At 38.5% G+C, this 63,954-nt stretch overlaps 9 protein-coding genes and 1 long non-coding RNA gene across 13 annotated transcripts; 5 read left to right on the forward strand and 5 right to left on the reverse strand.

Moving 5' to 3' along the window:
• The first annotated feature begins 5,289 nt into the window (after nt 1-5,289).
• Nucleotides 5,290-7,874, forward strand: LOC116192742 (glycosyltransferase family 92 protein Os08g0121900). Its single transcript, XM_031521380.1, has one exon. It carries the CDS (start codon nt 5,547-5,549, stop codon nt 7,434-7,436), a length of 1,890 nt encoding a protein of 629 aa, XP_031377240.1. The 5' UTR covers nt 5,290-5,546; the 3' UTR covers nt 7,437-7,874.
• Nucleotides 7,875-8,902: 1,028 nt separating this feature from the next.
• LOC116203632 (homeotic protein female sterile-like) lies at nt 8,903-13,379 on the reverse strand. Of its 2 annotated transcripts, none has more exons than XM_031535453.1 (9): nt 12,878-13,379; nt 12,237-12,276; nt 12,042-12,120; nt 11,884-11,929; nt 11,666-11,764; nt 10,820-10,888; nt 10,383-10,725; nt 10,144-10,289; nt 8,903-9,871 (listed from the first exon to the last, which is right to left on the reverse strand). In XM_031535453.1, the coding sequence occupies exons 1-9, from the start codon at nt 13,304-13,306 to the stop codon at nt 9,119-9,121; spliced, it is 2,004 nt and encodes a 667-aa protein (XP_031391313.1). In that variant the 5' UTR covers nt 13,307-13,379; the 3' UTR covers nt 8,903-9,118. The 2 variants fall into 2 exon arrangements, with proteins under 2 accessions (XP_031391313.1, XP_031391319.1); XM_031535459.1 differs by having other exon boundaries at nt 9,679-9,867.
• A 3,067-nt stretch (nt 13,380-16,446) lies between these two features.
• Nucleotides 16,447-17,986, reverse strand: LOC116203690. Its single transcript, XR_004156292.1, has 2 exons — nt 17,770-17,986; nt 16,447-17,656 (listed from the first exon to the last, which is right to left on the reverse strand). It is a non-coding gene; the product is annotated as an uncharacterized LOC116203690 (long non-coding RNA).
• On the forward strand, nt 17,107-19,237 carry LOC116203653 (transport and Golgi organization 2 homolog). The gene is made up of 5 exons (XM_031535504.1): nt 17,107-17,355; nt 17,456-17,639; nt 17,982-18,188; nt 18,500-18,691; nt 18,806-19,237. Exons 1-5 carry the CDS (start codon nt 17,273-17,275, stop codon nt 18,956-18,958), a joined length of 819 nt encoding a protein of 272 aa, XP_031391364.1. The 5' UTR covers nt 17,107-17,272; the 3' UTR covers nt 18,959-19,237.
• Nucleotides 19,238-19,462: 225 nt separating this feature from the next.
• On the reverse strand, nt 19,463-21,275 carry LOC116203646 (pentatricopeptide repeat-containing protein At2g01860). Its single transcript, XM_031535491.1, has one exon. The coding sequence runs from the start codon at nt 21,124-21,126 to the stop codon at nt 19,627-19,629; it is 1,500 nt and encodes a 499-aa protein (XP_031391351.1). The 5' UTR covers nt 21,127-21,275; the 3' UTR covers nt 19,463-19,626.
• Nucleotides 21,276-22,245: 970 nt separating this feature from the next.
• Nucleotides 22,246-24,413, forward strand: LOC116203675 (high mobility group B protein 3-like). The gene is made up of 8 exons (XM_031535536.1): nt 22,246-22,410; nt 22,499-22,547; nt 23,023-23,136; nt 23,417-23,474; nt 23,594-23,638; nt 23,743-23,823; nt 23,933-24,028; nt 24,116-24,413. Exons 2-8 carry the CDS (start codon nt 22,507-22,509, stop codon nt 24,131-24,133), a joined length of 453 nt encoding a protein of 150 aa, XP_031391396.1. The 5' UTR covers nt 22,246-22,410; nt 22,499-22,506; the 3' UTR covers nt 24,134-24,413.
• Nucleotides 24,414-31,153: 6,740 nt separating this feature from the next.
• Nucleotides 31,154-33,235, forward strand: LOC116203682 (high mobility group B protein 3-like). The gene is made up of 8 exons (XM_031535550.1): nt 31,154-31,279; nt 31,368-31,416; nt 31,889-32,002; nt 32,267-32,324; nt 32,444-32,488; nt 32,594-32,674; nt 32,785-32,880; nt 32,968-33,235. Exons 2-8 carry the CDS (start codon nt 31,376-31,378, stop codon nt 32,983-32,985), a joined length of 453 nt encoding a protein of 150 aa, XP_031391410.1. The 5' UTR covers nt 31,154-31,279; nt 31,368-31,375; the 3' UTR covers nt 32,986-33,235.
• Nucleotides 33,236-34,230: 995 nt separating this feature from the next.
• On the reverse strand, nt 34,231-44,247 carry LOC116203642 (Fanconi anemia group J protein). 2 transcript variants are annotated; one of them, XM_031535480.1, is made up of 28 exons: nt 43,649-44,247; nt 43,074-43,161; nt 42,657-42,732; nt 41,946-42,010; nt 41,820-41,864; nt 41,629-41,729; nt 41,400-41,541; nt 41,027-41,088; nt 40,876-40,949; nt 40,722-40,792; nt 39,985-40,072; nt 39,839-39,911; nt 39,636-39,731; nt 39,086-39,194; nt 38,813-38,906; nt 38,627-38,710; nt 38,356-38,512; nt 37,928-38,124; nt 37,776-37,820; nt 37,399-37,427; nt 37,197-37,318; nt 37,019-37,066; nt 36,777-36,901; nt 36,381-36,670; nt 35,259-36,156; nt 35,108-35,179; nt 34,891-34,975; nt 34,231-34,781 (listed from the first exon to the last, which is right to left on the reverse strand). In XM_031535480.1, the coding sequence occupies exons 1-28, from the start codon at nt 44,025-44,027 to the stop codon at nt 34,750-34,752; spliced, it is 3,747 nt and encodes a 1,248-aa protein (XP_031391340.1). In that variant the 5' UTR covers nt 44,028-44,247; the 3' UTR covers nt 34,231-34,749. The 2 variants fall into 2 exon arrangements, with proteins under 2 accessions (XP_031391340.1, XP_031391331.1); XM_031535471.1 differs by having other exon boundaries at nt 34,865-34,975; nt 43,649-44,245.
• A 168-nt stretch (nt 44,248-44,415) lies between these two features.
• LOC116203660 (coiled-coil domain-containing protein 115) lies at nt 44,416-46,471 on the reverse strand. 2 transcript variants are annotated; one of them, XM_031535525.1, is made up of 6 exons: nt 46,304-46,471; nt 45,981-46,098; nt 45,510-45,644; nt 45,253-45,308; nt 45,050-45,137; nt 44,416-44,881 (listed from the first exon to the last, which is right to left on the reverse strand). In XM_031535525.1, exons 1-6 carry the CDS (start codon nt 46,439-46,441, stop codon nt 44,787-44,789), a joined length of 630 nt encoding a protein of 209 aa, XP_031391385.1. In that variant the 5' UTR covers nt 46,442-46,471; the 3' UTR covers nt 44,416-44,786. The 2 variants fall into 2 exon arrangements, with proteins under 2 accessions (XP_031391385.1, XP_031391377.1); XM_031535517.1 differs by having other exon boundaries at nt 45,247-45,308.
• An 8,819-nt stretch (nt 46,472-55,290) lies between these two features.
• On the forward strand, nt 55,291-60,825 carry LOC116208763 (glutamate receptor 3.3-like). Its single transcript, XM_031542317.1, has 6 exons — nt 55,291-56,311; nt 56,434-57,770; nt 58,104-58,381; nt 58,942-58,973; nt 59,061-59,470; nt 59,844-60,825. Exons 1-6 carry the CDS (start codon nt 56,047-56,049, stop codon nt 60,267-60,269), a joined length of 2,748 nt encoding a protein of 915 aa, XP_031398177.1. The 5' UTR covers nt 55,291-56,046; the 3' UTR covers nt 60,270-60,825.
• The last annotated feature ends 3,129 nt before the right edge of the window (nt 60,826-63,954 follow it).

Genomic DNA, 63,954 nt, shown 5'->3' on the forward strand with positions numbered 1-63,954 from the left:
AGAATTGATTAACCATAGAATTATTCGATAAACAAACTAATACATGTTAATAAACGTACTAGAATAAGAAAATTAATCTGTAATTAAATGTGGGAAATCTCCTGAGATTAAAGACCAGAAGAATAAAATCATCTCAAAAGTCTCAAAGTATCCTTTTTAATTACATTAATAAATATGCTAGTTTGCTCCTTTCTCTATGATTTTGATTTGCATTGGCTAAATTTAATAATATTTTTTATGAAAATAATTAATGTAAAATTAATTTAAAAAGGAGCTAAAAGAAAATTCATAATATTAGAGAAATCGAAAAGAGATTGTTTTTATTTTTATTTTTTTGGAATATTCATTTCACTTTTTACTAAATAAACATGTCTTTTGGAACTTCTACTTCTACACTCCTTTTTCTTTTTTCTTTTTTTGGTAAATTTCCCAATCTGTGAAAGTTTATATATAAGTAAACATGCTCGGAACTTTCGCTTCACATTGGTCGATGTACCATGTATGGTTTTGTCAACGATTCCGGGCCACCGCCCACACCAAGAATTGATGCCTCAAAGGATGAACTTCTGGGGCACGATTGACTTACTTACGGGTAAGTAATGTGCTCAGTTGGTCAAGCTATATGCATACATATATGGATATGTCAGGCAACCTGCTCATTGAACCGAAAACCCGAACTCCGGTAAGGACTTGATCTTTGAACTCGAACCACTCGAATCTCGGGCCTCTCATCTTGCAACAGCGGTTAAGCCCCAACCCAAAGCTCCGATTTAAGATTGTATCACGATTTAACTCGAGTGTGGTTGCAATTGCATTTGCAGCCACACTCGAGGAACACATCCGATCCCCATAGGCCACACTTTTTTTCCAATATGAGATGTATGTTGGGCCACCACAATCTATGGGCCCATTGAGATTGAGACGTACAATTACATGTTGGGCTCACCATTTGGGCCTTTACCATCCATATAGGCCCATTGAGATGATTGAGATATACACACCGGAGAGTTGCTAAGATAGATGGATCGGGAACGGACGATGTCAAGAGATCACTATGAACCACAGTTAAACCTATGAAATTTATCGTTATGCATTTCTCGTCTCGAGTTAAATACTCTAACAATCCATAACTAAAGACCTCATGACTGTTTCTTTGAATAAGATGCCGTTATGCTATTATGTTTGGCGTATGGAGCCCAACAAAATGAAAACTGCATAGATCGATCGTGACCTTTCTAATTATTAATGGATTCATAGGTCTTAGGAGTTGGTCGTGTAACGACATATCATCCGTCAAGGAGATTGTTAAAATAACGTCCAACTATGTCGCTGTTTCAATCTCTTAATTTATTATTTTCTACGTAATTTGGATAGGATGAGATTAACATTTAAATATTATTAATCAAAGGGAAAAATATAAGACATAGCACAACCTTTTACTTTTATATCAAGACAATATAGCACAACGTTTAAGGTGCGGTGTCAATTATAACATGACTTTAAATTTTTCATGAAAATTAAACGGAAGTCAGGCACATGTGGATGAATAGTGGGCCCAGACTTTTGCAATATGCGGAATAACCCATATTCCGACTGGCCTGGTGCTCTTTTACCCATCTGACTCCCTCACCATCAATACCCGAATCTCATTCCCACCTCTTCACATACAAAATTGCTCTTTTTGAAAACAATCACACCATCAATAGAATGAAAAAAAAATCACATATTGAACTTATTATAGTTCATATAATGAACTATTGATGAAAAATTATAAGAAAGAAAAGGGAAGCTAATACCTGCCAAATGAAATGCAAATCTTAATTTGTTTTGTTCTATGGGAATAAAAGAGTGAGAAGTATGAAGAGAGAGACTAGCAAACTCATGGGTAAAGAGGGCGGAGAAAGGGTATAGCGCTGAATTGAAGAGAAATATGGGGTTGCAGTGAGACGGGAGATGTGTGAAGAGGCAGGAATGAGATTCGACCATTGATGGTGAGGGAGTCGGCCAGGTAAAAGGGTACCGAACAGGTTGAAATATGAGTTATTTTGGATGTAGTAAGAGTCTGGGCCACTATTCATTCACGGGTGTGCCACATTAGCCTTATGTTTAATTTTTACGAAAATTTTGACGTCATGATATAATTGACACTACACCATAAACGATGTGCTATATAGTATAATTTTAAAAGATTGTGATAAAATTGACACAAAAGAAAAATGTTATATTATGATTGACACTACACCCTAAACGACATGTTATATATTGTAATTTTAAAAGATTGTGATAAAATTGACATAAAAATAAAAGTTGAGTTAGTATATATTTTTCCCTTCAATAAACCAATGACGTAATCCGAAAACATAGGATTAAAGAGTAGTTGAAAGCCAGTCTTTGGCTCTTGTATTGTATGCACAAATTAGAATCGAAAGAGATTATAGTTAATCAATTAATCGTCGCGAGAAATTATATAATATAAATCTGACCGATTCGATATATCACGACAATAACAACCAACCGATCATATAATTCCGACTAAAGAAAGTTGACAATTACATGGGATACATGACTTTGCTTGCATTGCTCTTACATGATCAAACTTTATTTTTCTGTCTCTGTGTCAAATTTGTAGTGAGACGCACGTTATCCCTTCCTCCAGGCTCCAACAGTATGTCTGGCCTGCTGATACGAACCTTAAAAGCTTCAAACCCAACATATGGATTTTTATACGTATAGATTGAACGCATATATATATATATATATATATATATAGTCGAGGCTCTCTAGCATTTAAAATTAGTAGTCGATAATGATCGGGACGTAGACATAAATATTCATGTCATATATTTACCATTGATTGAAACTGTGCGAGTTTTCTACTCTCAGCGCCGTCGGTTTTCTTAAAATTAAAAACAAAACTAGACGGGCTAGCTATCCATATATTTCTCTGTATAATGTATTCAAGAATCTCACAGGCACATGAACGAGGACGTACTGTATACGATAATATATGATCGGGGGTGTCATACCAGCTATCCGAACACATAAATAAAAACGGATGGCGGCTTTACTTTTCAAACAATTAAAGGATAGAATCATCCTCAGACCAACACACACGTATATAGGTATATATATGTATATGTGTGTGTGTGTGTGTGTGTGTGTGTGTGTAGTATAGGAATATGCATGTCGTGTTAGTGCACATGCATGACTCTATCGTACTTTGTGTGCAACTGAGGCAAAACCACTAATCAATGAGTGTCTGATAAGGCTCATAATTACAAATATATTCGTATATATTATATATAGCCATATCCCAATTAGTGTATTTTCCTGTAGGAAGTAATTAACTGATAAAGAAATTATTACAAAAAAAAATTCTGATAAAAAAAATATATTCGACCTATGCCATACCTCTCAAATGTGTTAGAAATACAAAATCAAATCATATCCCAAAAAAATTTGGAACTTTTTATTTTTTGTTATTATTTACCGAATGCTTTTGGAAAATCAATTACAAAATATCCGATTGATTGTGTTATGTACAGCTAAATTAATAATATAAAATAGTAATTTATATTTCTAATTAAAAGTTAATCTTTAACTAATATATATTTATGGGCGAAAATCTCTATCTTTGCAATAACTTTTACGTGCAACTTTTTAAAATCTCCCGCTAATAATTTCCATCACTATCCAGTCTGTTTAAGGACACATACATGCTTGGGGATATTCATAGTATTCACTGCCAAAAGTAATTATTCTTTGTTTGGTCGTCCGGACAGAAAGATAAGAATTCATAAAGGAGGCGTTATTCACTTTATCACAAAAATACATATTTTTTCATCCAAAAAAACACATTTGATTTTCACGCAAATATATATATATATACATACATAGTATATATTCCAAGGAAAAAAAATGGACATTTACTTCTGGCAAAGATGTCAATTCTACCACTTTCTAGATCGAGATGGATTATTGCATGAAAGGTTTTCTTTCTTTGAATTTATCGCATGAAAGTTGTTTTACGTACTCAAAACTTTGTAGGCCAATTAAGTTCATACAAATGAGTAGCTATTGACATTCAGTACATGATAATTGAAATCAAGATATATATATATATATATATATATATATAGACATATACACACACACACATCCGGATATATAACTAAACATGGAACTTAATTAAGTCTCTTTCATAAATTTATGAGTTTTCGAGGAGACTGTTCTTTAAATTGGGTCATCCATTGATCATGTGGTTGACAAATTTTACGTGAAACCTGCGTCCTCAGATGAACTGGCCGGGCTATATGTGTTTTTTAGTATGATGAGTGGAATCATATATCAATGAAATTGACTGAAACGTTATCCTTGAGTACAAATTAGATCACACCCTATGGAATATTCTTACGTACACATCTAAACCAAAAATTATCCAACTCATGCAAGGAATAATAGAGGAAAATCCGAATAGGAATATATTCTTAATTTAACTAATGGACTGTACAAAGTACTAAATATGCAAGCTAGACCAATATATAAACAACATGATATATGAATATTTATATATATTTATAAATATATTTGTCATCACAAGAATTTATTAGGGAAGTTAACTATTCTAAATGCAATCGCTGGCACAAATTTATCCAGCCAAGAAATTACTAAAAGATGATAAATAAATAAAAAGAAAGAAAATCAAGGGCATTAAATTTTGCCAGATTTCTTTCCTAATTATTCGTCATATACAAACAAGGAAATCACAATTAGTCACGCAAAGGGGGAGGAAAAAAAAAGAAAAGGAAATCACAATCTTTAGGGGAAATAATAAAACTGGGAGATATATAGATATAGACATTCTTTTAAAAGATTTCGGACGGACTCCTGATTAATTATCAACAAAACCAATTAAAATCTAAATAACCTACCCCAGATATATACTTATCATAAATTATATATATATATATATATTATCTTCTAATTTCCAAAACCCCGAAGGATACACGCAAACAACTGTTCACGTCTCCATCTTGATTATTTATTCTTTATAGATAGATATCCACTGCATAACTTATTATGTGATGACCCGATACTATACATGACATACGGTGATCGACAATCAATCGATAATAATTCCCTGCATCGACGGCCTCTGCGATATGATACTTCCAAAAATGACTATAGACATGACACGTGTTGAAATTTCTCAAATATAGGAGAGGTGTGACACCTATACATACATACACACATACCAAATATATATATACATGTAGAGGGGGGAGAGCAAAGAAAGGAAAAAAAAGGAAAAAAAAAAAAAGAAGAAAAAGCCCAAAAAGTCCCGCTCTTCCTCTGTTCCATTCTATTTCATTCCATTCCCCTTCTCTCAAAGGCTTCGAGCTCTCCTTCTCTTCTCTTCCCTTCCTCGGAAGAGAGATTCGATTTTTTTTATTTTTTAATTTTTAATTTTGATTGTCAGTTTGTTTTTTGTTTTTTTTTTTTTTTGTAATTCCAAGTTTTAATGAATTATCATTAAAGATTTAAAGATGACATCCTCCTTCTCCTCTTCCTCAGTTATAATCACGATCTCCCCTTCGCCTTCCTTGAATTCCTTGCTAGCTTACGAAGCTGCCATGGTGAGGCGGAAAGTCCGTACGACTTTCTTCCTCATCTCCACCGCCCTCTTCGCCTTCTTCTACCTCCTCCTCCACCTCCGCCTCTCCCCCTTCCTCGCCGCCAACGCCTCCTCCTCCTCCTCCTCCTCTTCATCCGCCCTTGACATCGATACCGACCTCGGCCAGGGCCTCCGCCACCTCAACCTCCCCCGCAGCTTCCACGACTCCGCCGACCTCCAACACTTCGTGGTCTCCGAGCCTGAGCCCAACCGCACCCGCGTTACCTCCTCCATCTCCGAAGATGCGGCTGTCGAGGAGCCTAAAGCCGAGGAGCCTAAGGTCGAGGAGCCAGTCGCCATCCTCTTCCCCGATTGGGAGGTGTTCGTGGTGGCTGATCCTTCGTCCGTCAGCCCCGGGGACGAGCTCCACTGCGTGTTCCAGAACAATGCCACCTCCCCCGCGAGGTTCGCCGGAGTTCTTCCATTTACCAATCGGACGACTTTCCGCTGCCTCCTGCCGCCCAGCGTCCGCCGCCTCCGTCCGTTCTACCAGCCCCTGCTGACGAGTTTCCCGCGCGGTCCGCACCCGGTAAGGTCCCACAGTCCGCCGCCGGAGCTCTTCCGGTGGAACTTCCTCGCGTACGAGTCGTTCTCCACGGAGGATGACGTCGTCCTCTTCGTCAAGGGGGTGAACAACCGGCAGGGAATCAACCGCCCCCCCTCGGAGTTCAGCTGCGTCTTCTTCAACGGCGAAGATCCGTCCGCCGCCGTCAAGACGCCGGTCACGAGCTCCATCCAGGAGGTGTTCCGGTGCCCTCACCCGAAGCTGAGGTCGCCCGCGGAAGGAGTGGACGGCGAGAAGCTTGCGTTTAAAATCTCCCTCGAAATCGCGCGCGAGAAGCTTGTCGTGCCTTCCGTCGCGTACTACGCGCCACACCGAGCGTCGTCCCCACGTGCCTCCAAGTCGTTAATCTGCGCCTGCACCATGGTGTACAACGTGGCGAAGTTCCTGCGGGAGTGGGTGACTTACCACGCGCGCGTGGGAGTTGAGCGGTTCGTTCTGTACGACAATGGCAGCGAAGACGACCTGGCCGGCGCCGTCGAGGAGCTGAACAAGGACGGCTACGACGTCCATACTATTATGTGGCCGTGGCCGAAGACACAGGAGGCCGGCTTCTCCCACAGTGCTGTATACCATAACGATTCGTGCTCGTGGATGATGTACGTGGACGTCGACGAGTTCGTATACGTGCCGTCGTGGGACAGCCAAGAGCAGCCGTCCAATAAGCTGATCGAGTCGTCCCTCCTTCCCCAGGACTCGCATGGGATCAGGTCTCGGGTGATCGGGCAGGTCTCCATCAACTGCAATGAGTTCGGGCCTTCGGGACAGAGGTCCAACCCACCCGATGGGGTGACCCAGGGCTACACATGCCGAAGGAGAGTCGAGCAGAGGCACAAGTCTATCGTGAGGCTCAGTGCAGTGGACCTGTCGCTGCTGAACGTGATACACCACTTCAAGCTGAGGCAAGGGTACCTGTCGAAGCAGATGGGGCTCAATAGAGCCTTGGTGAACCATTATAAGTACCAGGCGTGGCCCGAGTTCCAGACCAAGTTCAGGAGGAGGGTGTCCGCCTATGTGGCGGACTGGACCCAGGCCGTCAACCCCATGTCCAAGGACCGGACGCCAGGACTCGGGTTCGAGCCCATCGAGCCCAAGGACTGGGCTGATAAGTTCTGCGAGGTCAGGGACAAGAGACTCAAGCTACTCATTCAGAAATGGTTTGGGGCAGAAACGGAATCGGGATACAGAATGCCATGGTAGAGACTAACATGGGGAGACCGATACCGGATACGACATTCGTGTAAAGTCGATGTCTTAGGAAAAGGCAATGCGGGATTAGACACATTATGTTTTTTTGGGTGATTAGGATTAACGAGAGTGATAGTTACCCAGGACAGAACAGGAGGATTCATAAGTAGATACTTGATTGAATATGGGAGCATATATGATAGATTCGTATTTTAGTTGGGTAGGTTATTTCAACTATCTTCTTGTCCTACTTTTTCTTTTTTTTCCCTTTTTTTTTTCTTTTTTTCAATTTTATTATTTCAAACGGATTTTTGAGTTTTTATTTTTCTCAGGTTGGGAAAAGAAGGAAAAAAAAAAAGAAAAAAAGAAAAAGATGGGTCATCTTATTGTTTATGTGACATGTTTCCTTCCTCTTTATTAAGGGAATTCCGAATAGGATGGAATAACATCTGATTTTGCTTTGTTAAATGAACCATGAGATAAGTTGGGACTCCACCCGATTGAATGCGACACGGGGTATAGTACCTTTCTTTTTTACAAAGGCAAAAGGGGAAATCAATTAGTTGTACTTGATAATACTTAATTTTAATGTTAGGGTAAGAAAAACCAAAACGAGAAATTAGGTTTGGTGGAAAATTTTCAATGTCTGATAGTATAATGCACTCGAAAATGGAATCCTTTCTAATACCGATAGAGTTCGTCGCCGTACCGGCATTGTCATCCTAGACGATCCCGAACAACATTAAACACGCCAACGTATTATCTGAGAAGGGATCGAGTATCTTCTTTGTAAGAGATCAACATCCCTCTCTGGTAGAGAATTAAGTTACTGAAGGAACTGAAAAATTCGATTCTGTCAATCTTCTGCTTGTATGGAAACCAATGTTGAAGAGTTTTTCGACACTCCTACAGGTCACACAACTACAGCTGAAACCACGAGAATTTTTTATCATCAAACCATGGACGAAACCACGAGAATTTTTTATCATCAAACCATGGACGCATGCTATATAGCAAAACATCCTAGAAAACACACTGAATTCGAGAAACAATACTGTAACATAAGCAAACTCGCTGTGTTCGGTGTGAAGGAACAGGATCAAGTCGCCATAAGAAATGAAACGGCTTGAAATGATTCGCTCTGTGATGTTTCCACTCCTTTGTAACCAATAAGGTGTAAACCAAACAGAGATTTTTAAGATGATAACAAACACGCAGACATCCTCGATGGTTTCTTTTTTTCTTCTTCTTTTGCTTTCAGTCTTTACGGACCACAAGCGTCGTGTTTTATCACTACACACAATTCAACTGCAGCATCTAAAGATCTACAGCATTACAGACAAGTCATGGTATTTGGGATCTTACTAGAAACAACATAGACAACTTCATGGTAATCCAAAGCAACTGCCAAATCCAAGTACCTATCTAAGTTTCAAAAACTCAAATGCGGCGCTCTCATTCTGCCCAAACACATTTTCTTTATCCACGACAGAAACATCGGAAACTACACATTTATATTCGTCGCGAATCATCTGTACAAAAGTCGCCTAAAATCTGAAGAGAATGACATGTTGAGCTACTAAGTGGCGAAGAACCAAAAATCGCTCCTATAGAGTATAGTCCAAGGAGTTCCGAACTCCTGGTCCATCAAATTGATTAATCATAAGGAAAAAGAATATAAAAGAAAAACATCCTTATAATTGCAAACCCAAGTCGGGTTGCTGAGAACTAATGAACAAGCTAGAGCTCGGTGAGCCTTGTACCAGGAACCGGGCATTCGGATCAGGAGGAATCTGACCACAATCTGGTTTACACTCCATATGCTGAACCGGCAAGTTCCAAGAAAGCTCTTCTGAGGATGGCGTATGTGACCTGAAAGAATTGAAAGGCTGCAACCCACTGGAACTCTGCGAGAAGCTGTTGGTTGAGTCAACATAGTTTATGGGCATTGGTTGGATGGCCCTGTAACCACTCGAAACCATTCCTGGAGCTTCCGAAGGTACTAAGGCCTCATAGGAAGCGGATATTGGAGATGGCATGTTTTGCATTACAATCCCGCTTTTACCACCGAAGCAATTCGTATTGGCCTGATTCATTTGTTTTATATCACAAGATTCACAACTGCTGTTGCTTGGGGAAGCTAACTTGCTTTGGGAAGCCAATCTTCTGGCATTTTTGATATCTTCAACAGAAAAATTTAAGCCTGCCGGAGATGCAACCCTCGAAGGACAGTCATAAGCTGAAGGTATATTCTGCCTCTGGGAGAACGGAAACTGGGGCCGCTCCAAGATATCATCCTCTCCAACCCACCCAGGACCAAAATTTGTTCCGTTCGGCAAAACGCTCCTAATCTTCTTTGAAGCGATCCTCCAGACAACAGGCCCAAGATTGGCAGCAAATCGAGCTAAGCTTCTCGCATAACCATGATCTCGCGAGCGTAAATCTACCTGATCAATTAATTGAACTATCAGATTACAACCTGCTGAAAGTTGAAATGAGCTTCAAGAAAGTAAAGCAAGCATGACTAACTATCCCTTGTAAGATAACTGTGACTAGTTATAAGTCAACCTCGAGTATCAGAGTTAACTAGAGTTGGTTAGGTGAGTCCACCACCAGAGAAAGAACGGAAGAGAAAAAAAGAACAAAGAGGCAGAAAACCATAGACATTCCATTGTTAACTGGTTACGAAGAGATCATCACAGTTAAAACACAAGCATACCACTGTTAGGTACTTTGTCTCTGATTCAAATGTGCACAGAAGAGAGCGTTCTCCGCCAGTGGATTGCTGCTTATAGCTGTCTCGTTTATTTTCATCTGCTGGACATAGTTTCTTCCCCTCCTTCATGACACTCCTCAAAACTGAGGCTACAGCACAAGAGGAGAAGCCTATCAATACACAAACAGAGACAGCTAACAAACAAAATCAATGGGCCAGATGCATTTATTTGCTTAAGATACCTGGAAACTCCTTGTCGAACTCAGCAAACCAATAACTCTGACTTTCTCTGTTTACTCGGGAGGCATTGCCAATAGAATCAGCGTGATGAAGATGACATGGATCGGGTCCTTTCCTCAAATTATATGTGTTTGATGAGCAAGAATTATCTCCATTAGCAAGAACTGCGTCTGAGGAAGCCTCGGGACCAGCGCGATCAGCTGAGGATTTCTCTAGTAACTTCTTCAGGCCTCTGCCAGGAGGCCTGCCTCTTCGTACTACTTTTGTTTGCTGTGGTTCACTATCATCACTGTCCTGCCTCAAATTTTCAAAATCTTTCTTCGCAATCTCTTGCATTGATCGTGCCTAGGGAAATAAAGGATAACGCAAGACAGTCATAAATAATGCACAAAAAAAATTCCAATAGTGAATCACAGGCACAGACTACAAAAAGCCTTACCTGCCGAAAGAATATAGTATCCGGAGAATTATATTGCATCGCATTTGAGCATATCAAGAAAACGTCTTTCTGCAGCAAACAATTAGTAAAAAAATTCTCAACTCCTTGTCAGATACAAAACTGAGGTAATACTGCTAGGAAACTAGCTAATAGTCTGCAGACTTCTGCAATCTGAGGTAAACTAAAATTAACTCCAGACCGGATGCAAAACCGATGATCATCTTTTGAGGAGACCACTTGGGTAGCAACAAGAATGTGAAGCAAAATTTAGAAATCCCATAGCAATACTGGAAGCATGGCCATCTTAAGTTCAAAACACAATGATGACCTGCAGATTGTCTTGCAAGGTGGAGCTCAATGTTTCAAATGAAATATCATAAATGCCTCAAACCAGGGTATATTATCTGAAATTGCACTGATACACATGCTAAGCAAGCTGCCCTTCAGAACATGTAGAAGAAAGTATGTAAATTCCATTCCATTGCATATGTGAAGCCGTACTTATTGGAAAAGCAAGACTTTAAGACCCCAGCCAGTTCCAAAATAAGAAATTTGTTTCTGTTTTTCGTATTCTCTTACAGAAAGCAACAGTAAAAGAATAAAGTGGGGGGAGCTGTAACTCTAAAAGGTATGGTAGCTGGAGCCAATGAACTAAAATGAAAGCCACCAAGAAATTATCCAAAAAAGAAGACATCAGAAAGCTACATATACAGCATAAAAAGACGGAGTACCCAGCAAATTAGTGATGACTGAAAAAACTCAGCAAATTATAAATCTCAACGAAGATCAGGCAACAGCGTTGGTGAACAGTAGTACAATTAACTGAGAATCGTCCATCAGAACTACCTCAAATTGTTCCAAGTTCGCATAAGCACCATCTTCTAGTTTCTTCCTCACAGTTCCAAAATCCATGGGATGCTTAATGATGTCATGATAATCAGGAAGCTGCAGACCCAACAGAAAGGGGGAAAGAGAGAGAGAGGGAGAGAATCAAAATCTGCCCATAGATGCACTAATCTAACTGTGATTCTGTGAAGGCAACATTGCCCAAAAGATTAACAAACCTCCTCCGGATCCACAGGCTCCGAGAATACCCCATGAGTGTCCTTTCTGGAGAGGTCAAACAATAATCAATTTAAGAATGAGAACCTCACCACTGGAAGAATTTCTTGAGAGAGAAAGAGAGAGGACTAAGCAAGCAGGTAAATTAGCTCGCACATACTTTTGAAGCCTATCAAGGATGAAAGCCAACAGCTTTTTGTCTGGCAAAGGTGTTGTGGGACCGGAAACATCCACAGACCCTGTCCACATATAAATCAAAGCCTTCAGAAAAAACAACTTAAATAAATAAATGATCAAACTGTATAAACCCACAATAATGCCCTTTTGAAGAGCAAGAGCTGGAATTGATCAATACCATGTCCTCCAGTGTCTGTCCCTTTCAAAACCTTTTCACCCTGCAAAAAATACCCCAATCACCATTTGCAAAAGAAAAAATTCTGAGATAATAAGGAACAAAATAAGGAAAGTCCCAGCCCAAAAGGCGGGGGAGAAAATTGTTACTAAAAAAAATTACTTTTTTCCTTGTACCCGACCCAAGTTTGAAGAATTAATGTAAGAGAAAAGACAAATTTGAACTTTACAGAGAGATGATGGTAGGTGTGAGGAAATCCAGACAAACTAAAAGATTATAAATAAATAAATAATATATATTCTATTGCCAGATTTTTCTTTTTTCGTGAGCTATCAAATCAAAATATATATTAGAGGTAATCCAAATTCAAGCGAAAGATATTAAATTAAACTAACACTAAACGCCCTAAAGGAGATTGACCCAGTCAAATTCAATTCTCCACTCAGCTCACCCGATCCCAACAGATTACCATAACAAAGAAATTCAATTTTTCTTTTCTCCCGCGGAAACCCAACAACATTTCCCCTTCTATCCTCCATTAAAGCTGAAGGAACCCATAATCGGGTTCTAATTTCAGGAATTATTGGTTTGAAAAAAATTGCATTTTTATTTTCATTCCTGGAGATGCTGGAACTGATAATCACCGAATATTCAGATCCGACACTGGGTTTGCCGCTGCCGGCATCCGCATCGTGATTACCACTCCTGGGATTCGAATCAGAGCCGCAGGGACCCAAGCCAGCGAATGGGGAATCCGCCAAAGAATTGGGGCCCGGAGAATCCAGGCCGAAGAGGGGCTTCCGCTTCTTCCTGATGCGTTCGTCGTCGTCGTCGTCCTCTTCGGCGCCGGAGACCCACTCGGATGAGGGGTAAAGCCCGTCGGAGATGGAATTCCGGCGGGTGGATCGCCGGCTAGGGTTTGGGGTGGCATCAGGGGGTTGGTGGTGGGAATTGGGGCTGCCGGTGAGGGTTTCTTGCAATCTTTGCTGCTTGAGTATCCGCTTCTGAATGTCAAGGAGAGAGGGCCGCCCCTTCTTCTTCTTCTTCGCCGTCGTCTCTGCTCCTTTGCCCATCCTCTCTCTCTCTCTCTTCTCTCTCTCTCTCCTCTCGGTCTCTGTCTCTCTCTCTCTCCCCCTCTCTCTATGTGTTAAGGCGTGTGTTATTATTTTTCTATATTTGTTTTATTTTTCATTATCTCCTGATGATGAAAAATAATGGAGAGACGGGATTTGGCGCGTACAGATCCCGCCGCGAGCTCGCGCGCGTGGAGATCTTTGCCAAGTGTTGCACGCGGGCGGGCGCGGAAAGACTAGTTCGGGCTGTTCTGCTATTGGTGGATTGCAATGTGGTCCTTTTACTTTTGTCTTTTCGCATTTAATCCCTCAACTATATATTTGTATCTATAATGGCTTTTGTAATAAAGAGCTCCACCAACATAGGCTTCATAAATACTAGTTTTCAATCTCATGCATTGTATGGGTTCATTTACATATAGTAACTATTAGAATTTTTAAGGATGAATTTACTTCTTGTTAATGATAAGAATTTTTAATAATTAATTTTTAATTTTGAACATTAATTTATAATACCTTAGACTTTAGATTGACTTTAAATGGTTTAGTAACGATTTTAATGATACTTTTTATGTCTTTCTCATTGAAACTACTTAATTTAAATATTTTGATAATTTTTTCATCACAAACGGCTTTTATAACTTATACTTTAATTATATATATGGAATTATATATATAATATGACAATTTTATTGTATTGATATACTTATTTATATTTTATTAATTATAATATTTATTTTAAATATATTCATAGCATTTATTAAGTGCGTTTATTCTTTAGTGCAGTTTATTTTACTATATATATATATATATAATAATATAGATTATTTTAATTTTTTTGTTTTCCTTTCATGTGAAATTTATATCTTTTTTTCCTCTCCGTCACTTTCAAAAAGAAAAGAAAAGGGACTTTTGTTAAGCTTGTCACACATTTTAAACATGTATTTATTTACTTGAGCCAACTTCACATATTTATCATTCGTGGTTCCTTAGTGGCCTTACTTGTTTCAATTTTGGATTAATCACGGTTCATTAGACTTTCGAATATTAAGTGGCGTAAATTGTAACGAAAGAAAAAAAAAAAAAAGAAGAGCAAAACTTATTGATAAGAAGATAACATGTGTCATAAAGGCCTTTTCTTTCAAAGTTCATGATTAGAAATCCATTTCATGCACATCTAGTCTTCTTTGATTTAAGATTCTCGTGTATTTAATCTTTGGTAATATTTTTATGAGCATATTGAGATATTACTATCATCTTTGTTCGGCAGCGTAAAAATAAATTTTTAAATATAAATTTTCTTTATTCACAAGACTCAAACACAATATTTTTACTTAAAGAAAATAAGCATTGAATTATTTAAGTTAACTCTTCATTATTTCTTATGGGGATTCTGATGAGTATTTATGAACTATTGAGGTTAGAGTGCTAGGCCTAAGCCTACTTAAAGAGAATGAGCGTTGAATCATTTAAATTGACTCTCCATTATTTCGTACGGGCATTCTGAGGAGTATTTATGAACTATTGAGGTTAGAGTGCTCAGCCTAAGCCTACCTTTCCATAGAAAAGTACATGAAACATTACGTGGGCCTACCTTCATGGGCCACACACTTTTCCCTTTTTTGGTCTTTGCCTAAATATGGGCCAAGCCCAGGGTTGGGGTTGGGCCTCCAGTTACGAGTATGGGCGCGTCTATTTAATTTCATTTAGAATCGGCTTTCAACATTTTCAATGCGTACAACGATTACCCTCCTAAATTGAAACCCGATGCACTTGGGTCATTAGTTAAATACAGACCATCGAATCGCTATTTTCCTGTAGGATGCCTTAATTATAACATAGGTTTCAACGTGCACAAGCATCTATGCTCTCATGGAAACATTTCCCGATCGATATGATACCGGTTTTAATTCGAAAGTTTTAGATGTTATCACAATCGGACATCCACATTCAAGATCTCTACAACCAGCCAGGATTGACCACTAAAAATATCCCCATTTTTCATATAAATAAATGAAGCAGCATAACTCAATTCGATGGCTATCTGCTATTGATGAACATCAATGACTCTGGCTTGGGGAGGCTTAGGCTCATACTAAAGTGCCTTGATACCGCATGAAATGATTCAATTAATTGCCATCAACCGATCAGAAGTTTGACATGCATTTGTGTACGATGAACGTGTGATCTGCCGTCGAATACCCGACAAAGCAATCAACTGCAAGGAATTAAGACACTTTTAGGCAAAGTTGAAATAACATTAAAAACTCGTCGTTTCGTACCATGCTTTGATACCTGACGAAGCCTTATACTGCGTTTGGTTTCATAGTAAGATTTTAAAATCAGATTTTGATTTTAAAAAATAGTGATATAAATGGGGTACACCCTTTGACTTTGTATGAATTATTTTGTTTTATTGTTGAAAAATAGTGGTATAAATTGGACCCACTCTTTGACTTTGTATGAGTTATTTTATTTTATTGTGGGTAGAATTAAGTTAGAGTTGTGATTTTAAAATTTCGTTGCGAAACCAAACAGGCCCTTACTCATCTCGTCGTATGAGCAGACTAGACTGGATTAGCTCTGCTGGGATTTTCATTACTATTGTCACTTTTCAAAGTCCGATTGGTACGAGCACAATTCTCTTTTGTGATAACGTTGGGACTTCCACATCCCTCGTATAGTTTCTTAGGGTCCGTTTGGTAATAGAGTTAATTTTCAAAATTTAACTCATTTTCATTGAAATAGCTTAAAGACAAATAAGTATATTGGTGAAAAAAGTATACATATATATATATATATGTATAATGGAATTGAGGAATAAAATAAAAAAATAATTATTGTGTTATTGAATTGTGAAAAAAAGTAATGAATATTTGAGGGAATTTAATATTAAAAGATTAAATTGAATAGTAGTTAAAGATAAAAGAAAATTGAAGAAAAATTTAAAAAAATAATGATTGTATTGTTAAATTAAAAATAAAATAAAATAGAGTGGAATGAAGTAAAATATATATTTTCCTTCAAAACTAAACGGAGTCTTAATCTCCTTTACTTTGTTTCATTTGGCTCGACTTCATTATCGATGTCCACCCACAAATATATAAAAATATATATATCCTTCCAATTAATGGATAAGCTTAAGAAAAAGTCAAGTTAGCATACCTTTATTTATTACTGACATCTTCTACAAGAAATCCTTTTCTTACGCCCATATGGGTAAAATAAAAAAAAATAAAAAAATAGAACGTCAGTCTTCTATCGATTGTCATTACAATAATCGATATCTCTCTATAGCCAAAAGACAAGGTCCCGTCCATACATATCAATATCATATTCCATTGGATTTTCACGACCTTATCATGGCATGTGAAGTTAATCCGACTATAATTTTGTACCGCGGGGGAAATGAATAAACGGGGCATTACATTGTTGTATGTATAAAAACCAGACTCGAAAATATGGGTTAAAGCATGAGTTGACAGCCAGCATCAGAGGATTAGAGGAGGCCACACATAAAGATCCCCGAAGGAGTGGATTTTATTTATTTATTATTATTATTATTATTATTATTTTATTCATTCGTTGCTATCCACTTCGACCTGAGCACGCAGGTTTTAAGCACATAATAAAATGGCCAAAAACAAGAGAAAGAGAACACAGCTTCTGGAACAAAGAGACGACAAGTGGAAGCGGTCCCACTGCTCTTTCATATCCATCCAGCCGAACATAATTTAATAATTGACGCACCATCTTGTCATATATATATGCATTAAAAACATGTAATGTGTATATATAAGAGATGGAAGAACAGGGGACTTACAAGAGTTAAAGCAAAGAAGAACTTCATGCACCCTTTCAGAGTTCAGACACGACCAGTCCATTCCTGATTGCTCCATAATAATTACCTACAAAAGTGAAAGAAGTCTGAGAACAGAGGAATAGAGGCCGGTCTTCAAGGGAACAATGTGTATAGCAGCTTTCGTCTGGCTCTCTCACCCTCTCTACGCTTTGATCCTCCTGCAGAACAGAGATGAATACCATGACAGGCAAGCTGTCTTCTCCTTCTTCTCATCCGCTCTTCTTCTTCTTCTTCTTCTTCTGAAATCATGAAGTGCTCATCAAGTTTGAGTTTTTTTTTTTGGGAAGGCCAACGAAACCAGTGGGATGGTGGGAAGAGAGCGAGATACTGGGAGGGAGAGATGAGGTGGCAGGAGGGACATGGTTGGCTTGTTCCAGAGGGGGAAGAGTGGCTTTCCTCACCAGTGTCTTGGAGCTTCATACCCTCCCGGAGGCTCGGAGCAGGGGTGACCTCCCGGTGCTCTTCCTAGAGGTAAACTTTCTGCGTTACTGTAGTACCTCGATCAGCAAAGAAAGACCACCAAACGAATGAATTGAAATTGATCGATAAGTTTCCCGAAACAATCTTTAAAAGGAATTAATGAACGCATGAAGTTCCAAACCTTGGGAAGTGCTGAAGGAATACTGGCAGCTCAGGGGACACCTAAAGTTCCGACGAGTTGAAGAAACCTGCAACTTCAGCCTACCCTCTTGAAACCAGCTTTGCTGATTTACTCCAAATAGTAACGTCAATCGAGTTAGCGTGATTTGATATAGCTTTTCTATACATTCTGGAACTCGATTCGATCGCAATTTCTGTTCTGCTTCTTTGCAGGGTACAAAAAGTCCAAAGGAATTTGCGGAAGAGCTGGTGAAAGAGGCCCATCAATACAATGGCTTCAATCTTATAGTGGCCGACCTTCACTCCAATACAATGATGTACATCTCAAACCGCCCGAAAGGAGATGCCGTTACCGTTCAAGAAGTTTCCCCGGGCATTCATGTGCTCTCAAATGCAAAGCTAGACTCTCCATGGCATAAGGTTAGTGTAAACATGCAGTTGCACTCCTCTCTAAGGATATATAAGCGCTCCTTAAAATTGGACAATTCTTTCATAGAGGAAAGCTGTACATACAAGACAAAATCTAGATATCTCTTCCTTCATTCATCTCTGCAATCGGCGAATATTTCAAAGGCATGAGCTACTTAACAGCAGTTAGGCAAGAATGGCAAAAAAAAGGGAAGTTACATCGCACTCATGCAGAGAATGATGGTTCTCAATGAGCGTAAATAACTTAGCACAAGCTTTAGCATTTCTTTGTACATATGATATCTTTAACACCTTTCATTCAGGCTAAGCGCCTGCAACAGAACTTCGAGGAACTGCTCAGAAAGTGCAGAAACGATGAGTTACCCGTCAAGGAGATGGTGGAGAAATTAATGAGAGACACCGTGAAAGCTGACAAAAGCACTTTACCTCGTATATGCTCCGCAGACTGGGAACTCAATCTAAGCTCCATATATGTTGAGGTTGACACCCCACTGGTAAGCAAATCCAAGAGAAAAGTTTCCATTTTTATTAATGAATAGGAGAAAAGATTCCATTATTCCAAGAAAGTTCAATTGCACTTCATAGTTATCTATGCTCTTTTCTTATAGGGACGTTATGGGACTCGGAGTACAGCTCTTCTGACAGTAAAAGCAAATGGAGAAGTGAGCTTCTATGAGAAGTATCTTGAGGAGGGTATGTGGAAGGAGAAAGATGTGAAATATTACATGAAGCAGCTAAAGTCGAGTGTAGTATCACCATGAATGGGGTTTCTCTCATCCAATCGATCTGCAAAGTGAAAAAGTGGGAATTCCTGTTGGACATAACAGTTGCTAAGGTCATTGGAATTGATTGATAAAAAATATCCCTTTGCATTCTTATTACATCATATCAGCAATCATGTATGAACAACAAGGTGAGTTAACTCTCATAAAGGGGTTTTTCAAGAATCGATACGTACCTACTTTTTGATTATATCATCGACCTTCCCAGCTCGTTGGATGTCTGAGATTTATAATCAAATGAACTATTGCTGCTGTCCATCTATTATCATATCCGAGAATACAATTGCTGCTGCAATTTACAAATTGGTTGACCTTCGTAAACAATTCTGAGCAGCCAACAAAGCAATCGTGCCGGCCTTACCTTAATAAATTTATGCTTGAGATTGATAATTTAAAGTGAATTCTTACTCGTTATTCGGTTGATACCCCGAAGCCATCAATGGATTCTGAAATACGGTCTCCTCAATTTGGAGATTGAATAGCTTTTGCCCCAAGGATGATCTTGTGGATCTCAGATAAAGTACTTTTCATTTGAAAGGAGCTCTTTCAACATTATTACATGGTTGCTGTTCGGCAAAAACAGTAGCAGGCGTAACGAGGCAATTGAGCAATTACATCAAACCTGAATTCTGACATTCATTCAACTTCTAACGACGTGACAAACTTTCTATATCGGGTTTGAAACCTGCCATCTCTGCCTCCTTCAAGACCTCCTTGCATTTGGCAATCCTCCCATAAGCCATGTAGATCTTAAGCAGGGCTTGATATATATCATAAGTTGGAGAAAATCCCGCCTCCTTGAGCTTGGAGAAATACCGTACTGCCCTTGGGAGATCATCCATCGCAACAAAAAGCTTTATTAGTACACGATATGCTGGAAGATCGCACAGACAGTCCGAACCCTCCATCTCCCAAACTAGAGCCATTGCCTCTCTGTATTTCTTCTCTATATAACGGCTATGAATGAGAGTCGTATACATGACCACGCTTATATCCCGTCCCGATTGTCTATACCAATTAAAGAGACTATCAGCAACCTCGAACTTTCCGAGCCTAACGCATACTTTCATGACAGCTGTACAGTCCTGTTGGCTCAAGTTCAAGTCTTCTCTTTCAGCAAGTTCATCCAGTAATTGCATAACAAGCATTTCCTTATCCGGGTTCTTCCCGAGCTCCAGTATCATCTTAGCATAGACACTCGAATCCAACATCCGGTCACAGTTCTTGGTGACTTTGAGAAGCTTCCAAGCAAGATTCAAGCTCCCTCCTTTAATGAATCCCCTCACCATCGCCTCAATGACACCACGACTCGCCAACTCAGCAAACTTTTCCAAGTGGATTGGAACCTTCAGCTCGTGATTCTTTGCTAGCACCTCGACAACCGATGCCAAGAGCCAATCATCCGGAAACAGGTGGCCTTGTTTCTGCGCCCATGAGAAGGTCTGGAGAGCCCTGTCAGGAAGACCCATGTGACCTAATTCCCGCACAGTCAATGGCAGTGAACCCTTTCTCAGAAAACAGGCCCACTTGTCAAGAACTGCAGAGACATTTTCTTGCGCAGGGAGGTTTCTGATCTCCCTAGCAAGCTCAATAAGGAAACCCGGGTTCCGGCTAACTTGCTTCGACACAGATGCGCGAGGAGGAACCGAACCCGAGGATGCCAGATTTATATGCTTTTTCGAGGTAGGGAGCCCCAAAGGCCTGAGCTTGTATGGAAGTGGGAGTGGCAGAGGCCTTTCCCGTTGCAACTTCCCGGGCTTCTGCGGAACTCTTCCTTGGAAAAGGGACGATATTGCTTCAACCTCGTCCGGTTCCCAAACAACACCAGCCTCTTCTGTTCCATCTTCCTCGGGTTCAACAAAACTTGCTTCGGGTTCCTCCTCATCAGCTGAATCAGTCAGGGAGGGTTCAGGGTCGGTGGTTTTCTTCTTCAAGAACAAGTTAGTCCCGAACTCGGGGGGCAGCTTGGATCGCCGGGGATACTGAAGGTTCTTGGGCAGTCTCTTACTGTAAAGTCTACTACCCGAATTCGCCCTGAAGCTTATCACATTGTTTCCGAGGGAGCTGCTTCTCTCCAATGAAGACTTGACCAAGGCCACGGAGTGTAATGAACTGGATGAAACACCAGAATCCATGGATCGTATCATGCTGCAATTGCATCGAAAAGGATCATTCTTCAAGATGCTCGAACTCTCTGAGGCATATCGTCGAACAACGGATCTCCTCTCCAGAAATGGCAGCTATTTCAGCCATGAAAGACGAAGTGGGAGAGCGGAGCTTGATTTGGATTGAGCGAGCGGACCAACTGAATCTGATAGGGAGGTTTCCCGGGAAAAATGGACTCGAATTTGGGCCCATGGCCCATTAACGTTGTCCAATTGATAATTCAAGCCCAATTACAGCCCATGTATCGTTAAAGGGTTTGCTAAGCTACGGACGAGGTACAGTTTGCTAGAATAACATGATTGGCCTAGTTCAGGGTGACTCGATGCTAGGACGAGTGTCATTGTACTACAGGGAGTAGTTAAGCACTTGAACAGAAATTGTCTCAGTAGATTGCTCGAGAGAATTCTCTATTTCGCCTTCGATAACAAACCGATTTAGTATTATCTTTCACAGTATCGAATCAGCCAAAATGCATAGGTTGAGGCCAAAACAGACCTCCGTTGCCCTTTTTCTTGTCAATTTGAGGAAAAAATGGGCTACAACGCACCTTAGAGAACCAATGTCGACACTTTGATAGTTAGAACCATAAACAAATTTCCTCTTCAAATTATATGGGTAAGATCGTATTACAAGCGACATCACGCTCGTATAAACAAATTTCCTCTCCAAATTATATGGGTAAGATCGTATTACAAGCGACATCACGCTCGTACATAAGTCAGGGGGCCTTTTTCGGCAGCGCGCTTAATTCATTACGGAAAAATCGACGGTAAAGTACACAACAATATTCATCTAGGAAAGATGCTGAAGTTCCTCCACAAATAGCCTTTAATCAAGGGAAAGGAGGCAAGGGAACAAGCACAAGGGGAAAACACAGAGGCGTAGAACAAAAGCACAGGGCAATGGGCATCATCATCATTATCATCATCGGATAAAGATGTTAAAGCTTAGGTCTCACGCAGGCAAATAGCGCATTAGTCCACGGATCGATGACGTGGCGACAACCCCTGCCCTTTTTTTTTTTTTTTTTTTGAGGGGTTGGGGGTGAGGGGGGGAGGATGGGTTGAAATCCCGCCTAAACCCCTCCCTTTGGAAAATTTCAATTTGGCCCGCAATTGAATTTCAATTTCGCCTCTTTTTTCCTTCCACTTAATATCTCCGCCTCCTCTCCATACCGAAGTCCCCCTCTCCCTCTCCTCAACCTCTCTCTCTCTCTCTCTCTTTTCCCTCTCTCCCTCCCTCTGAAACCCTAACCTTTCGTACAGGTGAGTCGGGGTCGATTTCCGATCGGTTCTCTGCGTTTTCTTGCGGTTTTTTTGATGTTTTCAGCTGATCCGGTCTCGTGTGATGCAGGATTCGCCATGAAAGGAAGTAGATCGAAGTCGCAGGTCAAGAACACCTCGTAAGTTGTCGTAAAAACTCGAGCTTGTTGGCTCTATTTACGTTTCTGTAGCTCGCTTGCGTCAACGTTGCCCGGATCGTGATCCCTCGATCTTAGATCTGGGGCCTTGTGTTGTGTTTGTTCTGCTAAACGTTCTGATCTTTTGCGTGATTTGTCGTGAGAATTGGAATATATGCTCCTCGGTTTGGAATTTTGCGGGAAAAGGTGATAATTTTAGTTGGACTTTTCATGGAAATCCCGAGTTTGACGCACCTTTTTGGTTGTTAATGAGAAGCTCTCTAAATTGATGGCTTCTCATTTTAGTAATGTAATTTTTCATTTAGTATTGTATTTCCATGTGATCAGAAAATAAACGAATATGGTTTGTTGGGGGATTGAACACTTTAAAACAGCTGCTAAGACCAGGCACATGCTATGTCGCTTCTCTGAGGAACTTGTTCGTGATTTAGGTTTTTGCTCGTCTGTTGTTTTGCAGGCTTTCTGTCAACAAGAAAGCAGGTGGGGCTTCGAAGCCAAGGAAACCAGCTAAGAAGGCTGCAAAGGACCCGAACAAGCCCAAGAGGCCTGCGAGTGCCTTCTTTGTTTTCATGTAATGATAAACGATCCTCGCCTTTAATATCCTCTGCTTTTTATGCTGTGAAATGTTTTCCCAGCTTTTGGATATATATATATATATATATATATAGGTAAAAAAAAAATTTCGTTTTTCTTTGGATCTATGATATCTGCCTTGCTAGCTTTGATGCAGAATATTAGAAATTTACGTGTTTGCATTTCTTTTCTCAAGGCCAAATATGCTTCGTAGGATTTATACGTTGGTCACGATGGTGATTTTTAACTGCATGCATATCGCTTATTTACTGGTGTAGGGAAGAGTTCAGGCAGACGTACAAGGAGAAGCACCCCAACAACAAAGCGGTGTCTGTTGTAAGTGGCTTCACCAACTTCTTGTTAATTCTTTCTAGTTGTGTTCTTCGGCAGTTCATACTAAAGTCACAGTGTTGGCTATTGTGTGAATTAATTAGGAAAACTCTGTGCTATTGTAGGTTGGAAAGGCTGGAGGAGACAAGTGGAAGTCAATGTCTGAGGCTGTAAGTTATCATTACTCTGAACAGCTCTCTCCATCAGGGGCGTGTCTCTGATTGGAAAGGGGTGAATTTGAGTACAGTTTACTGATTGCTTCAAATCATTTCAGGAGAAAGCTCCTTATGTAGCCAAAGCTGAGAAGAGGAAGGCTGAGTATGAGAAGAACATGAAAGCTTACAACAAGAGACAGGTACAAGCTTTATTTGCCCGACAAGGAACTGTTTGCTGCCTTGATATGTGTTAATATATAGAATATCGAATAGCTTATTATAATGCTTACATTGTTTGGTCAAAATTAGGCTGAAGGGCCAAAACCAGATGAAGATGAGTCTGAGAAGTCTCTGTCTGAGGTGAACAATGAGGATGAGGATGATGATGAGGACGGCAGTGAAGAGGTTTGTTATCTTTAAACATTGTGATGTAATCGAACCGTGTTAAGGTGTGTTCTGATTTGGGTTGTTCCCCTTCTTTTTTACTTGCAGGAGGAAGATGATGATTAGGTTGGGGCAAAAGGAGATAGCTTTAGTGTTTATGTAGATCGCCACAGGGGCTTAAACGTCTTTTTCCCGTATTTCTCGTGGCTATAATTGAATGTTAGTTTTTTTTAGTGTCCTTTCTCATGTGATTTTGGTTTTGCCCTTCAAGAAAGATTAGTACCCGCCGAAGGGTAAATCGCCTCTGTGTTCGCTGCTATAATGATGATATTTAAAGGGCTTTCTTCCCTTGTAGAGCTTTTATTATTGTTCAATTTACTCGTATGATAGTTCCCTGATCGGTTCAGTCGTGGTTCGCTTGTGATTGGAACTCTTTTGTGTCATGGAGCATCGACTCTATCTTCCCAACACTTCACCCTATCGAACTCTTATTCGAAATTAGATAAGATGCCTCGATATCAACCGACCGCGTAGGCAGAACTGCAATCTGGTCAACGGTGGAGTTTGATATTACGGAATGCGAAGGGTTCTATTTGGTTGTTCATTGTTATTTTTGTTGTATACAACTTTTCATCATCCAACGAGAGCAAAACTCGTGGACAATTTTTCCATGGGATATGCGAGGGTGGTGGGGCCTCAGGATGTGTAGGGCCCCCCAAGATTATGCTTCCGAAAGGGAAATGGATGTGGGAAAGTTCTTTGCTTTGACCGTGAAACAATCGTGAAACGTAGATATGTTTTTTGTCCCTTGTTATTGCATTTTTAGGTACACCAACTGGGTGATTTTAAATCTAGAGAATGAATGAATGAGTGAATCCATTAGCTGTCTCCATTTGTGCCTTCCCTGTACCTAAGAAATTAAGAATGTATCATTGCACAACAGATTTTTTATTTTGAAGTGGTGAAAGTTACTCGAGTTACGGGGGGGTCAATTTCCCTTTTGGGGCCCCACATGTGGCCGGATAAGCAAAGTAGCACTCAAAGAAAAAACTAGACCCTCCAATGCTAAGTCATTTTGTGATACTTGTATGGTTTTCACTTAATTTTTTCATTAAAAATTTTCTTTCATATTTATTAATTTAGTATTATACTTGCATAATAAATTAGCATTTTAATTTTCCGATTCTAATAAAAATGGTAATTATTTAATATTTATCTTTATTTTTCAAATTAAATTTTTAATAAAATATAAATAATTAAAAAAATATTAATTGAGGATAAGATCAAATGACTAAAAATAACATTGCATAATTTAAACACTATATTAGAAAATACATTACATAGAGATTGATATTATATAATTGAAACAGTGAAAAGATACGAATTGATAATTTATTGGCGGTCATGTCCATCTTGACGGTTATAAAATTGCTAAAGATGTTTTACCAAATCCGCCTGCAATTGTCGATGCTTTTGTTTTTCACGAAGGTTAACACGCCTTTGGATATAACTCAAAGATAGAGTAATATTTTCCTTAGACCTTTGCACTGGGCCCGTGGCCACTTCTTCTTCATCATCATCTAAGAGCGGGTCGAATCTTCCGACAGACGTTTTATGCTCATCCTCAACAATCATATTATGCAAAACAATGCACGCTCGCATAATTTTTTCAAGCTTGGACTTCTTCCAAGACTGTGTAGGACCATGTTTAATAGCTAATCGAGCTTGTAGAATGCCAAATACTCGCTCAACATCTTTTTGTACCTCTTCTTGACATGAAGCAAATAACTTCCTTTTATCTCCTTGTGGGTGGGAGATTGTTTGACAAACATCGCCCATTCATGATATATTCCATCTGTAAAGTAGTAAACTATTGTGTAGGTGTTACCATTAACAATGTAGGTTATTTATGGAGCGTGACCGTGGAACATATCATCAAACAATGGTGATAGGCCTAACACGTTCAGATCATTGTTAGAATTGGCCACTTCAAAATACGTGTCATATCCTTAGGTCAATTCAAGGAGCTTCAAGTATTAGAGTCGAAACCCCATGTTGACCACCCTAAAACATACATTTCCATGCTTTAGGGCAGTTCTTCCACTGCCAATGCATGCAATTCAAGCTCCCCAGCATACCATGGAAGCCGCTGGCCGCCCCCATCTACAACAATCTTTGGATATCGTCAGCATTATGGCTTCGCAAATATTGCACATCGAATACCAATATCACAACTTCGACAAAACTTTTTTAGGCACTGATTGGCAGTACTTTCACCTATTCGTGTAGAGTAATCAATGGCAACAGATGATACACCGTACGCCAACATACGAATTGCGACCGTGAACTTTTGCAATGAAGATATACCTGCTCTACCAATTGCATCGTCCTTTTATTGGAAATATGGATCAATAGCAGTGATCGAATCCATTATCTGCTAGAAGAGCTCCCGTCTCATTCAAAACCTTCGCCAGAAATATGACAGTGAGTACATTGGCTCTGGTGCGAAGTAGTCATTTCCTCTTGACGGTTTCTATCAATTCTTCTTTGAAGCCTCACGGAAGAGCTTTCGTCCTCCTCTTCCATTTGCATTAAGAGGTCGAGCATTTGCTCGTTCAAATCATCAAGCAATGACTCTTCAAGGAGAGAAAATTTCTCAGGTTGCCCGGGCTTTGTAGCCATTTATTGGAAATTGAGATCAGAAAGGGAAACGTGAGAGAAAATGTAGAATAAGCTTGTAATAGATGAGAGTGGGTGGTCGTGAGAAAATATGGTGGTCGAGGTTTTCATTTTATAGAGTAAAGTGTAACGGCTATATTTCAATGGCTACATTTCAATGCTATCTTGTAACGGCTATATATTAACGACGACAATTGTAACGGCTAGTTTGAAATTGATTCAAATTTAAACGTTTCAACGGCTATCTTTAAATTGATTAACTACTCCATTGTGTGATTTAAACGTTACATAGAAATTTAAATTGAAACTTGAACCAGAACTATGTTAAAATTGAAATTTAAATCTTAGCTACGTTACATTGAAATTTAAGACTTGCGAAACTTCTCCAGAAGATCAGCCAGCAATTGCGAATACACCACTCGTTGTTCCTTCGACATGATGGAGGTATCCATGGTGAGGAGCATTAATTTGTTTTTCTTTTCCTTTTCCTTTTTCAAATCCTCAAAGAGGTCAAGTCTTCCTGCTACTTAGCTTTTGAGCTCATTGTACATCTCATCCTTCTAGTCACTGAGCCCGGGCTCTTTGGATTTTCCTTTAAGATCCTTTTTCGGTGCTTTTGAGCCTTATGGATGAACCAGAGACCTCACAACATCCAAATCGACATTTGTCTTATCACAATTTGACGATGATGAGTAATGTTCAGACCCACTCATCTGTCCTCTTGGAGTCTCCGAAAATTTCCATTATATCGCATAGAGTTTGCCACTTGGGTTCGTGCCGAAGTATTTTCCAATACTTCTTGAAAGAGCAATCCTTTATGTACCTCAACACATATTCTTTGTGTGCCTCCACCATGACATCTTTCTCATTGGAACCGCTAATTTTGTCTCGACGTGCTTTTGCATAGCAGACAATGAAATGACTAATCCATTACTGATCTACCCCATTGTTTTCTTAGCGAATTTTCATTCTTCTTTATCAAACCGGGGTTACTATCGATAGTGCAATAACGATGGATCCAGAACCAAAAGCCATCGCATTTCTGGTGATGCCAACCGCGGAATCATTCGAGACATTCAACCATGCATTTATGAGGAGATCATCCTACTCCCAACGCCAATGAGAATTCTTTTGCCCGTCATTTTGAACTTCAACATCTTCGTCGTTTAGATCGACACCGTCGTGGCCGGACATTTGAGAGTATTGTGAACCCAAGGGAGTTTCGGGAGATTGTTGAGATGAGCCCCCGACATTGGCAGCACTCGAACCCGAGCCACTGTATTGTGATCAAATTGGAGAGACTATGTACCAATGCCTCCATGAAATTGTGGAAGCACGTGTGGATGATAAGTAGTTTGATAAAAGGGGCGATTTAGATGTTGGGAGAAATTTGAATGATGAGGGAAATTTGGATGTTTGGGTATGGAGATTGATAATTTGGATAATTTGAATTTTGAGACGAGAAATTGGGATTTTGGACCGAACTAGCCTCGAAAATGGGTTCCCGTTGCGAATGCTCTAAGGAAGAGCATATATATCTACACATCCCAAGTTTGAATCACCCTTAAGGCCAGCTTACACGACCTTTAGCCGGTTTACCCTATCTTGTGCACTTGAAAGCCTGTGTACCTTGACTCCATCCCTCTTCAGTACCTTGACTTTTTTTTTTTTGGATAAATGATGAAACTTCATTGATAACAGATGAATTTACATCAGAAACCAATACCATTTTCCTCTATACGGAGTAAAATAAAAAATACCCAAGAGCTACTCCCAAGTCAACTAGTTGCAGTATCAAAATGGTGAAACATATGCCTCGCAATGATAGAGTGTGCAATTTTGCATGAGAATCGAGGGAGAACAGACAACTTTGCTTTCACATCCGAGAAGATCTTTCGTATTATAATTGTTGGAGGCGAGACTTGATTCCGGTAGAGCCTGGCGTTCCTCTCCCTCCAGATGCAGTAAATGTAGTGAGTCCAGAGAAGTTTAAGACAAATAATATCCAGCTTCTTTCCACGGAGAGAGGAGACCCAGCAAAGTTCCGTATTCCAGTCGACATTGTGTTTGTTCATTCCAACACGGTCTAATAAACTTCTCCAAATCCCTTGGGTGATAGGGCATTCAAAAAAGAGGTGATTTCGGGTCTCCAATTCCAAACTACAGAATTCGCATTCGGGTGCAGTAATCGAGATTGTTCTAAACTTTGTTCCATCCGTCCATAGACATAACAGAAGAAAGAGACATTGTTCTAAACTTTGTTACTCGTGGACAATGGAAAAATGTATATGTTTGAAATGTACTGAATGCGTTCGAATTGATGAATGAATAAAGTAGCCATGAGAAAGGACCTCGGGCGAGGATCATTGTACAGTGAAAAGGATAACTATTCCAGTAAATGATGCTGGCCTTGGCATACTAGTAATTCCTGTAAAAGAAAGGACAAATGGTCTGTCTACACTGCAAGAACTCAGGATTAAAAGACGAGGAATAACAAATAAAAGATCTTTTACTGTAATATAATGTATGTAACCAAGCCACGACGATCACAAACAGATATTAGGATTACTGAAAAAAATAACGAAATAGACGCCTTCAATCAAATATCGAGCCGGTTCCGTCTGAACAGCCGGAAGAGAACTAAATTTAGCTCGAGCAAAAATTTACTTCCATGACACTGAATCAGACATAATTACAGGACTGCTACTGTCAAAAAAGGATTTGTTGTTCTGTTGGATGACCTCGTTTCTTTCTGCAAACAGCTTTTCCTAACTGTGCTCCTCTACACTATATACAACTGTACAACAATCCTAAGAATGGAGATCAGTTAGATGCTACGCAACCGATGTTCGCCATTGTTTCCGAAATTACTCACCGAACAATGCAGGTACATGTGAATCCCTTCAGTACAAAAAGACTTGCTACTTATAGCCATTAGTCCTCTCTAGAAACCCATCAGTAAGATGCTTCGCAACTGATGTTCGCCATTTTTTCTACAGTTATCAATCGAACAATGCGCCTACTAAGGAGTAAAATTCTTTAAGCATGGATTTTCTTCATTCGCAATACTCAATCCCGATATTTTACTTAAACAGAATAAACGTCGAATCATTTAAATCAACTATCCGTTATTTCTTATGGGGGATACCGAGGAGTATTTATGAACTATTAAGGTAAGAGGGGTGACCCTACCCTTCTATATACGTACATGAAACATTACGTGGGCCTAGCTTCATGGGCCATATTCTCTCCCCTTTTTGGTTTTTACCTAATTATGGACCAAGCCCAGGGTTAGGGTTGGGCCTCCACTTACGAGTCCGGGCGCCTCTATTTCATTTCATTTTGAATCGGCTTTAGCATTTTCGGTGGGATTAATTACACTAGAGGTACAAAATGTTTTAGAAATATATATTTGGTACAAAAGGTTTAAAACATAACAATTAAATATAAAAAGGTTAAAAATGTTTCTATCATATACATTTGATCCATTCCCGATTGATGTTGTTAGCCTGTGCTGAGATGGCAGCTGACGTGCAAGGGGTATCCAACGTGGCTTAAATTTAAAAATAAAAAATTCAATTTTAAATAATAAAAATATATAATAGAAAAAAAAAAAAGATGCCCCCACTGTTTTTGTGAGGATTAAGCGAGCGGACCGGCTGAATCTGATAGGGAGGTTTCCCCGGAAAATTGGACTCGAATTTGGGCCCATGGGCCCATTAACGTCGTCCAATTGATAATTCAAGCCCAATTACAACCCATGTATTGTTAAAGGGTTTGCTAAGTTACGGACGAGGTACTGTGACAGGATTCGCTAGAATAACATGATTAGCCTAGTTTAGGGTGACTCAGTGCTACGACAAGTGTCATTGTACTCCAGGGAGTGGTGAAGGACTTGAACAGAAGTTTTCTCAGTAGATCCTTCGAGAGAATTCTCGATTTTGCCCTCGATAACAAACCATTCTAGCATTGTCCTTTGCAGTATCAAATCAACCAGAATGCCTAGGTTGAAGTCAAAAAAGACCTCCATGTTGCCCTTTTTCTCGTTCCATTGAGGAAAAACGGGCTACAATGCACTTAAGAGAGCCAATATCGAGAGTTTGATAGTCCGAACTAGAAATAAATTTCCTTATCAAATTATATCAGTAAGATTATATTACAAGCGACATCACGCTCGTACATAAGTCATGGGGCCTTTTTCAGCGGCACGCTTAATTCATTATGGAAAAATCGACGTTACAGTACACAATAATATTCATCTTGGAAAGACGCTGAAGTTCCTTCACAAATAGCCTTTAATCAGGGGAAAGGAGGCAAGAGAACAAGCACAAGGGGAAAACACAAAGGCATAGAACAAAAGCACAGGGCGACGGGCATCATCATCATCCTCATCGGATAAAGATGTCAAAGCTTAGGTCTCACGCAGGCAAATAGCGCATTAGTCCACGGATCGATGACGTGGCGACAACCCTGTCTCTTTTTTTTTTTTTTTTTGTTGGGAGTATGGGTTGAAATCCCGCCTAAACCCCTCCTCCTTCTCATCCTCTCGCTCTCTCTCTCTCCCTCCCTCTGAAACCCTAACCTTTCGTACCGGTGAGTCGGGGTCGATTTACGATCGGTTCTCTGCGTTTTCTTGCGGTTTTTTTGGTATTTTCAGCTGATCCGGTCTCGTGTGATGCAGGATTCGCCATGAAAGGAGGTAGATCGAAGTCGCAGGTCAAGAACACCTCGTAAGTTGTCGTAAAAACTCGAACTTGTTCGCTCTATTTACATTTCTGTAGCTCGCGTGCGTCAACGTTGCCCGGATCGTGATCCCTCGATCTTAGATCTGGGACCTTGTGTTGTGTTTGTTCTGCTAAACTTTCTGATCTTTTAGTTGATTTGTCGTGAGAATTGGAATATGTGCTCCTCAGTTTGGAATTTTGCTGGAAAAGGTTAAAATTTTTGTTGAACTTTTCATGGAAATTCCGAGTTTGACGCACCTTTTGGTTGTTAATGAGACGCTCTAAATTGATGGCTTCTCACTGTAGTAATGTAAATTTTCATGTAGTATTGTATTTCCATGTGATCAGAGAAGAAATGAATATGTTTTATTGGGGAATTGAACACATTTAAACTGTTGATAAAACCAGGCACATGCTATGCAGCTTCACTGAGGAACTTGTTCGTGATTTAGTTTTTTGCTTGTCTGTTGTTTTGTAGGCTTTCTGTCAACAGGAAAGCGGGTGGGGCTTCGAAGCCAAGGAAACCAGCTAAGAAGGCTGTAAAGGACCCGAACAAGCCCAAGAGGCCTGCGAGTGCCTTCTTCGTTTTCATGTAATGATAAACGATCCTCACCTTTAATATCCTCTGCTTTTTATGCTGTGAAATGTTTTCTCAGCTTTTGGAATACAAAGGTAAAAAAAAATGTTCTTTTCTGTTTGGGTCTATGATATCTGCCTAGCTAGCTTTGATGCAGGAATTTTAGAGATTCACGGCTTTTGCATTTCTTTTCTCAAGGCCAAATATGCTTCGTAGGAGATATTCGTTTGCTGCGATGGTGATTTTAACTGCTTGCATATTGCTTATTGACTGGTGTAGGGAAGAGTTCAGGCAGACGTACAAGGAGAAGCACCCCAACAACAAATCGGTGTCTGTTGTAAGTGGCTTCACCAACTTCTTGTTAATTCTTTCTAGCTGTGTTCTTCGGCAGTTCGTACTGAAGTCACAATGTTGGCTATTGTGTGAATTAATTAGGAAAACTCTGTACTATTGTAGGTTGGAAAGGCTGGAGGAGACAAGTGGAAGTCAATGTCTGAGGCTGTAAGTTATCATTACTCTGAACAGCTCTCTCCCATCAGGGGCGTGTCTGTGATTGGAAAGGGGTGAATTTGGGTACAGTTTACTGATTGCTTCAAATCATTTCAGGAGAAAGCTCCCTATGTAGCCAAAGCTGAGAAGAGGAAGGTTGAGTATGAGAAGAACATGAAAGCTTACAACAAGAGACAGGTACAAGCTTTTATTTACCTGACGAGGAACTGTTTGCTGCCTTGATATGTGTTAATATGTAGAATATCGAATAGCTAATTATGATGCTCACATTGTTTGGTCAAAATTAGGCTGAAGGGCCAAAACCAGATGAAGATGAGTCTGAGAAGTCTGTGTCTGAGGTGAACAATGAGGATGAGGATGATGATGAGGAGGGCAGTGAAGAGGTTTGTTATCTTTAAACATTGTGAAGTCGTCGAACCGTGTTTATGTGTGTTCTGATTTGGGTTGCTCCGCTTATTTTTTACTTGCAGGAGGAGGATGATGATTAGGTGGGGGCAAAGGAAGATAGCTTTAGTGTTTATGTAGGTTGCCTCAGGGGCTTAAACGACTTCTTCCCTTATTTCTCGTGGCTATAATTGAATGTCATTTTTTTAGTGCCCTTTTTTCATGTGATTTTGGTTTTGCCCTTCATGAAAGATTATTACCCGCGGAAGGGTAAATCACCTCTGTGTTCTTCGCTGCTATAATGATAATATTTAAAGGGCTTTCTTCCCTTGTAGAGCTTTTATTATTGTTCAATCTCCACGTATGGTAGTTCCCCATCGGTTTCAGTCGTGGTTCTCTTGTGATTGAAACTCGTGTCATTGGAGCATCGACTCTATCTTCCCAACAGTTCGCCCTATCAAATTCGAAATTAGTAAGATGCCTCGATCTCAACCTACTGTATCGGCAGAACTGCAGTCTGGTCTTACGGTGGAGTTGGATTTTAAGAATGCATTATTGTGCGACAGACTTTTTATTTTGAAGTGGGCAAAGTTACTCAAGTAGCTTCTGCCCAAGAATTTGATAATTTGATGTGGTGGAAAGGAGCAGCATATGTATACACTCATCTCAAATTGATACATAATCTCAAAGTTCGAATCACCCTTGGGGCTAGCTTACATGGTGTTTCGCTGAAAGCCTGCGTATGAGATTCATGCACTTGGAAAGCCTGCGTATGAGACTCCTGCACTTGAAAGCCTGCGTATGAGACTGAGACCGTAAGGACTCGTGCACTTGAAAGCCTGCGTATGAGACTCGTGCACTTGAAAGCCTGCGTATGAGACTGAGACCGTAAGGATTAGTCGGACCGTAAGGATTAGTCGGACGAAATTCAGATATCTGATTTATATATTAAAAAAAAAAAGTAGCCTCTGTCCCTCTTTTGTACCGTAACTTTAATCTGTGCCATCCCAGTCTATAAACATAACAGAAGAAAGAGACATTGTTCCAAACTTTGTTACTCGTGGACAATGGAAAAATGTCCATATTTGAAATGTATTGGATGCGTTCGAATTGATGAATGAATCGAGTAGCCATGAGAAAGGACCTAGGGCAAGGATCATTGTACAGTGAAAAGGATAACTTCTCCAGTAAACGAAGTTGGACTAGGCATTCTAACTCCTGTACAAGGAAGGACAAATGGTCTGTCTACATTGCAAGAACTCGGGATTAAAGGACCTGGAATAACAAATAAAAGATCTTTTACTGTAATATAATGTATGTAACCTAACCACGAGGATCACAACCAGATATCAGGATTACCAACAAAAATAACGAAATAGACGCCTTCAATCAAATATCGAGCCAGTTCTGTCTGAACAGCAAGAAGAGAAGAACTAAATTTAGCTCGAGCAAAAATTTCCTTCCATGACACTGAATCTGACATAATTACAGGACTTCTACAGTCAAAAAAGGATTTGTTGTTCTGTTGGATGACCTCGTTTTTCTGCAAACAGCTTTTTCTAACTGTGCTCCTCTACACTCTATACAACTGTACAACAATCCTAAGAATCAAGATCAGTTAGATGCTTTGCAACCGATGTTCGCCATTGTTTCTGAAGTTACTCACCGAACAATGCCAGTACATGTGAAGCCCATCAGTACAATAAGACTTGCTGCTTATAGTCATCAGTCCTCTCTAGAAACCCATCAGTCAGATGCTTTGCAACCGATGTTCACCATTGTTTCTGAAGTTACAGATCGAACAATGCCGGAATATGTGAAGTTCACCAGTACCAAAAAGACTTGCTGCCTGGAGCCCTCAGTCCTCTCTAGAAAGCACGGCTCCCCTTGGTAGCCTCAGCTGCAAAATCAAAGAATTTGCATTTTTTAAGGAAATTCTTTAATCAAAATTAAATGCTTGGTTTTTATCTATTGCATTTAGACCTTCGATCTTGTTGTCCTCCACCCACCAGATTGGTCTCTCTTTGCAGTGTAGGAAAATCTCTCGATAGCCTTTAGAGCATCAGTCCCTTGATCACTTACTGGCACCGAATGCTGCATTGTAATGGAGAAATTAGTAATAGTTTCTCGGTTTAAGTATTGAAGCATCCAACCTTCCACTAAAAGAAACCACCTTTGATGCATCTTATGTTAATCGAACAGTGTAAGAAGAATTATACTACTTACTTTTTCCTTCAGTGAGCTGTCTTCTAATGCCGCACTGTTCTTAATGTCCAGATGATCGGCATAAAACAAGATCTGCACCAGGAAGAATTCCTGAGAGTCAGATTGAAGAAACACTCTAGAGAATACAGAGATATCTGTTTCAAAGACGAACCTTGTTCAGCAAGTGGGTGTTAGATGAATCGGTTGCCATTATCTGCACACCGAGGCAATTCCCAGGAGAAACGCAGAACGGACAAAAGATGGTCTTGAATACACACCCATCTTCCTCAGACCAAGTGCCTCCCTCGGGGTTCCCAGCAGGAGCACTTCTATAGATCTGTGGATCCACAGATGAAATCTCACTTACAATAACCGGTATGCTTGTCGATACGTTCACTTGACTAGGTTTAGGTTTCCCTTCCAACAGGGATGCCAAATGAACTTTGGATGAAGAAGATAATGAACCGGTAACTAATAAATTGTTCTGAGGAAGGCCCAACGAGCTTCTGCAAAGAGAGCATGAAATTCTAAGTCTTTCATCCATAGCGGAAGAGGGCTCAGGGAGTGCAAAATTACTCTCCATTCTATGGAGAGGAATGTCTGTTTTCTCGGATGACTTTGAGAAGCAATTAGCAGCATCAAACTCTATTCTCCTGTTTGAGTCCCTATAGACCATAGGGTGACCATCTTCATCATCAACAACCATCGCCGAAGTCATGAGCCTTCTCCTTTTCTGGGTATGAGAATTGACACTTGAGTTCAAGAATAATTCCGTTTCAGGTTTCAAGATCGAGCTGTTGGCAGGAGCTTCTCGTTCAGGAGTAGTAGTAACTGTTGAACACTGAGCCATGGAGGGGGTTAACCCAGGAGCATTTAGGGACATTGACTGAGGAGAGAGTAACTGATCAGGGAACTCCTCAGAATCATGAACAATCGTTGAACCTGAGTTATCCTTGAAAAGTGATCCTGAACTGGGTGAAGTTATACTGCTATTTGAAAAGGGGGTTTCCTTGAATATGCATATATCTGTGTCTTCTTCTTGGAACGGACTGGATAAATATGCCGTGGGCCTGCTTATGAAGGATAAAATGTTAGATTGTTGTCAATATTCTACAATTTTGAATAACCAAGACCCATTTATGGATCTGCAACTGTTCTGTTTTGAAAACACTAATAAACCATAAGACAATCTGTAAGTTATTGGCGATAACTTTAGGAAGAACCTACTTTGACAACAGATATAAAGTTCAGTCTGAAATTAAAATTTCAATGTGGAAATGGTTTCAGAATTTACCGTGAAGAATTCTCAAAGTCATTATCCAGGTCTATGTAATCTTTGCAGCTTTTATTCTTCATTGCCGATGCCTGCAGACCTACCTGAGCTTCAAGGCCACTTTGAGATTTTAGCTGGGCAAAATGTAGATTTTCTGAGCAGGACACTACTTTCTCTGAATTATGAACCAATTTATTTATGTTTTGGTTTTTCTTTCTTGGGAGAACTCTGCTATTTTTTGGGCAAGCAACTGTTTCTTCCTTCACAGTACAACAGTCTGACTGGTCTGCCTTGCTGATTTGAACGCGTTCCTGCAAATAAATTTAGATGGAAAGTCATTTAGCTGGCTCATTAATCTACAGTAGCTAGACCCAAAAAATAGAGGTGTCTGCCGACATAAATAAATAAGGAGCCAACCTTGACATCTCTGAAGAATGACTTTAAACCCTCCACTGAGATATCAAAGTCGTCATACAGTTGAATGGAATTCCTTATCCACTTTGAAATGTATGCTCTATTTCTTTCTTCACGATAGCGCTCATCTGTTTTGGATAAATATATATACTGGATAAATCCACAACAAACCAATTTTGAACGGGAAAAAAGGCTCACAAAAATGCTGAAGATTGATGATCATTTGAATAAATAGGCATAAATACCCAACAAAATGATGGCCCCATAATCATCCATATGTCGTATACAGCGACCTGAATATAATTAGAGAAGGCTGTCAGAAAAGCACTGTATTGTTTAGCACATGTTCTAATTTGTTTTAATTGAGAAGCAATTAACTTAAAGAGTTCAACTATCTCAACTGATATTTGGTCATATTTTTACCTACAGCCTGATTTAGAGCACGAAAAGCTTGCTGGCAATACCATTCACTTCCACTTAGAAGGTTTTTAGATGACTTGTAAGTGTCATTATACTTTTTCTTCAATCCAACTTGAATATCATTCCTGAGGAGAGCTCAAAACAGTTTCAGCCAATTATGCTACAAGCCAGATCACCACAAACACCTCTAAGGTAGAGCACTTACACATTTGGGAATGGAATGCCAACAACAATCTGCCAAAGTTAAGGAAATCCAAGTCGAGGACGATAATTATCATTATATGATAATTGCAACCTAAATTTTTATTAATAAGTCATTTCTCTTTTGCTCGACAAGCTGAATGATGCTTGTAGCTATACACAGGAGCTTTCATGTACCAAATCTACAATTAGCCTCTTATGACTCCGATTAAATATTGAACTTTGTGATGGCATGATCGACCGTAGAAAACTCTTATATTTCAGCACAGTTCAAGATGCTTCTCACTAAAATTTATTGCCCTCAGCATTTATCCTGTAGAGAAATGAATAAGTAGTAGAAGACATAGTGAAGGTAATAATTGGCATGTAATATTAGGATACAACCGCCCGAGCATTATTATCAGAAAAATCGATTCCTTCAGAGACCTGAAAGCAGGAAACAGTAAGTGGATCTTATTAGATACAACTATACTTGTCAATGAGGGACGAATTCTTTTTTAAATCACACTTTGGAAATTAAATTGATTATTCACCTTTCCTCGACATACTGCTAAGAAAGCAGCCCCTTCTTTCTTCAGCTCCTCAGTTGAGTTCACTTTATTGGACTGGCTAAGGTCTTGTTTCTTCAATTTTTTCTTTCTTGGGACCACAGGTTTACTACCTCGGCGAACAGCATCACAATAACCTTTCAAAACTGGTTCAAAATCATCCTGATTTCCTCCCCTAGGTTCTGTATTTGTCTACACCAAATTAGATAACAATTTCAAGAGCGACCTGAAGCTTTAGAAACTATGACAGATAAATATCAGGTGAACCGTGAATCACGAAGTTACAATACCTACAGTTTTCCAGAGGCAACCATCAATTGGACACTTGAAAGGAAATATTACAGCAACAAGCTATGGACACCCTACCAAAATAAGGTAAAGCAGCAAAATAAGAGAGATGAAAAAGTCCTTACCAAGGAAAAGAGATTTCAGTGCACCTAATTGAGACCATTGACCTGTTTCACGCCATCGCTTGCACAATTTCTCCATCAATTTGTAACTTGGAAAAAAAATAAGAGATCCGCCTGGAACAATCTTCAGAATTTCCTCTAAAGATCTGCCTAGTGCATCCTACAAACAGCAAATGAAATCAGATGCAAAAGGAAATTAATATTTTTGCCTTGAGGTGGAGAGCCCACAGCAGATCGACCTAAGATCGAGAAAGGATTAAAAAGTTCAAGTTACCTGGAATGCGTATCCATCTGCAGTTTTGTAACTTGAATTCAGGGAATAGTTGCCTGGTCCAGTGGAGATTATGCCTGCCCAAACCTGCACAAAAGGAGGGGGGGGGGGGGGGGGGTGAGTTAATGTCATCATGATGCCTATATAATGGAACCAATCAACAAACGGAATGCCAAAGAGAAGAGAAACCTGTGATTTGACATCGATTACATGCGGAGCCTCCAGACAAGTGCCAAACTGAACTCCAAGCTCAGACGAGAAAGAATTCATTGGCGAGAGGGTCCTAAGTAGGAGAAAAGGAGAGAGAAAAAAAAAGGGTCATTGTTGAATTCCGCCACAGAGATATGGGTTTTCTTGAGATTGAAGGCAAGAAGCATCCAAAAAACTGCAGACTAATGAACAGTCTGAAGTTTTTAACATGGTCGCCAATTAATTGAATGCATATCATCATAGAATGCTTACCCAGATGTCAAGATGACAGACAAAGAAAGATCTGTAATGTCTTTGAACACAACTGCTGGATTCAAGCACCATAAGCTCAAACAGTGTATTGGGTACCCTAAACCAGTTCCTGCAATATAAACAATTTTTTGTGTAATGTGAGCAAGTTTAGCAACTAGTAACAGAAGAGATAAACTAAGGCTTCAAGAATTGCAAAGTGTCTTCAATTATTATGCTGTTATTCAAATATCTTTTGGTATGCATAAGAACGTGTATTTATTTGAGATGAGAGCCATGGAACATTGTTTGTGTTGCCATTTTCATCAATTAAGTGTTCAGCAATTTTCAGTAGAGCATGAAATTCTAACGATGGATAACATGGCGTATCAGACTACAGAAATCCCCATACTGCAACGGATGACTGAATAAGGTTTTCTCATGAAAAAAGGGTGGAAATAGAGCCTCATTCAACATAACCAAACTCTGGGCTTATTGATCTTCCTTCACTATTACTATTTCTTTATTTTTAAAAATTCTGGATCCAGAAGCTCTAGAAGTAGAAATCACTTACTGGCATCTCTCTTAATATATCGTTGTAAGGCAAGCTGATAATCAAGAATGTGAGACCCATTGCGGCAAAAAAAATAAGTGAGCGAAGAGAATAGCCCTGCATCATATAGTCAAATTCAGTTTTATATAAGAATGGGACATATATATCCACTCAGATTGAAAATTAGTAAATCATGAGAAAGCATGCTTTCATAGAGGTACAACCTTCCAGAGTAATCACTGACATGCCGCTTAGATGAGGCGTCTCCAACTCTAGATCTGTAGCAGCTTTAATTGCCTGACCAGAAAAACTGGGTTCAAGTAATGCAAATAGTACAAATAATTGCAGCCGAAAGCAAAAAAGAAAGCACCTTGGTAGCACACTCTAACAATATGGGAAAGCACTGCTGCGAAATATGAGCTTCTTGTAGCTCTTTTATGGCCTTATCACCTGTCCAGCTATAGCATGGGAACAATAGCATCCGTAAGACAGAATACCAATCATATCCCCAATCATATCTCAGTAAAGAATGTCAATATCATGAAACTACATGCAGAAATTTATAATTAGAATAGTTTCACTCTAAGGCATCAGCTTGTCAAATACTCTTCTCATGCCAATCCAGAATATCCCATACGGAAAAACTATATACGTCAGGAATTTATGCCAGGAAACCATAGTTTGCAAATCATGAAACTAAATGACAACCAATGAAGAGTCAATATTATGGGTGGTATCAATGAAGCCTAAGTAGGCAATTTGCACATTCAGCATAACATTGTAAGAAATGATAAGTTTAAGAATGGAAGACACCTAAGCTATATATCTTCTAATTATCAAAGGAACCAAGTACAATTGGCCAGTAAAGAGACATGATAAGTTACTTCCATTTTAAAATATAACAACTCTTTTGTGATCACACAAAACAAAAAATAAGACATAAATCCATATAACAAACGGAGCTCCAGAACTGGCAACTAACTGAAAACTCTTGATAACTGATAAACTGTAGCTTCCAAATTGATTATTAATTCCCCAAAATAGATAATCATATTTTCTATATTTAGGAAAATGTAAATACAGAAAGAATAAGTGAATGAATCTCACCAAGAAACATAATGCTGAAACTCTCTCTTCTCAAGGGTACTTTTCCTGCGCTCCATCCAACTTATGAGGTCCTACAAAGATGATGTACTGTCAATTTTAAGAGAACTTAGTAAGTAGAAATCAAATACAGGCGCACTAGACTACATTCTTTTACCTGTGTTACTTCACATAAAGGTTGGTAAATCAGGGCATTAATTGGGCAGAGTTCCTCTAGTTCACTGTGCAATTCTATTACAAAAAACAAACTTATAAGTAATGCCAGTAAAAATGCGTAAGTCAGCAGAGTGAACTACTTTCTCACATACTCTGTAGAACATCTTCTTCAATGTCCACGCTACCAGCTTCACGAGCAATGTCCTCTATATTGCTGAAAGGCAGATTAAACCATTCAGAAACGGAAGCAAATAACAGTAAGACTTTTTTTTCTCTTTTTTTTTTCCTGGGCGATAATTGAGTAAGAATGATTTAATATTACTAATGCCCAAAATAAATAAATTTCGAGCCTCTCAGAATAAATGAAGCATGTCAAAACAAATTTGATGGGATAAAAGAAATCCTTAGAAATGTAAGGAACATATGTGCCCAAGATTGGGCAAATATTGATATGCCCCTGAAATTTGATTGGCATCTGCTTGAAAATTTAGACAAATCTATTTGAAGTAAGGTTGGATAACATACTGGGCTTCATCAAATATTAGAATTGCTCCCTTAATATCTACATCCATTGCTCCACGAATGACTGGGTTAACAACGTAGCTATACGGGCAGAAAACCAACTGTGCATCATCTGCCATGGATCGAGCCGCATAATATGAACAACCTGAAGAATAACAAAGTTTCCACTTGAGATATATGGTTACCATGCAAAGCAAAGGAACAGAAGAAAGATGATTGATGTAACAGAAACCTCTCACAACTTGACCGACTTTGACAAGATCTTCAATATCATGAGCCTCATGGCACCCTCCTTTCTGAAGGGATGGATGAGCTTTAACTTTGTTTGCATTTCTGCAGTACAGAGAAATTCACAGTTCTGTCAGTATCACTTTTATATACTTGCTAACCATGGAAGAACAGGAAGCAAGAGAAGTGACTGACTTGAACTCACTGCAACCCACATCTCTATTCCGTAAAAGCAACTTGCTGAAAAATCATTAACACCAATTAGAAGATAAAAACAAATGTATTTGGAGAAAAAGTTATCTCTTCAAGTTAAAATAGCACCATTCTTCATCAAGATTCTCTCTTCCTCGTAGTTGTGGATTCGTGCAGTAATGTTTTCGAGAAGCCTGAGTGTAAAGAGAGAGAATACATCAGCAATGTACATTAATTTCCACAAAACAAACCTTGCCACAAGTATTTGAACTCAACCTTTTTTCTCGGTAGAAATTTGAACTCAACTTCACTTAGTAAAACTCTTGCTAATCATAAAGGCATACGCGATAAAACTATTTAGACTCAACTTCACTTAGTAAAACTCCTTCTGATCCAAGGAACCAAACACATGAATCGTGTATCAACTAAAAGTATCAATTTGAACTATTTCATAAGCTAATGTTTAAATATATATATATATATATATATGTATGTATGTATGTATGTACGTTAGACAAATACAAGTAATTGTCATGTAGTCACTGAAGAAGCCAACAATAGCCAAAAAGCACCCTCAGAACAAGTAAGTACATATCCATGGTGAATGTCAATTTAAGTACACTGAACAAATTAGTTATTAGTGGTATAAGCAAAGGGACCATCCAATTAATAAAAACATAATTACAGGGACAGGTCATAATAACATCAGCATTTCGCCTTTGAGATTGCATGGTGAAAATTTGGCATCACCATTACTATGAGACAAAAGTATCCATTCATTGAAATTTGAAGTTATATATTCCAACAAACCCACAAGTTAAAGGGGAAAAAATAACATACCAGAACAGCCATTGGCACCCGATAAGCAGTTTTCCTATATTCCCGTATGACTTGGGAAATCTGTGAATGCGTCCTCCTAAAGAAACATAACAGAATGAACAGATCTGTAAGGTGCTGTTTATCTCATGAGCACATTTACAGACATCGCTATTATTTTTTTGGGATATTTAGAATGTTGTGACTCGTATATTAATAGCCATTGATATTTAAAGAAGGGAACATTTAGATCAATGATTTGATGCATTATTATCTAAATTCACTAGTTCCATGTCACGGCAAAACTGAAGTGCGCAAACAATTGGCCTGAGGTAATAACCAAAAAGAGGTAAACATAGTTTTAGCATAAAGCAATGCCCAGTTCTTCCAAGGACCTGAACTTCCTATGTCTGCAAGCATATAAGGGGTAACGAAACCTACGATGAATAGAAGATTGTGGGTGCCAATTTTTTCTTGGCCTTGCTGTTGCTCTCTGCCGGAGGTTGAACTGACTCAGCATTTCCTTGCCCTGTGTAAATATATCGCACATCAGCGATCATAAATATCAAAAAAGTATAAAAAAAAATTTCAAGTGCTCTTAAGCCCCCGGATTAAAACAAAAGTTAAGCTGCTACTTCAGAAACAAAGATCTCTCATTAAGGTGTTTCAACTGCTTGCTCGGAAATCATATTTACCCAAAATTTATTAAATCAGCAGGCTTATCGGTATCCTTGTTTGTGCCAATATGCAACTTTCAATCATGAAAAACCATGAACTAGGATACTGCTGATCGTGGAGAAGTTCTCAATTCCAAAACCGAAACTCAGGACTCAGTTGGCCTTTTCTAGCAGAACAAAAGAGGAGACTAGCATTTGAGATTCCTAGAAAAGCCGACACGCTCAAAGATCCTTTCTTACACCATTTTCTGAAGAAAATGGAGGATTCTCCGGGTCACATTCGTCCAAGAAATGGAGCAGAAAAGCTTCAGAAACCAAATCTAATGCAAATCGGCGTACCTGAAGGCTCAACTTCAGGCACAAATCCTCCGCCATAGTTCAACGGATCAGTGAAAGCCTCGGGAGCGGGCTTCAACTGTGAGGGGTTCACATTCCGACTCTTGAGCTTGTAATTCTGCTGCCACGCGAGGGTCGAGCAGAGAAGGGACAGCGACTTCCCCGTACCGGTTGGAGACTCGAGCAGCGCATGGCAGTGGCCGTCCCTCTGAGCTCGGTCGAGCGTGGAGATGACCCGTCCCATGAACGCGAGCTGGGTCCCGTACGGCTGGTAAGGGAACTCCACCGGCGTGCCTCCGATGTGGAACACATTGTTGGCGGACTTGCTCGGGTCAGTGTGGAGCTTGGCCTTAGGGTTCTTGGGCGGATTCGCAGAGACCATGGCTGGGTCTGTGTTGAATCAACAGGGCTTCTCTTCGAAGCCAGAAAGCTTGCTAATGGCTGTCAATGCCGACTGGTCGGAGAAATTTTTGGATTATTTTAGGGTTTTTTGGCGGGAAATTTTTCGGAGTTCGCTCTCTGGGCGGGGTTTCGGCACAATTCGGCTATGAGGGAAAGGCGATGGCAAAATGGTAATTCTGGCCACTGATGTTGAGAAAATGATTTTGTAGTAAGATTATGAATTAATATTTAGGTTAACGTTGAAATAAGGTTTCGAGCTTCCCTCTCCCGACCGGCGAGAGGCAGTATTCACCATATGGTATATGTCCTAATTGAAAATGAGCGTACACACGGTACTGATAATTACAATTTATCCGGTGCCTGCTAAATAGCTATCAACCGGTACCAATGAAACTACACAAGTCGAACTACAAAAATTTGGATCTTCAATTAACTTGTACATGGGGCTAGAGTAGAGAGAAGTGGTACAGATTGTACAAGAGAAGAGAATCATCCTGGTACAAACGGTAAATTCTCGCGCTTCAAAAATAAGTAAGATATACGAGAGGAGCTTCGCATGCTGAAGGATAAAGAAGATTTTTCTGATGGCCACAGGTTCATATATGTATTGCCATTATTGAAGAACAAACAAGCAGAGATTTTTCACCCTGCGAGAGTGCTTCTTGTGTTTTCTAATGAGGCTGGTGAACCTTTAGGATGTCGAATATCTGTTACTGCTGCACCTTCGAGAGCCCATTTCTCATTTTCTTGTTTCCTCGATTCCTCTCTGGACTTGATTGCGTGCGGATAGCATAGAAGAACGCAAGTTTGCAACCTCTACAAGTATATCCAATGCTGCAGAAGACAAACTCAGATAAGTCACCTTTGCTGACCTATTAGACCTTCATGTTTCGTTTAGGAAACAGAATATCTGAGAAATCAGAAAGGGTGTGGATTGTGAATGGCGAAGAGAAATTTTCTGCAAATTTTCAAGAATGTGTGAAGTGAATCGTGTAAAAGCACCTGTCTCGAAAGAAGCTTGAGCAGCCCGCAGCTTCGGAGATACCAAAGTTCCAAATACCGAGAGTGATTTAGATCGCTCCTTCTTGACCTAAACAATTAAGACTCGAATAAACTCATTTGCTTTCACAATGTAGTTCCAATGTAACAATAATACTCAAGTGAAAAGCAAAAAGGTAAAAATTATCGCAGGGACATACACTTACTAGGTCATCAACTGTCGTATGAGAACCATCGCTTTTCGAGAGATCCTCCTGATTTTCTTCAAGTTTAAAAGAAAAGAGGGTCAGAAAGCAAATGATAGAATTGAGGTGCCATTGTAGCACAAGCCTAGATGCAAAGAAGGCAAGCTATTGTATCATAAGAGGGCTCAACAGCAAGGCCTGTACTTTGACAACCTGAGTCCAAGTCTGACTCGCCAACTTAAGACTGATAAATACCAGAAAGAAAGACAAAACAATACCGGAAATCTGGGATGGACACCGCTGTCGCAGCTGAGGACTGTCGGGTTTTTCTTCTCCAGAGGAACAGATCCCATTTTCGAAGGAAGCCCATTTACGCAAGCTAAACTGAGGCTGCCTCATAATGGACTCGTCAACTATACATTTTAAGACACAAAACTCAGAAAAAGATAAGCTAATGTAGAAAGAGCAGTGTCTATTAGATGCAAAAGTAATCATCGACCATCTCAACAAAGCAAAACTACCGATTGTCACAATTGGTGATTTAAGAGTCGTCTCAATACTGAATCTTTATAAATGCTGAAGCTTTGATATTAATGGCACTAACCGGAAACCGACACCCACAAGGTTCACAAGTTCAATCAAGAAATACACTATGACGGCGGTGTTCTCCTAATTACATTCGAAACTGAAATACTCTTTATCGTAGCAAAGCGTGTAACGAAGAAATGGATAGAGCAAGTGTAGCTTACATTCGTGTTGGGTCATCTCCAAATATGTCGAAGCCAAATGGTCTTTGAGGTCCAATGAAGCACTGCTGACACGCGAAACACCCATCGAATGTCTAGCACTGGCTAATTCAAACCACCCCTTTCAAGTTCAAAACAAATCAAATCTCAGCAGCAGCTCGAAGATCACTTTTCAGGTTAAGTAGTTCCAGAAAAGCTCATATATTTCCATCATCGGCGTGATGTAAACATTTTCCCATTATCATGAACCAAATTAAGAATCACACAACGCGCTCGAATGATTTCCATACGAATTGAAACCAAAAAAAAAAAAAAATCGAACAAACCTGACGAAGTGTTGAAGCCAGAGATTCCATCAGGGTTAGGTAACCCTCCAAGGAATCAAGAAATTCAAGAACTTTTTCATCGGAATCTCCATTGCCGTGCACCGCAGCAGCTTCCTCTTCTGCCATGGAGATCTTCATGGCCGGCTCGGTTACGAAGGAGATCCTCCGTCCGGTCCTCCCCACATCACTTTATCAGAAAAAGGGAAATTTGGTTTCGGGTCCTTTACTTTCATGTTATTCCATTATGCACCCTGTAGTTTTGGCCAAGGACCAAGGTCCGACATACTAGAGGAATTTTAAGGTATGATACAAACATGGGAAATATGCATAGGAATATAATCATTATATTAATATTCCTATGCAATATAATCATAAGGTATTTTAAGGTATGATACAAACTCCTTGGTTTTTTTTTTAAATAATAAATCAACTTTACTCTACTCAATTATGTTCTATCACAATTTCAACATTATAATCATTATTGTTTTGTTCTTTCTTCCATTTAATAATAATTCCTCACTCATTCCTTTTCTTAACACTTTTTATAATCAATTTTTTTAATAAAATAAATTTTTCATCTACTTTCACATCTATATATCTATGCATATATATTATCACATTAATATATTTGTCAACACTTACAATCATTACACAAAATCAAATTAAGTTGGATCACTAATCTAACTCGACAATCAAACGTAATCGATGAGAGCGAGTTCGTGTAAGTTGTGATGAATCTATATCTATATATATATATATATGAAAGCAAGATATAAGATGGCCCGGTCAAATGGCTTTGGAATGCTCCGTTTTTAAATGGAATTTTCTTGAATTTTTTAGTTTTAAAAATTTTAAATTATCTTTTACCACAAAATTAACAACAAAATCTTTCAAAATTATTTTTTATTATAATATTTCATTTAAAAAAGGCCGAAAGTATCATAAAATCTTTTGAATATTATGGTGATCTTCAATTAAGCGCAATATGAATTTTCTGAATGAAACTTTGTAGGTTTTTATCTTTTCTATTTTGTAATTATTTTTAATAAAGATATATTTTTTAAAGATATCTCATCACCAAAATTCGTTTTCTTTTTTATTTTAGGAATTATTTTTAATAAAAATATTTTTTAAAGAGATCTCGTCATAAAATATGATTTCTTTAATTCTAATAATTTATATAACATAACGTATTTGAAACGAATGAGAAGATTTTATTAAATGTATAGATAGATATTATTTCCTAATCTTCAACTTTTTAAAATAAAAGTTAACATTTCATCACATAAATATAAACATCAAAATAAGTATATATTAGTATGTATTCATACATAATATAAATAAATTAATATATGACGTTAAAACACTTGGTTTCTAATTGGAATTTAATAAGTATATATTAGTATATATTTTCTAAAAGAAATTTTTCAATTTGTTATTTATATATTTTTTATTTTCAGATTTTTTTAATAAAAAATATTTTTTGTAGATGTCTTACGTAAAATCCGATTTTTTGTTTCTTTACCTTTAAGTTTATATAACATAATGTATTTGAAATATATGAGAAGATTTTATTATTTGCATAGATATTATTTAATAATCTTGAATTTTTAAAATAAAAATTAATATTTCATCACATCAATATTAACATCAAATAACTTTATATTGGCATATATTTTTTGAAAGGAAATTTCTAGGTTTTTATTTATTTATTTTTAATTTCGCATTTATTTTTAATAAAAAATATTTTTTAAAAGATATCTCATCTTAAAATCCGATTTTTTGATTTTTTAAAAATTTATAATTTATATAACATAATGTATTTGAAATAAATGAGAAGACATTATCATATTTGTAGATATTATTTAATGATCTTAAATATTTTAAAATAAAAATAAGAATTAATATTTCATCACATCAATACATGAAAATAAGTATATTATTATTATTATATATATATGTATTATGTGAAAACCTTCAGAATATACACGAAGAAAAATTATATATAAATTATATGTTTATAGAAATCTATTTTTAAAAATAGATTAGATAATTTTTTATAGATATATGTGAATTATATTTTATTTTCAAAAAATAAATTAGATTTGTTCACCAAAAAAGAAAAATAAATCAAATTATATTTTATCTATATTATTTATGATAGTTATAAATATGAATTATCAGACACATACATATGGACTATTCAGCTTTCAAACAATACGTTTACAACTAGATGCGAGCTCTCAAAATGTACGTCTATCCCTAAATGAAAGTGAGTTGGTTAGATTTATATCTCGATTTTTTCTCTATCCCTAGATGTAAGTGAGTTGATTAAATTTTTCTCTCATTTTACCGTAATTTTTCATTTTTTATTTTTCCCTAATTTTGATTTTTTTTTTCTGATATTGTTTCTCAAGATTGGTGATGTGTCTTTTACTCCTATACGCAAGCTTGCAGAAAGTATCTTCCTCTATCACTAAAGGCGAAGGTTATTTATTTATTTATTTTTGCTTTTGATTGTTGAAGGATATTTTAATTTATAATTATAATTTCTTTTTAGATTGGTGGACTATCCCATGCAGTACACGGGCTTCACAACTAGTTTATATGGAAAAAGAAAAGCACAAGCTCAATTCTCACACCGTTACATCATCGAAAATAAAAAATGAAGTTCTCTCGCTTTGCCACGTTATCAATTAAGTATTAAGAAAATTTGTTACAAGAGAAAAAAATATACAGTAGGATATGTATTATTTGCATATAGTCTAACAAAATATATACAAGAGAAAAAAAAATACAGTAGACTATTACATGAGATGCTATTCATTAAATTTTTTACATTCTTTTATGATTAATTATGCAAATGTATATATGATGAAATCTAATTAGCTACTTTTCAGAAAATTGTGATTAATGAACTGTTATTTAGGAATTTTTTTATATTCTTTTATGATTACTTCTTGAAGGAGGCAATACACTGTCAAGAATTTCAAGACATAATTTAATATAGTTCAATATATAAATCGTATACAATGTAATAATTTAATAAATAAACGGATTTTGTATTAAAAGAAAATATATAGTTAGTAAAAAAGTTCAAACATACCTCTTCATCAAAGAAAATTATGTCCAAAGTAATGATTTTGTTACTCCTTTGTATTTAGGCATCTCACAGTCTTATGAATCTCACTCTATTTTTCATGTATCGTTTTTAGGTCTCGATATATAACTACAACTTCATTGAAATACCTCCCAATAAATGTAGATATAAAGAGCTATGTGTTAGTGGATCAGCTTTGTCCAATCGGCATGAGCAGCAGTATTGCACTTTTCTTTCTTGGATAGCCATCCTTATTCCCTTCTAATTATTATGTTTGAAAAATTCAAAAATATTTGTTCAACCATATAAATTTAAATAAAAATAAGTATGATTTTTAAAATGTATAAAATAATTACAACAATAATTCCTTGCAAAAATAAAATATTTGTCAAATATAAGTCTAAGATACAATAGAGATCGTAGATTATGTTTTATTATTTATATAGCAACCAAAAAAATTACAATCACATATTACTATATAATCAATTCAATATGCATGTAAAGAAAATTAATATATTATTATATTTAATATTCATAACATTTAATCGATAAGGGCGACCACGCAACGCGCGAGAATTCACCTATTTTTATATAATGAGAGGAGATATTAGAGTAAAAAATGATACGTGGTGGCCATAAGGCCAAAACCACGGGAGTATAATATGTTGGTTTAATATAACGACTCATCGAATAATATAGAGGACTCGCCTATTTACAGACTACATAAAATTTTGAAATAAATATTCATAGTTGCATAATGAGATCTAAATTCAATAGAGAATATTCCAAGAATATTAACTATCCAACTTATCGATATGATCTTATTCTAAAAATATTATATTTCTTAAATAACCAAATAATATCTCTAACAAGTTAATCCCTGTCAACCTCTAGCGGCGGAGGTAATTACATTGACTAAAACTTCCGGGAGTCAAGGAGATAAGTGTCACTAATCCAGAACCTTTATATCTTCCCCGCATATTGTTTCATCCAAAAATTGCTCTTCCATGGGTTCAAAGAGCGAGTGAGATATAGCTCATGTCTTGTGTTCTCACAATAGGAAAAAAATCCACATCAATCGAGTCGTCTTCGCAGTTTTGAGGACAAATCCGTTTCCTCAATTTTTCTTTCGGAACCATTTTCTGATATATTTGCAGGCAGAGAGGCAAATTGTATGCCTGAAAGTTCAAAAGGGATCACCATTAAAAGCATGTAATAAGTTAATTTGTGGATCCGGAGGAGGTTTTCGAGCCAAATACTCTGATGGGATTTGTCAGTCCAACATTGTTAAAAAACATGTCAACGTCACAACAGTTGTCCTTTCCACAGTCGAGGGCGGGACCAACGCCCTGTCATAGACCTTGCGGGCATAGACCCAGCCATGGTGTCTGCGGATCTGCCCAAGAACCCTAAACATTAAGCCCCTTTCGCCGACCCAAAGATCAAGCAAGCCCCAAATTATCCCACTACATGTCCACTAATGATATGAGAAATTGATGGAAGTGAAAATAATGTTCATATCGTGGAATTCACTTCTGTGCGTGCATATATAGACACCGGTTTTATGGTGTGATCACGCCGATTGTGTTTCTAGCATATGTTATTGGTGAGGCACGCAATGCGACCACACTGATTTCGTGGGCGGTTGAAAGTTTGGTGAGGCCCGCAAGTACTGCTGTTGTGTTCCTATTTTCATGGTCTGCCATATCGATCGAAGGATATATATATATATATATATATATATATATATAAATGATGAAAGTACCGAGAAATCATGGGTGGCATTCTACTGAAATATATATTCTACTCGTATGGAACCCGACCCCAACACTGTTCAAGCTTCATCAAGAAATTGTTGCCGATGGTAACTCATGCGTTGATTTGCTCTGCACCCTTGCAAATTGCAATCATCTCGATTTCCTAGTCGTATGGTTTTGAGGACCGACAGGTCTCTCGATCCAAGTTTGGTGAATTTAATTCTCTTTGACACTACATACATATCTGTTATATACAGATGCACGATTTCATATCATCGAACCTAATCTTCTATTTATTCTTCTACTGGACTGGACTGTTTATAACTTCATCTAGTCGAGTTAACCCATCTAAATGCTATTCTACGTACTTAACCCGGTATCAAGGAAACCAACAGAAGTCGTATGACAGACAGTTCATTTCTATATGAAGCTGCAGGAGTGCAGAGAAGTGCTAGCTAGAGATCGTACAAGAGACTGAGACTCGTACGAAGTGGAAATTCTTCAGCATCTACAGCAAAAGTTGTAAATATGTGCAGAGCTTCGCTAGGTTGAAGGAGAAGAAACAGCCCGATTGGGTGAAAATTTTCCGATGGCCTCCGGTTGAACTCTCCAATGAGAGTAGAGTCGGCTGAGGTATGATCAGAGGGGACAACAATCGACTCCGGATGAGTCGGCTGACTTGCTAGTTTTTAAAGTACTCAGAGAGAAGAAGCAACGCCGGAAAGTTGGGATGCACCCGCTGTGAAGTTGGATTTTTCTCCTCTAGAGGACCGTATCATATATTCGAAGGAAGTCCATTAAGCTAAACTGAGGGTGCCTAACTCATGAAGGACTTATCAATTATACATTGCAAGAACCAAAAATCAGAAAAAAAGAAAAGTTAAAGGACGGACAAAGAGCATAGTCCATTAGATGCAAAAAAGACTCATCAACTATTGCAACAAAAGCAAAACAGGACACCATTTGTGATGGTAGATGATTAGGAGTCGTCCGTCCGTCCTGGTATCGAATCTTATTAAATGCTGAAACTTGATCTTTAACGGCACTAATGAGAATCCAAAACCCACAATATTCACAAGTTCACTCGAGAATATATGTCTCGATGGCGATGTTCTCCTAACCAGCTCCAAAACCGAAATAATCTTTGGTGTAAAAAGCATGGAAAATGAAACAAAGAGGTATAGCATGGGTCATCTCCATGTATATCAAAGCTAAATGGTCCATGAGGTCCAATGAAGCACTGCAGATTTGTGAAACATCCATCGAATGTCTAACACTGATCAGTGGCTAATTCAAACCACCCATATTTAAATTCCAAAAACAAATCAAATGTCTGCAGCCCCGAAGATCATTCTTCGGGTTAAATGCTATCAGACAAGCTCATAAATTCTCATTTGTCGGCAAGACAGAAGAAACTTTACCCTTCTGTTTGCCGATCTTAAGTAATGCATTGGCCATTGATACGACCTCTAGCGCCTCGGTGATGGATAGCTTCCTAATGAGGACAATTATGCCGACTAAAACTATCGGAATTCAGGGGTGCACTTGCCATCGAAGTAAACCCAATTTCATCCCACGAAAAGGACATTTTTTTATGAACACAGAAGGACATAAATTAGCAAAAAGTAAGAAGAAAATTGAATCCTTATTGAGAACTCGAGGCACAAATAGATCAAAAGAAAGTATCAGTCGGTCATTGGTACGCCTTGTCTCCATCACGTGTCCAGGTGAATGCACTCTTCCAAGCAATTAACATTGGGTCCACTCGACTGCAGGAAAGTGGTGTACATACCTCGACCAATCAGGAATCTCACATTTAAAAGTATTTTTCAAATCGCAATATCATAATTGTGTTCATGACATTATCACATCACATATCCGGTACAAGATTTTTTTTTTTTTAGAGCTTGGCCCGTCGTATTTTAAGAACATTGAATCTTCACCCTCATCATTATGATGGGAATTTTTTCATATCCTGCTTTGGTACCAAACTGAAATATATACTCACAAGTAACGAGTTATAGGGGATCTGGTTATGACACCCACGTATCACGCACCTTTAAGTTAAATATGAATTAACATGCGTAATTATTTGCACAAGGCCTCGACCTTCAGAGACACAGTAGTTTGTGTTGCCTCGGCGGCTTGCTCTTTGATCTTCGGTTTCTTGTCCTCTTCATTCGGCTTTCAGAGTAAGCTCACGACTCTTCCTCGTGAAGCTTTATGAGCATGAACTTTTCCTCACAATTGTAGTCATTTCTTCCTCAAATCAAATGACTTGAACAATTCATTCTAATATTTTCTTCGTGATTTGTCAAGGGTGGATCGAGCGGTATATTTAGAGTGATTTTGAGACGGATTTAGATGTTGATACCGTTGAAGAATGCACAAATTTACGGACCCCATATGAGCTATATATAAATATTTTGGAATGATGATCTTAATTGAAGGACATTCTTTTCTAGACTCAACTAGTCATATTATTGAATATCTTCGGTGGAGTAGTTAAAAAGAGTTTGTAATAAAATCATTATATGATTACGTAAATCCATATGTACATTAATGTAATAACATGAAAGGATAATCGACTATGATGAGCTGCATATATAAATGATAGAAAAGCCTACATAGAAGACTCACGTCACTTGAATGGATTTATTTTGATTACCTTCGACATTTTTTATGCGCATCGTTTTCCATGAACTAGTAAGAAATTATTTTTCTAATTGTGTCTGAAAGTTGCATAATTTTCGTCGAAAAAGGTCCATGATGTGGACCAAATTCAATCTCTGTATGTTATCATCTTATATGCGGATAACTCTCATCAGCCGAATCTCCATCAATTAATTGATTAAACTATTAAATAATCTCTGGTCCTTTCCTTTATCAAATAAACAATTATACTTCACGTACAAATATAGATTAAAAATTTTGATGTATGGCGTGTAATAATTTTTTTAATAATTAGAAGCTCAATAAATAAATAAATTATTTATTTATCAATAATTGCAATTTAACAGTTCAAAGGGTAATGTTACGAAAAGATAATCGCATAGAAAAAGTGATTGTACCATATAATATCCAAAATTTGATATTTCCAACAAATTGCTGAAATCTTTTGGACTTCAAATATTCTCAAAATTTTAAAGAAAATGCAGTTTGTTAAATACGCTATTTGTTAAATAAGAGGTTCTAAATTCGATGCTATATCTATTTTATGAGCCTTTGTATATATATATATATATATATTAGTCATGAAACTCCTTACGATACACGTGATAGTTCTACCAACTTGAAAAAGAAAATTATAATTAGAAATTAAAAAGAAAAGTGAAGATAGTTCTACCAAAGTGAAGATACTCCACTTATATTCAATTCAACATCATAATCATTACTTTTTTTTTATTTTTTAAATATTTTTAACAATTCAATTCAATTTTTAATATTAAATTCTTTCAACTATTCATTACTTTTTCACAATTCAACAACACAATCATTACTTAATCATTATTTTCTCTCAATTATTTATTATTTTTTCACACTTTTTCTCATAATTCAACAATAAAATCATTACAAATCAATTAAAATCAAAACTCAACTTAACTCAATTTTCAATCCAAACGCACTCTTACTTTTCCGAGAGCTCGTGTATAGGGATAGCAATATCTATCGAGAGATGAAATTCACATCACAAATCTTAAAAAAGAATGAAAAAAAGTAAAAAATTACAAAAAATATAAAATAATAAAAAATTTCGATAAAAAGAGATAAAAAACAAAGTATAAATTTAAATAACTTACTTGCATATAGAGGGATATAGTTTCAGGGACTCGTGTCTAGTCGTAAACGTTTCTAAAGTTCCATTTAAAAAATTAATTTGAATTCGATTGGAGATGGTCGTAATATTAAAAAAATTATAGTATTTTTTATTTTTTAAATGAAATATTATTTTAAAAGATTTTATTACTAATTTTGTAATTAAATATAATTTAAAATTTGAAAAATTCAAAAAATTAAAAAAAGTTTCATTTAAAAACAGAACGTTCTGAAAATATATGACCGGACCTAACTTGTATTTTGCTTATATATATATATATATATATATATATTCTCAAAATGTCGACTCTCTCTCTCCCTCTAGCAAATTCTTCATCTTCCTCATCCTTCCAAATTCTCTCTTCCTTCCTTTTTCCTCTTTCAACATCAGCACAGCAAGAGGGAGAGAGAGAACACAGGCCTACAACAGGGGCAGGGGCAGGTTATCCTTTCTCCTTCTTCAGGTCTGTCAGCTTTGGTTCTCCTCCACTGGGAAGAAGGGGGAGAGGAACGACCACTTGCAAGTTGTTGTCTTTCAACTTTTCACGGGGCATCTGCTCATCTGGGCATCCTCCTAAGCATCTCTTTTGGCCACCCCAGGTTGCTTCTCAGCTGTACATTCTACTTGCCGGCTTTCGCTTTCTCTGAATGAAGGGAATAGGATTCGGTTGCGTTGCCTTATTCAGTGCCGTGCACTTCCGGGTTCTTTAAATTCCTTATTGGCAGAGGAGCGTGTGATGGTAGGAATGGGGGGAAGACAGAGACAGTCATGGGGGGTCTTTTTCAGCTTGCCACAAAATGAAACCTCATTCAGTGTCTTTTCGGTCAAATGAGGTGTCGCGCTCACGGGTTAGCTGAGTTGAGTCGAATAGAGCTTGCCCAGCACTAGTTATTATTCCTGCATTTAGCTGGGTTTTTCTTGTTCTTGGGGTGGGGAAAAAGAAAAGAAAAGAAGCCAATCTCTTTGCTGTAATTCTGAGGGGGATTTGTCAAAGTCCATCAAAATCAGTTCTTGGGATTGCTTGCTCCCATGCCTGAAGAATGCTGGTAGCGCGATCTTTCGGCAGAAAATGGGAAGGATGTGGTTCCTTCTGATTGCAGTACTTTGCTTGGAAGTGTTCCCGACCGGGTATTGTAAGAACGTCTCATCGAGGCCTGCTGTTGTGAACATTGGGGCCATCTTCACGTTCAACTCTACCATCGGGAGAGTCGCGAAGATCGCCATTGAGGAGGCCCTGAACGATGTCAACTCCAACTCCAGCATTCTGCCGGGGACTAAACTCGCCGTCAAGATGCAGAATTCCAATTGCAACGGATTCCTGGGCATGGTTGAAGGTACTTTGCCCTGTTTCAGTTACACGGAGACATATACCATTTGTAAAGTTCTCCTTCTGCCTATGAAAAATGATCCGTGCTGATTTTTCTTATTCTTTGCAATGAATTGTGCTCATACACAGCCTTGCAATTCATGGAGACCGATATCGTGGCCATACTTGGCCCACAGTCCTCGGTGGTGGCCCACATTATATCCCTTGTTGCAAATGAGCTCCACATCCCGCTGCTCTCATTCGCCGCCACGGACCCCACTCTGGCCTCCCTCCAGTTCCCGTACTTTGTCCGGATGACCCAGAGCGATTTCTACCAGATGAGTGCAGTGGCTGAGATTGTTGGGCACTATGGGTGGAAAGAGGTGACTGTGATTTACATTGACGATGACTATGGAAGAAACGGGATATCAGCATTGAATGACAGGCTTGCAGAGAGGCGGTGTAAGATCTCTTACAAGGCTGGAATCCCGCCTGGGTCTGTCAAGAGGGGAAGGATCATGGATCTTCTCGTGAAGGTCGCATTGATGGAGGCGAGGGTCATCGTCCTCCATGCGAATCCAGATTCAGGTTTGATGGTCTTTTCCGTGGCCCAGTATCTTGGAATGATGGCCAACGGGTATGTATGGATAGCTACAGACTGGCTCTCGTCAGTTTTAGATTCAGTGGTGTCTTTGCCTTCAGAGACAACAGATTCCTTGCAGGGAGTTCTTGCGTTGCGACAGCACACACCTGATTCGGATCAGAATAGAGCCTTTTCTTCCCGGTGGAAAAGGCTAACAGGCGGCTCTTTGGGTCTCAATGCTTATGGGCTTTATGCCTACGACTCTGTTTGGCTCGTTGCTCAGGCTCTCGATGCATTCTTTGATGACGGTGGATCCATCTCCTTCTCCAGTGACACCAGGATAAAGTCAAATGGTAGCCTCCATTTAGAAAAAATGACCATATTCGATGATGGGCCACTGCTGTTAAAGACAATACTCGGGACAAATTTCACTGGCTTAACAGGTCTGGTCGAGTTTGACTATGATAGGTCTCTAATTCAACCATCATATGACATTATAAATGTGATTGGAACTGGTTTTCGGCGTATCGGTTACTGGTCCAACTATTCAGGGTTATCAACTGACGCCCCAGAGACACTCTATCCTAAGGCGCCGAACCGGTCCAGAGCAAGCCAGAAATTACAGAGCGTTGTATGGCCAGGTGATGCGCTCACAACACCTCGAGGGTGGGTTTTCCCTAATAATGGGAAGCAATTGAGAATTGGTGTGCCCAACCGCGTTAGTTTTCGTGAGTTCGTGTCGAAAGTTCATGGGACCGAGAATTCATTCAAGGGATTATGCATTGATGTGTTCACCGCTGCTATTAACTTGCTGCCTTATGCTGTTCCATATGAATTCATCTCCTTTGGAGATGGACATCAAAACCCGAGCTACACGGAGCTTGTGAATCTAATCACGACGGGCGTAAGTCTGCTAAAGTGCCAGTTATTTGACATAGAGTTCAGCAACTGGGTTTTCTTTTGGGATTCCATGTTAAGAACTATTGTCGATACGTCAAAACTCCTTTGCTTGAATATGGGAAAGAAAGCGGTTTCAGTTTTCTGTTACCAATAAATTAAGGGCAAAGGACTTTGATTGTGTTGTTTGATCTAATTTATTCTCTATTTTCCAAAACATTTTCCTTTTTTTTTTTCTCTCTCTCTCTTCCATAACTGCAACACTTTCTGTTATCGAAAGGTACATTAATATTGTATCCAATATTTAACAACTCATTTCTTATCTCTGCTTTGCTTATAGTTATTTGATGCTGTTGTTGGGGACATCGCCATTGTTACCAACAGGACAAAGATTGTCGATTTTACGCAACCATATCAAACTTCGGGTCTTCTTGTTGTGGCCCCATTCAAGAGGCTCAACACGGGCGCATGGGCATTCCTTCGTCCATTTAGTATAGAAATGTGGGCTGTCACTGCTGCCTTCTTTATTGTCATCGGGATAGTTGTGTGGATTCTTGAGCACAGGATAAATGATGAATTCAGGGGGCCTCCGATGAAGCAAATCACAACCATTTTATGGTAACTCTCTCGTTCAGAAAGTTGTGTGCAGGATATCATCTGATAGCCTTATAGCTGCATCATGATGAACTGAAGAATTAGTCAATTAGTTAGAGGGTGTGTAGGATTATTGAACTCTCTTAGAAGTACAACAGGAAGCCCATTACAAGTGCAGGCTTGTATTGCTTCTTCAGAGTTTCGCTGAAGTAACGAAAAGGTTTTTGCTTTGTTTGGATCAGTTAGGTTCAATAGAATGCACTTCTTGTGTCTATTCATTGGTCTTGTGTTACAAATAACCTGAGGTTGCAAAAGTTCTTCTGGTGTTTTTTCTGGTTCTGCTGTTTCTAAGGATAAAGACAGAGAAAATCGATATAGAAAAAATACATGTACTATTAAACCGTAGAGCAGTACCTGCCCATTCTTTTTACTTGCTTCAAAAAGGGAAGAACCGGTTATCTTCTCCATTGTGTTTTAACTTCCAATATTACATGGGATCTTTTATTGATTATTCATGCACATCAAAAGTCAGCGTCTTACTTGATTTCCAACGTCCACTGCTGACCATTCAGCTCACTCTGCAGGTTCAGCTTCTCGACATTATTCTTCGCCCACAGTATGTCTTGTATCATCCTTCCTCTGATTCACACTGCATGATTATGCATCATAACCTAAGTCACCCTTCTGTTTATTGCTCTTGCAGGGGAGAATACAGTTAGCACTTTGGGTCGAGCAGTCCTGATAATATGGCTCTTCGTGGTCCTCATAGTGAATTCGAGCTACACAGCGAGTTTGACCTCTATTTTCACAGTTCAGCGGCTATCCTCCCCAATCAAAGGGATCGACACCCTTAGAACGACCGATGACCCAATCGGGTTCCAGGTGGGATCATTTGCTGAGCAGTACTTGGTCGAGGAACTTGGAATTTCAAAGTCAAGGCTCGTGCCCCTGGGGTCCCCTGAAGAGTATGCTAAGGCGCTGCAGCGAGGCCCCAAAAAGGAGGGTGGGGTGGCCGCTATTGTCGATGAGCGTCCATATGTGGAACTATTTCTCTCGAACCAGTGCGCCTTTAGGGTCATAGGCCAAGAGTTCACCAAGAGCGGTTGGGGCTTTGTAAGTAGTTTCTTACTTTTATTTTGGATTCCATTATAAACCTGAATAGTTCAGCACAGGGCATGGAGCGGACCGAACTATGAGTTCACATTTCTTGAAGTTAAATGTGCTAACCAGAATTGCAAGAATAATGTAGGAAATCAATCGATTTTATAAGTTTGATATATTTGAGGATTGGTGGACCGCTTCAAACACAAAAGTGGGTTTGATGCACGCATCTGTAGAATCAGTTTATCTGAGAATCAATCAGATTGGAAGAAGGATGTATTTGGCCCATCCTCATTGCATTATCAATTCGGAGTAGCAACCATTTAAAATTTTCTAATATAATCGACTATTTGGCTCCTCATTCATATATAATTTTTCCATGTAGGCGTTTCCTCAGGACTCTCAGTTAGCCGTGGACCTGTCGACTGCGATTTTGACTCTTTCAGAGAACGGTGATCTCCAACGGATCCACGACAAGTGGTTGAAGCTGGGTACCTGCAGCTCAGAGACCACCGAGATTGAGTCTGAGCAGCTCCATCTGAAGAGCTTCTGGGGCCTCTTTCTCATCTGTGGCATTGCCTGCTTGCTGGCTCTGTTAATATGTTTTATCCAGATAATGCGTCAGCTGCGCCATGAGGACCCCGCCGAAACCCCTGCGAGCGGGTCAAGTCGCTCCCAGCGCCTCCACCGGGTTCTATCACTGATGGATGAGAAAGAAGATCCCTCGAAGAAGAGCAAGAGGAGGAAAGTTGAGTTTGTTTTGGATGATGATGATGAGGTGGGACGGATGGAGAAGCGAGAGCAGCATTAGTCGGAGCAATTATTCATCTTATTCTTTCGCAGCTACTGTCTATATCCACACAAATGTATACCAGTTTTCCCAGGATACTTCTCGTAAGAGATTTTCTTCTGCAGATATATATGTCACAGAAGTAAACTTCCGGAACGATGCCGTTGATGCCCGAAGTTGTAAAACTTAGCATTTCCCGCCAGTTTTTCCTTTTCAGTTCAGGTCTGAAGATCAAGTTGTGGGAGGCAACTCGAAGAGGTCATTCCACAAACTATTCTCAGTACCAATCACTATAAGGGTGCTCGACATCGAGGCAGGCTGAGTTCCTCCAAACTCCTCTAGCTGGAGGAAACAGTAAGCATAGGAAAGGTGAGGTCGTGTGAAATGATTCTCATGAACGTGCCAGGCCTGGTATAGATGATCAATTTGGACCGGACAACATCAAGATTCAATTTGGACCAGCTAAGGCGAGGAAACCCTGGCTCAAATGTTTCTATTTTACTGGGTTAAATTAATTCTTATTTGTAATTCCCTCGAGGATTAAATATTCTCAAAATTATATATCTATTTCCATATATGTCCCCACCCAGCAAAGGGCAATGACTTTCTTAGAAAACACAATGCCTATGATCATGGGAGAGACAGACAGCTTATCCCAAAAAAAAAAAATAATAAAGTCTCTTTTGTCCTTTTTCTTCTCCCCATGGAAGAAAAGGACCCCTTTTTTCTGAATTCAGGGGTGCACTTGGCGTCGAAGTAAAACCCAATTTCGTCTCACGAAAAGGATATTTTTTTACGAACACAAAAGAACATAAATTAGCAAAAAGTAAGAAGAAAATTGAATTCTTATTAAGAACACGTGGCACAAATATATCAAAAGAAAGTATCTATTGGTCATTCGTACGCATTGTCTCCATCACGTGTCCAGGTGCGTACACTCTTCCCAGCAAATAACATTGGGGCCACTCGACTGCGGGAAAGTTGTGTACATACCTCGACCAATCAGGAATCTCACATTTAAAAGTATTTTTCAAATCGCAATATCATAATAGTGTTTATGACATTATCACATATCCGTTACAAGAGTTTATTTTTTATTTTTTTCCCTTAGAGCTTGGCCCGTCTTGTTTTAAGAACATTGAATCTTCACCCTCATAATTATGACGGGAATTTTTTCATATACTGCTTTGGAACCAAACTGAAATCTTTACTCACAAGTAACATGTTATAGGGGATCTGGTCATGACACCCACGTATCACGCACCTTTAAGTTAAATATGAATTAACATGCGTAAGTATTAGCACGAGGCCTCGACCTTGAGAGACACAGTAGTTTGTGTTGCCTCGGCGGCTTGCTCTTTGATCTTTGGTTTCTTGTCCTCTTCATTCGGCTTTAGGAGTAAGTTCACGACTCTTCCTTGTGAAGATTTCCCAGCATGAACTTTTCCTCACAATTGTAGTCATTTCTTCCTCAAATCAAATGACTTGAACAATTCATTCTAATTATTCTTCGTGATTTGTCAAGGGAGGATCGAGTGGTATATTTAGAGTGATTTTGAGATGGATTTAGACGTTGATACCGTTGAAGAATGCACAAATTGATGGACCCCATATAAGCCATATAAAAATCTTTTGGAATGGACATTCTTCTCGAGACTCGACTAGTCATATTATTGAATATCTAAGGTGGAGTAGTTAGAAAGAGTTCATAATAAAATCATTATATAATTACGTAAATCCATATATACATTAATGTAATAACATGAAGGGATAATCGACTATGATGAGCTACATAAATAAATGATAGAAAAGCCTACATAGAAGACTCACGTCACTTGAATGGATTTATTTTGATTACCTTCGACATTTTTTATGCGCATCGTTTTCCATGAACTAGTAAGAAATTATTTTTATAATTGTGTCTGAAAGTTGCATATTTTTCGTCAAAAAAAGTACATGATGTGGACCAAATTCAATCTATGTATGTTATCATCTTATATGTGGATCAGACAACCTAACTCTGATCAACCCAGTCTGATTAGCCCATTAATTAATTGATTAAACTATTAAATAATCTCTGGTCCTTTCCTTTATCAAATAAACAAACAAATTAAACAATTATACTTCACGTACAAATACAGATTAAAAAATTTGATGTGTGGCGTGTAATCATATTTTTTAATAATTAGGTGCTCAATAAATACATTAGCTATTTTTTTATCAATAATTCCAATTTAACAATTCAAAAGGTGATGTTACGAAAAGATAATCGCATAGAAAAAGTGGTTGTACGACATAATATCCAAAGTTTGATATTTCCAACAAATTGCTGAAATCTCTTGGACTTAAAATATTCTCAATTTTTTTAAAAAAATACAATTTATTAGTACTCTTTTTGTTAAATAAGAGGTTACAGATTCGATACTATATCTATTTTATGGGCCTTAAAATATATATATACTAGTCATGAAACCCTTTGCGATACACGGAATAGTTCTATCAATTTTTTTAAAAAAATTATAATTATAAATTAAAAAGAAAAATTGGTTGGATAATTAAAAGTGAAATAAAAATAATAAAATAAACAAACAACATTCGCGTTTAGTGATTGAATATCTTACTTTCTAAAAGCTTGTGTATAGGGGTAGTAATATCTTTCGAGAAATGAAACTAATATCACAAATCTTAAAAAAGAATGGAAAAAAGTAAAATATTACAAAAAATAAAAATTCCGATAAAAATGAGAGAAAAATCAAAACATAAATTTAAATAACTTACTTGCATCTAGAGAGATATAGTTTCAGGGGCTTGTGTTTAGGGTCGTAGACGTTTCTAAAATTCTATTTAGAAAATTCATTTGAATTTGATTAAAGATGATTGTAATATCAAAAAAAAAATTTGATTTTTTAAATGAGATATTATTTGTTGGGTATCCCTCCAATTTGGAGAAAGTTGGGCTCAAATTGTATTGGGCTTTTATCGGACTTTAATAGGCCCAAGAACCCACTTTTGTTAGGGTTAATTTTCAGCTAAATTAGCTGGGTAAGAGGCGGCAGAATTGAGACAGCAGAACAGTACAGAGAAGCAGTAGAATACAAAGAACAGAGAGATGTTTTTCTGTGCGACCAGAGCTAGATCAAACCTCGATCGGGATGTCAAACGAACTCCGATTGGGACGAAATTTTGACAGCAGCTTCACAACGCGTGGGGCTAAGTTCTGAACGGTCAGAATTCCTATTAGAGCTCTGCAGGTGCTGTTTCAGCTAACTTTGTGAACCACCCGGTGTGGGTGACGAATTTAGTGTTTGGGTGATCCAAGAGAGTGTTTCTCTTGAATTTGGTGATCCAAGGGTTTACCCTTGATGAAAGACATTGTATAACCTTCATTCATAGTGGATCGTTGATTCGGAGTTGGTCCCGTGGTTTTTCCCCACATCGGGATTTTTCACGTAAAATTATTGGTGTTCTTTTACTTTACTGCTTGTTGGTTGATTTAATTAGTTCCTATCTCGAATACACTAGTAGGGGAGGAAGATTAATCGCTGCGTTATTATTTGGTTGAGTACATCCCTTCCCAACAAGTGGTATCAGAGCCTCGGGTTAGAGAAGTTTGAGTTTTTTCGGTGTTTTCGAGATGGAGGAGTCTACAGGATCTATGTTCAAGTTGAATGCAACCAACTACTCTATATGGAAGTCTCGGATGGAG

The sequence above is a fragment of the Punica granatum genome, chromosome 1, assembly GCF_007655135.1.
Source record: "Punica granatum isolate Tunisia-2019 chromosome 1, ASM765513v2, whole genome shotgun sequence".
NCBI classification, from domain to species: domain Eukaryota; kingdom Viridiplantae; phylum Streptophyta; class Magnoliopsida; order Myrtales; family Lythraceae; genus Punica; species Punica granatum.

What these genes read in the sequence shown, in the direction of transcription:
- LOC116203653 (XM_031535504.1), top strand. Translation starts at nt 17,273, where the DNA reads ATGTGTATAGCAGCTTTCGTCTGGCTCTCTCACCCTCTCTACGCTTTG. An exon ending in TCCCGGTGCTCTTCCTAGAG is followed by an intron (nt 17,640 to 17,981) that starts GTAAACTTTCTG and finishes GCTTCTTTGCAG; the next exon opens with GGTACAAAAAGTCCAAAGGA. An exon ending in TTGAGGTTGACACCCCACTG is followed by an intron (nt 18,692 to 18,805) that starts GTAAGCAAATCC and finishes CTTTTCTTATAG; the next exon opens with GGACGTTATGGGACTCGGAG.
- LOC116203642 (XM_031535471.1), bottom strand. Translation starts at nt 44,027, where the DNA reads ATGGTCTCTGCGAATCCGCCCAAGAACCCTAAGGCCAAGCTCCACACT. An exon ending in GGGTGCCAATGGCTGTTCTG is followed by an intron (nt 42,011 to 42,656) that starts GTATGTTATTTT and finishes CTTTACACTCAG; the next exon opens with GCTTCTCGAAAACATTACTG. An exon ending in GTCAGTGATTACTCTGGAAG is followed by an intron (nt 39,732 to 39,838) that starts GTTGTACCTCTA and finishes TATATGATGCAG; the next exon opens with GGCTATTCTCTTCGCTCACT.
- LOC116208763 (XM_031542317.1), top strand. Translation starts at nt 56,047, where the DNA reads ATGGGAAGGATGTGGTTCCTTCTGATTGCAGTACTTTGCTTGGAAGTG. An exon ending in CAAATCACAACCATTTTATG is followed by an intron (nt 58,382 to 58,941) that starts GTAACTCTCTCG and finishes CTCACTCTGCAG; the next exon opens with GTTCAGCTTCTCGACATTAT. An exon ending in GACATTATTCTTCGCCCACA is followed by an intron (nt 58,974 to 59,060) that starts GTATGTCTTGTA and finishes TTGCTCTTGCAG; the next exon opens with GGGAGAATACAGTTAGCACT.
- LOC116203646 (XM_031535491.1), bottom strand. Translation starts at nt 21,126, where the DNA reads ATGATACGATCCATGGATTCTGGTGTTTCATCCAGTTCATTACACTCC.
- LOC116192742 (XM_031521380.1), top strand. Translation starts at nt 5,547, where the DNA reads ATGACATCCTCCTTCTCCTCTTCCTCAGTTATAATCACGATCTCCCCT.
- LOC116203675 (XM_031535536.1), top strand. Translation starts at nt 22,507, where the DNA reads ATGAAAGGAAGTAGATCGAAGTCGCAGGTCAAGAACACCTC. An exon ending in TCGCAGGTCAAGAACACCTC is followed by an intron (nt 22,548 to 23,022) that starts GTAAGTTGTCGT and finishes GTTGTTTTGCAG; the next exon opens with GCTTTCTGTCAACAAGAAAG. An exon ending in AGTGCCTTCTTTGTTTTCAT is followed by an intron (nt 23,137 to 23,416) that starts GTAATGATAAAC and finishes TTACTGGTGTAG; the next exon opens with GGAAGAGTTCAGGCAGACGT.
- LOC116203632 (XM_031535453.1), bottom strand. Translation starts at nt 13,306, where the DNA reads ATGGGCAAAGGAGCAGAGACGACGGCGAAGAAGAAGAAGAAGGGGCGG. An exon ending in AGCCTGTGGATCCGGAGGAG is followed by an intron (nt 11,765 to 11,883) that starts GTTTGTTAATCT and finishes TTGGGTCTGCAG; the next exon opens with CTTCCTGATTATCATGACAT. An exon ending in GTTCGACAAGGAGTTTCCAG is followed by an intron (nt 10,290 to 10,382) that starts GTATCTTAAGCA and finishes CTTGTGCTGTAG; the next exon opens with CCTCAGTTTTGAGGAGTGTC.
- LOC116203682 (XM_031535550.1), top strand. Translation starts at nt 31,376, where the DNA reads ATGAAAGGAGGTAGATCGAAGTCGCAGGTCAAGAACACCTC. An exon ending in AGTGCCTTCTTCGTTTTCAT is followed by an intron (nt 32,003 to 32,266) that starts GTAATGATAAAC and finishes TGACTGGTGTAG; the next exon opens with GGAAGAGTTCAGGCAGACGT. An exon ending in GGAAGTCAATGTCTGAGGCT is followed by an intron (nt 32,489 to 32,593) that starts GTAAGTTATCAT and finishes AAATCATTTCAG; the next exon opens with GAGAAAGCTCCCTATGTAGC.
- LOC116203660 (XM_031535517.1), bottom strand. Translation starts at nt 46,441, where the DNA reads ATGAAGATCTCCATGGCAGAAGAGGAAGCTGCTGCGGTGCACGGCAAT. An exon ending in TGGCTTCAACACTTCGTCAG is followed by an intron (nt 46,099 to 46,303) that starts GTTTGTTCGATT and finishes TGAACTTGAAAG; the next exon opens with GGGTGGTTTGAATTAGCCAG. An exon ending in CAGTTGATGACCTAGTAAGT is followed by an intron (nt 45,138 to 45,246) that starts GTATGTCCCTGC and finishes TTAATTGTTTAG; the next exon opens with GTCAAGAAGGAGCGATCTAA.